The sequence below is a fragment of the Henckelia pumila genome, chromosome 3 (assembly GCF_033568475.1).
Source record: "Henckelia pumila isolate YLH828 chromosome 3, ASM3356847v2, whole genome shotgun sequence".
In the NCBI taxonomy this organism is placed as follows: Eukaryota; Viridiplantae; Streptophyta; class Magnoliopsida; order Lamiales; family Gesneriaceae; genus Henckelia; species Henckelia pumila.
Genome location: NC_133122.1, coordinates 14,287,578 through 14,359,666, shown reverse-complemented (window position 1 = coordinate 14,359,666; position 72,089 = coordinate 14,287,578).

Below are 72,089 nucleotides of genomic sequence, written 5' to 3'. Positions count from 1 at the left end.
CACGATAAAGACTTAAAAATAAACTAACACCCGCAGGTGAACTGAGCTGAGCTCCCTGAAGGGAAGCACGATAAAGACTTAAAAATAAACTAACACCCGAAGGTAAACTGAGCTGATCTCCCTGAAGGGAAGCACAATAAAGACTTAAAAATAAACTAACACCCGAAGGTGAACTGAGCTAAGTTCCTTGAAGGGAAGCACGATAAAGACTTAAAAATAAACTAACACCTGCAGGTAAACTGAGCTGAGCTCCCTGAAGGGAAGCACGATAAAGACTTAAAAATAAACTAACACCCGCAGGTGAACTGAGCCGAGCTCTAGGTAGCTGAGCTGAGCTCCAAGTAGCCTAGCTGAGCTCCATGTAGCCGAGCTGAGCTCCCAAATTCTCAAACTGAGCTCCCAATCCGAGATGTCAATTATACCAGGGAGCCTTAGCTAAGCTCCTTAGTTCCCGACCTGAACTGATTTAAGTTCCTCGAGAGCTTGAATGAGCTCCCGAACTCCCGACCTGATCTTTCCCTGCTCCAAGTTTACCTTGCTGAGCCTGATGTGAAGTAGCCTTTCTTCTTTGTTAAGCGTACTCAACGTGATCACTATGAAGTTTACCCCTCTTGTTTAAGTATGTACTGAATGGAGCTGCAAGTACTAGATGTGCTCAAGTTAAAATGAGTGTGTTTGGTTGAGTTGTCTAGGATAATGAACTTGAACCAAAGTCAAGGACCTAAGGGGCTTGACTAAGGTGATGAGCTGAACCAAAGCCAGGGGCCTGAGAGGCGTGACTAGGGTGATGAGCTGAACCAAAGCCAGGGGCCTCAGAGGCTTGACTAAGGTGATGAGCTGAACCAAAGTCAGGGGCCTAAGAGGCGTGACTAAGGTGATGAGCTGAACCAAAGTCAGGGGCCTAAGAGGCGTGACTAGGGTGATGAGCTGAACCAAAGCCGCGGGCCTGAGAGGCGTGACTAAGGTGATGAGCTGAACCAAATCCAGGGGCCTAAGAGGCGTGACTAAGGTGATGAGCTGAACCAAAGCCAGGGGAATAAGAGGCGTGACTAAGGTGATGAGCTAAACCAAAGCAGGGGCCTAAGAGGCATGACTAACGTGATGAGATGAACCAAAGGCAGGGGCCTAAGAGGCGTGACTAAGGTGATGATCTGAATCAAAGGCAGGGGCCTAAGAGGCGTGACTAGGGTGATGAGCTGAACCAAAGGCAGGGGCCTAGGAGGCATGACTAAGGTGATGAGCTGAACCAAAGCCAGGGTCCTAAGAGGCGTGACTAAGGTGATGAGCTGAACCAAAGCCAGAGGCCTAAGAGGCGTGACTAAGGTGATGAGCTGAATCTTGTTTACATCAATATTTCTGAAAAAGTAGCTGCTTATAAATAAAAGTAGAATGTAGCTTGCACGAATTACAACTTTAAGGAAAATTGTACTTGCAACATTTAAGAATAATATTTGCGTAAATTTTAAGCACTCCAAGGTCTCTTCAACATCTTTCCCTTTGAATCCTCCAAGTAGTAAGCATCCGAACTGAGCCTCATCACCACCTTGTACGGTCCTTCCCATTTAGGATCGAGCTTCCCTACAGATGCATCCTGAACAATTCTGAGCACCAAATCTCCTACCTGGAATCCCTTCTTGCGCACCCGACGATTATAGGACCGAGCTATCCTGCTCTTGTATGCCTCCATTCTGATGGCAGCAGCTTCTCTCTTTTCATCCACAAAGTCTAAGTCCTCCATTGTCCTTTATCCATTTTTCTTATCATAGAAAATGATCCGAGCTGACTCCTCTCCAATCTCTTCTAGTAATACTGCCTCATTTCCATATACCAGACTAAATGGAGTCTCTCCAGTCCAAATTCTCGGTGTGGTACGATATGACCATAACACACTAGTGTAAGAGTGGGTGCCCAGTGAGCCAACTTGTGGCTATGGGCTTTGATGACTCTTTGTATAAACAATCTTTTGTTTAATATTATTTACACTTTTATGGCAATGACTTTATATTACTTCATATTATTATATTGTGATATACTATTGTTGTTTTGATAAAGACCTTGAATATACTATAGTGTATGTAAGATGTGGTAGAACATGGAGATGTCTATCATGAAATACATCTTATAGTCACTGTATATTCTAAACTGTTCCTAGTCGATTGAGCCGTCCGATAATAAGGATAAGGATCGCTCGAGTTTGAGACTAGCATTTGCGATGCGGAGTACCACGTTTCATTGTTAGGGAACATGGAGATGTTCGAAGCATGCAAATGGATATTCATAGGATGAATAATCGAACTACCCTATCCGGACTTTCCAAGTGGTTATCACTTATCGAGTGGATAAAGTCCGTGGTTTTGGTTGTACACCATTAGTCCTTACGACTTGAAACATCATGGAGACTCTATATGCTAGTGCTGTGCTTTGACTCGTTTACCGACTCTATGGGGGTCATCAGGTGTCGGGATTGGGTACAGTTACGACACATATAGGAGTCGATGCATTGTTGTCAAGGATTCACCACATACTTGCGAGTGTGGATATCCTATGCGATCTGAGGAGATATTAGTGTAACAAATCTCTGGCCAGAGTACTTGATGTGATTTAAGAAATGGTTTCTTAGTAGCACATGCGATGTCACTAATTTGATCTTCAAGATGTATTGCATAGTTATCGAATCTTGAGCGACTCTCGATATACCAATGGTTGTTGATTCGATCGGGATATATGGATGAAGGGACCGTACTGTACGCTAACCAAAATCTACTGGTTCTTGTAGGCACTATCAGTGATACCTAGGGAATCATGGGGCGATGTTGCTAGGCGCTTTACCATGATTCGTTGGGCAAGTCGGAAATCGTTGTTCCGAGTCACAAGGAGTTGTGAGCCCACGGCTAGCTGTATCCCTGAACCATTGAGGGTCACACAGTGTAATGGAGTTTTAATCCCCGTTGAGATAGTTAAATTTAAAGAGTTAAATTTAATGAACTAAGGAGTTGGACTTCTTAAATAAGAGTAAGGGAGTAGGATTTCCTAAAATGACATAGGGATGGACATTTTAGGAAACCACTGAATTCGGATACAGGAAAATTTATTTTGACTTTAAAATGTGCAGAAATGGTTTCTGTGCACATTGGTGAAATCGGTTCATCAATCGGAGTCACGATGAATTTTATATTAATTTCTGAACGTGCGGGCTTTGCTTGTCGGGCCCTAGCTTATGACTAATGGGCCCTAAGTGTTAGTGGCCTGCATTATAAATAAGTTATTGCAGTACAGAAATTACACACAACAGCTCATTATTTTGAGAAGCAAAAATCGAAAACCCTAGCCTCTCAAAGTAATAATCGGCCGACCCCTCCCATACTCTGCCCGAGAAATTCCGGTCTGTGATTTTGAATTGCAGTCAGGAATAACGAATCAGATTCGTTTAATCTCTTCGCAGAAAAACTTCTGATAGATTTTCTAGTGCAATCTATCAGAGGGATTTAAACCCCATTCGTGGACCTGATTGAAGGAGTTCATCAGTTCCTGGGAGATACAAGAAGCGCAGAGAAATCTGTGTGGTGTCCATTAATCTCGCTTCGAGATTGAAGGTAAAATTTAATTAATTGTTATTTGAATTTTACACACACAATAATTTAATCGTTGAACGGTTGATACCCACACCATGGAATTGTTCCATGATAAAATTTTTAAACTTCCGCTGCACCGGGTATCAATCGTGATTGATCAGAGAGCCGCGTTTTCCAACAGTGGTATCAGAGCCAGGTTGCTCAGATCAAACGATTGAATTAATCAATTGTACAAAATTTTTGAGTCTCGGTTTTTTGAAACAAAATAAATATTTTTAAATAAAATTTTTTTTTTTCCGGGGCAAAACCCGGGCAGCGATTGGATCGCTGCCCGGAGGGGGCGGCGATGGTCGCTGCCCCCGGGGGAGGCGCACGGCGCCGCCCAAAGGGGGCGCACGTCGCCGCCCAGGGCGGCGCACGGCGCCGCCCAGCGGCGGCACCAGGCGCCGCCAGGGCAGCAATTGTTGCTGCCCTAAGGGGGCAGCCGGGCTGCCCCCGGCCCGCGCCCCGGGTGCGGACCGGCCCGGGAGTGTCCCGGGCGGCCCGCGGGAAAAATTAAATTTTTATTTAAAATTAATTTTAATGTGTTAAAATTTTATTTTGGTCCGGTCAAAAATTGTTTTTGATTGGTTCACGAGATTTCGGATCGAATTGTTCGAGTCCGTAAATTTTAAAATTGATTTTGGATAAATTTGAATTTTTGGAAAATTTTAATATTTTATCCGTAAATTGAATTTTGAAATCAATTATTTTGGTACAATTGATGATAAGATATGATCTTATGATATATTGGGTAAAATATGATTTTATTTGTAAAATTGGATTTTATAGATAAAATATGATTTTATTTAATATAGAGATAAAATATGATTTTATATGTGAAATGAGATTTTATATATAAAATATGATTTTATCTTGTTTAAATTTGAATTGCCACTGCATGTTATCCAATAAATTAATTTTGAATTAAATGTTATTGGATAAGGATGATCGATTGCCATGACCAATTTTGTAGGTGTATGTTAGGAATTTACATTTTGTTTTTATTGTTGTTGGTTTTATTAATGGGCCTGGTTTATGGCCCGATATGAATGTCATATGTAATAAAAGTGGGCTTGGTTTATAGCCCGTTCCCACCCCTAAAAATGTATCCCCTACTTGTCATTGTTATTTATTGTAAATGCATTAGATTTAGTGGGAGATCAAGATTTGAAGATGGTGGGCCCAGCAGACAATAAAGACTGAAGAAATGTAAATTGGAAGCACATGTAATAGGATTGCATTGCATACTGCATATTACCTAGGATTGGACTAAGACCCGTGATTGGCAACCACGGGTCAATTAGAAATGGAATCGATCATCCTATATAATATTTGATATTATGATTGTATGCATGTTTAGACATAAATTGCGTGAATCCGGCAAGCATGCAATAAAATGAATATGATGAGACAAATATTTTTATAATTAAAAATCCCTCATTTTAAATATGATTTAAAATTTATATCAAGATAAATAAAGGAAATTTAAATTTGTTTAAATGTTCCCACCTTCCATCAACGGTCAATGTATGTGATGCTACCCGCGGATACGGTCCGGCTCATATTATTGGGGGGGCCCGTCCGTCGGAAAGCTGTACATTGGATCGACAAATGTTGTAAGTTGGGTGGAACTCCCATGGGATCGGCTCATATTATTGGGGGATCCACATGGCGACCGTCCATCACAACTTAATATTGATGGGTCATCTTGACATGTCACTTTAAACGGCGTCATATTATTGGGCCCTTATTGGACATGAGGTAAACACATGGGGGTTGCTTTGGAAGCAATTGGGCTCTACCTTTTGAGAATTATGGTTGGCTGATATTATTCGGGACCATAAGTTTGTCAATTGGACTCCATGTTCTCACTAAGGAAAAAGTTTCCCGTTTTCACTAGAGGGTGGTGAAATCGTTAAAATAGTGGGAGTGAGATTCATAAAATTAAATTCGCCTATTTTTTGTCTTAGTAAATTGTTAAACAATCATTGATATATGTCTGTTTTTCTTTTCAGTATTTCATACAATGAATTCGCGAAATCCATTATTCTCGATCCTCGAACAAAACAAGTTAACTGGCGCAAACTATACGGAATGGTTCCGGAAGTTGAAGATTGTCTTGACTTCGGAGAAGATGCTCTACGTGTTAGAGAAATCACCTCCGAAGGAAGCACCAGCTGACGTAAGTCCGGAGGAATTGGCCAAACTTGATGCATGGTGGGACCATGACATCAAGACCAAATGCTTTATGCAAGCCTCGATGTCTGATGAACTCCAGAGGCGATTTGAGGACACCGTGAATGCTGCTGACATTCACGCTCAACTCAAGGAACTTTTTGGGGCTCAATCGAGGGCTGAAAGGTTCTCTACTGTTAAGGAGCTAATGACGTGTCGCATGCGTGAAGGTACTTCGGTCCGTGATCATGGGGTACGAGTGATTTGGCTCATACAAAAGTTAGCGACCCTTGATTTGGTGTTGGAGCATGAACTCAACGTGGATTTACTGCTTCTGTCTCTTCCTTCTTCGTTTGATGGATTTGTGGTAAATTTTAATATGAACAAGATAGAGGCCACCCTTGAAGAGATGGTCAATATGCTTGTGACATATGAATCCACACTTAAGAAGGATAAGCCAGCTTTCTTGGTGGGCTCCTCATCTTCTGCAAAGAAGGGGCCAAGTATGAAGGGCAAGAAACGTTCTGCCCCACCCAAGAAAGTCGAGCCCGAGAAGAAGCACAAGACAAAGGCTTCAAACAACGCAAAATCCAAGGATGTTTGCCATTACTGCAAGAAGCCCGGTCATTGGAAGCGCAACTGCAAGGAATATCTAGAGCAGTTGGGAACTGCAAAGGGTATGTTCTATATTGAAATAAACATTTCACTTAATACTACTTCTTGGGTATTGGATACCGGATGTGGATCTCACATTTGCAATGATTTGCAGGTGATGACAAGAAGTCGCAGGCTTAGAATGGGTGAGACCCAGCTGAGGCTCGGGAATGGTTCCAGAGTTGAAGCTACAGCCATTGGAGATGTTTGTTTAATTTTGCAGAACGGTTTTAAGTTATTTTTAAAAGATGTTTTATTTGTTCCGGATTTAATTAAAAACATTATTTCTGTTTCTATGCTAGATAGAGATGGTTATTCTTGCAATTTTGTGAATGGGATTTGCAATATTTACAAGAATGAATGTTTGATTGGAAATGGACAACTTGAAAACGATCTATACAACTTAAAACTAAAAGACGTTCCAATAAATTATGTTGATAAACCGGCGACAACAAACAAAAGGAAAATCGATAGTCAAAACCCGGCAAACCTTTGGCACGCTAGACTAGGTCATATTTCCTCAAGGAGGATGAACAAGCTAGTGGGAGAGGGCATGTTTGATATGTCTGATATTAACTCTCTACCTACTTGTGAATCCTGCCTAAAAGGGAAAATGACTAAATCTCCTTTTAAGGGAAAACCTGAGCGTAGTCAAAATCTGTTGGATTTGATCCATACAGATGTTTGTGAACCATTTAGAGTTGGGACTCAATATGGCCACACCTACTTCATTACCTTTACTGACGATTATTCAAGGTATGGGTATTTATATTTAATGAAATATAAGTCTGAAGCATTTGAAAAGTTCAAAGAATTCAAGGCTGAAGTAGAAAACAAGCTAGGTAAAAGTATTAAAGCACTTCGATCGGATCGAGGTGGAGAATACTTAAGTACCGAGTTTTTGGACTATCTAAAAGAGAATGGGATTCTCTCTCAGTGGACTCCTCCTATGACACCACAGCTTAATGGTGTATCGGAGCGTCGTAATCGAACTTTGTTGGACATGGTTCGATCCATGATGAGCTTCACTGAACTTCCACCTTCGTTTTGGGGCTATGCGCTTGAAACGGCGGTATTGTTGTTAAACAACGTCCACACTAAAGCAGTGGATAAAACACCATACGAGTTATGGAATGGCAAAGCTCCTAAGTATTCGTACTTGAGGATTTGGGGATGTCCTGCTTACGTGAAGCGGACAGTGGGAGATAAGTTGGATAGTCGATCCAGCTTATGTTATTTTGTAGGGTATCCGAAGAATTCAATCGGATATTATTTCTATTATCCTGCTGAAACAAAGGTGTTTGTTTCTAGGAATGCCACCTTCTTGGAGAAGGAGTTCTTATTGGATAAGAAAGGCGAGATGATGGAACTCGAAGAAGTTCGAGAAGAACCCGAAATACAAAATAACGATCCTATGCCTCAGGAACCATTACCGGACACGCCTGAACCTAGAAGATCCGAGAGGACTTCTAGACCTCCTGTTCGATATGGTCTTCTTCTTGAAGGGGATCAAGATGAACCCGACATTGGATGTGATCCAAGAAACTTCAAGGAAGCAATTTCTGATGCGGATTCAAATTTATGGCTTGAAGCTATGCAGTCTGAATTGGATTCGATGCATACAAACCAAGTTTGGTCTTTAGTAGATCCTCCTGATGGAATTGTTCCAATAGGGTGTAAATGGATCTACAAGAGAAAGCTTGGGCCTGATGGTAAAGTATTGACCTACAAGGCACGATTGGTGGCAAAAGGTTATACTCAAAGACAAGGAGTTGACTATGATGAAACCTTTTCACCAGTTGCAATGTTCAAGTCCATAAGAATCCTTATTGCCATAGCTGCATGGTATGACTATGAGATATGGCAAATGGATGTGAAGACTGCCTTTCTTAATGGAGACATTAAGGAAGAAATCTATATGAAGCAGCCTGAGGGGTTCACATCCATGGGAAGCGAGCATAAGGTATGCAAGCTTCAGAGATCAATTTATGGTCTAAAACAAGCATCAAGAAGTTGGAACCAGAAATTTGATGAAACAATAAAAGATTTTGGTTTCATCAAGAACCCGGAGGAACCGTGCGTGTACAAGAAAGTAGTTAAGGATGCTGTGACATTCTTAGTACTTTATGTTGATGACATCCTACTCATTGGGAATGATGTAGGGATGTTGCAGTCAACAAAGATATGGTTATCAGGTAGATTCTCGATGAAGGATTTGGGTGAGGCATCCTACATTCTTGGGATACAGATCTATAGAGATAGATCTAAGAGAATGATAGGACTCACTCAATCAACCTACATCGACACCATATTGAAACGGTTTTCAATGGATGGGTCCAAGAGAGGACATCTACCCATGTGTCATGGAGTTTCTCTATCCAAGTCTATGTGTCCCAAGACTGATGCAAAGATAGAGAATATGACACATGTACCATATGCGTCAGCTATAGGTAGTATCATGTATGGGATGATATCTACCAGACCGGATGTAGCATTTGCTCTGAGTGTCACGAGCAGATATCAGTCTAATCCTGGTCAAATGCATTGGAAAGCCGTGAAGGACATTCTTAAGTACTTACGAAGGACTAAGAATATGTTCATGGTATATGGAGGACGAGATCTGAAATTGGAAGGCTATACCGACTCTAGCTTCCAAAGTGACGTGGATGACTCGAAGTCAACCTCTGGATTTGTGTTCATGCTCAATGGCGGTGCTGTCTCTTGGAAGAGTTCCAAGCAGGACACCACAGCGGATTCCACCACTGAGGCTAAATACATTGCAGCATCAGCTGCTGCTAAAGAGGCCGTTTGGATAAGGAAGTTCGTCCAAGAGTTGGGCGTCATTCCTGAATTTGTTGGTCCAGTCCCGGTGTACTGTGACAACACGGGTGCCGTTGCTCAAGCAAAGGAACCAAGGTCTCATCAAAGATCCAAACACGTACTGAGGAAATACCACATCATCCGGGAGATTGTGGAAAGAGGAGACATCACTGTCGAACGAGTGGCCTCTGCAGACAATATCGCTGATCCGCTTACTAAGCCCTTGCCAGGACCATTGTTTGACAAACATCGCGAAGCAATGGGTCTACGTAGTATGACTAGTTGGCTATAGGGCAAGTGGGAGATTGTAAGAGTGGGTGCCCAGTGAGCCAACTTGTGGCTATGGGCTTTGATGACTCTTTGTATAAACAATCTTTTGTTTAATATTATTTACACTTTTATGGCAATGACTTTATATTACTTCATATTATTATATTGTGATATACTATTGTTGTTTTGATAAAGACCTTGAATATACTATAGTGTATGTAAGATGTGGTAGAACATGGAGATGTCTATCATGAAATACATCTTATAGTCACTGTATATTCTAAACTGTTCCTAGTCGATTGAGCCGTCCGATAATAAGGATAAGGATCGCTCGAGTTTGAGACTAGCATTTGCGATGCGGAGTACCACGTTTCATTGGTAGGGAACATGGAGATGTTCGAAGCATGCAAATGGATATTCATAGGATGAATAATCGAACTACCCTATCCGGACTTTCCAAGTGGTTATCACTTATCGAGTGGATAAAGTCCGTGGTTTTGGTTGTACACCATTAGTCCTTACGACTTGAAACATCATGGAGACTCTATATGCTAGTGCTGTGCTTTGACTCGTTTACCGACTCTATGGGGGTCATCAGGTGTCGGGATTGGGTACAGTTACGACACATATAGGAGTCGATGCATTGTTGTCAAGGATTCACCACATACTTGCGAGTGTGGATATCCTATGCGATCTGAGGAGATATTAGTGTGACAAATCTCTGGCCAGAGTACTTGATGTGATTTAAGAAATGGTTTCTTAGTAGCACATGCGATGTCACTAATTTGATCTTCAAGATGTATTGCATAGTTATCGAATCTTGAGCGACTCTCGATATACCAATGGTTGTTGATTCGATCGGGATATATGGATGAAGGGACCGTACTGTACGCTAACCAAAATCTACTGGTTCTTGTAGGCACTATCAGTGATACCTAGGGAATCATGGGGCGATGTTGCTAGGCGCTTTACCATGATTCGTTGGGCAAGTCGGAAATCGTTGTTCCGAGTCACAAGGAGTTGTGAGCCCACGGCTAGCTGTATCCCTGAACCATTGAGGGTCACACAGTGTAATGGAGTTTTAATCCCCGTTGAGATAGTTAAATTTAAAGAGTTAAATTTAATGAACTAAGGAGTTGGACTTCTTAAATAAGAGTAAGGGAGTAGGATTTCCTAAAATGACATAGGGATGGACATTTTAGGAAACCACTGAATTTGGATTCAGGAAAATTTATTTTGACTTTAAAATGTGCAGAAATGGTTTCTGTGCACATTGGTGAAATCGGTTCATCAATCGGAGTCACGATGAATTTTATATTAATTTCTGAACGTGCGGGCTTTGCTTGTCGGGCCCTAGCTTATGACTAATGGGCCCTAAGTGTTAGTGGCCTGCATTATAAATAAGTTATTGCAGTACAGAAATTACACACAACAGCTCATTATTTTGAGAAGCAAAAATCGAAAACCCTAGCCTCTCAAAGTAATAATCGGCCGACCCCTCCCATACTCTGCCCGAGAAATTCCGGTCTGTGATTTTGAATTGCAGTCAGGAATAACGAATCAGATTCGTTTAATCTCTTCGCAGAAAAACTTCTGATAGATTTTCTAGTGCAATCTATCAGAGGGATTTAAACCCCATTCGTGGACCTGATTGAAGGAGTTCATCAGTTCCTGGGAGATACAAGAAGCGCAGAGAAATCTGTGTGGTGTCCATTAATCTCGCTTCGAGATTGAAGGTAAAATTTAATTAATTGTTATTTGAATTTTACACACACAATAATTTAATCGTTGAACGGTTGATACCCACACCATGGAATTGTTCCATGATAAAATTTTTAAACTTCCGCTGCACCGGGTATCAATCGTGATTGATCAGAGAGCCGCGTTTTCCAACAACTAGGGAGCTCTTCCACCCAATTTCCTTGGGCTTTCCCCAAGAGGGTCTTCAAATTTTGCACCAAAGACCTATTAGTAACCTCCACTTGACCATTGCTTTGGGGATAATGGACAGATGTGAAGTGTTGTTGAATTTTCATCTCTTTACACCAGTCTTGTGCCCGAGCTTCCTGAAACTGCCTTCCATTGTCCGAGATGAGCTTTCGTGGTACTCCAAATCTGCACACGATATTCTTCCATAGAAATTTCAAAACTTCCCCCTTAGTGATTCGAGCTAAGGCCTCTGCCTCTACCCATTTAGAAAAATAATCAACAACAACCAATAAGAACTTATTTTGAGCTGGGGCAGGAGGAAAAGGACTCACAATGTCAATCCCACACTGATCAAAGGGGCATGCTGCTACTATCCCTTTCATTAATGCCGCTGGTTGGTGCTGAAGTCTGCTATGTCACTAACAACTGTCACAAGAAGTTACCAAGGATAGTGCATCTTTTAGAATAGTAGGCAAACAATATCCTGCTAAGAGCACCTTACGGGTTAAGGAATAAGTACCTAAGTGATTGCCGCAACACCCCTCATGTATCTCCTTCAGGACATAATGAGCTTCCTTAGGGCCCAAACATTTGAGAAGAGGTCCCAAAAATGACCTCTTATAAAGAACCCCTTCCACCATCACAAAACGGAGACTATTCTGCCTCAATCAATATGCCTTCTTGGGGTCCCTTGGAAACTCACCCTTTTCCATGTACCCTAAGAGCTCTCTCCTCCAATCAATCTCTTACTGAGCCCCTGGTATGAGCTCAGTAGAGGGTGTCAATTCTACTTGCACAACCACCTCCCTGGTCTTCCAGCTGTGAAGCGAGCTAGTCATCTTGGCAAGATAATCCGCCTTCCCATTGCTTTCCCTAGGGATTTGCTCAAATACTACTTCATCAAAAAGGCCCCGAGCTTCCTCTATCATATAACTGGGACTCGGAATAAAGGTGAACTCGAGCTGCCCCAACTTTCCTAGCTACCCATAGGACGATTAACACTGCCTCATACTCTGCCTCGTTGTTGGAAGCTCGAACATCCAACCTGACTGTCAATCTGATTTCATCTCCCCGGGGGAAATCAAAATCACCCCCACTCCACATCCTTCATTGTTAGAAGAGCCATCAACATATATCTTCCACAAGTCCTCCCCTTCCATATGTTTTGTTTTGGCTAAGAAATCAGCCAATGCCTGAGCTTTAATGGCTGAAGTTGGCTCATACTGAATGTCATACTCACCGAGCTCCGTAGTTAGGGGTGTCAGAAACCAACCCAACCCGCTAACCCGACACGATTTAACCCGAAAAATATCAGGTTCGGATTGGGGGTTTTTGGGTTTGGGTTGAATCGGGTTGACCCAAAAGCTAACCCTAAAAAATTAATCGGGTTCGGGTTGGGTTCGGGTCAACCCGAGTTGACCCGAGATGACCCAAAGTTTTTTTTTTATTTTTTTATATATATAAAATAAAAAAGATTTGCTACATTTTCATACGTTGTATATTTGAAAAACATTTATTGTATATTGATATAATATATTTTCATGATTTAATGTTTATTTTGTACAATTTTGATTTTTAAAATTTTATTTTATTTTTTTGTAGTAAGTATACTTTAAATTTTTTACAACTATACTTTTAAATTTAAATTATATATAAACTTAGATTTTGTTATCATGTGATTAAAGTAAATATTACTATTATTATTGTGTGTTTTGAATTTTTATTTAATTATTTTTTACAAAAACTAACAAAAAAAATAATAAATTCGGGTTGGTTCGGGTTGATCGGGTTGGTCGGGTTAGCCGGGTTCGGGTTGACCATTTTCGGGTTGGTTCGGGTTCGGGTTGGGAAATGTTTAAATAATTTTTTCGTCAACCCGACCCGATCCGAACCTACCCGACCCACCTAAATTGACACCCCTATCCGTAGTCCACTTCACCAATCTCCCAGAAATATCAACCCGAGTCAATATCCTCCCAATGGGGCTATTAGTTAACACCACAATGGGGTGTGATAAGAAATAAGGCCTGAGCTTTCTAGCTGTCATAACCAAGGCCAATGATAACTTTTCCACCTCCGAATACCGGAGCTCAGCACCCTTAAGGGCATGTGAGAAGAAATAGATAGGGTTTTGGGTTGTTCCCTCCTGCCAAATAAGCACTGAAATGACTGCCCCCTCTAAAGCTGATAAGTAAGTGTACAACGGTTCACCCGGAACTGCCTTAGCCAACACAGGGAGTTCAGCTAAGTAATTTTTTAGGTCATCAAATGCCTTCCCACATTCATCATCCCACTCGAATTTCTTGGCTTTTCGCAGTACCTTGAAGAAAGGTAAACTTCTATGAGCCGATCTTGATATAAATTGAGATAAGGCTGTTATCTTTCCTGCTAACCTCTGGACTTCTTGCAGATTACGAGGAGCAGACATGGATCGGATAGCATGCACCTTCTCAGGATTGGCCTCTATGCCCCTCTCAGTAACCATATACCCCAAAAAATTACCTCCCCTGACTCCAAATACACACTTCTCCGGATTGAGTTTCACACGGTAAGTCCTAAAAGTTGAGAAGGTTTCCTCAAGGTCGGCCACCAGTCCCACATCATCCTGTGACTTTACTAGGATATTATCCACATAAACTTCTACATTTCTGCAAATTTGGGAGGCAAACACTCTGTCCATGAGCCTCTGATAAGTGGCCCCTGCATTCTTCAATCCGAAAGGCATCACTCTGTAACAAAAAGTTCCATGAGAGGTAGTGAAACTTACTTTTTTCCTGATCTTCCTCCGCTAAAGGAATTTGGTGGTACCCTTAATATGAATCCATGAAGCATAAATAACGATGACCTGCTGTAGAGCCAACCAACTGATCAATTCGAGGCAGTGGATAGCAATCTTTCGGGCACGCCTTATTCAAGTCCCTGAAATCAACACACATCCTCCACTTGCCTGAACTCTTAGGGACAAGGACCACATTCGATAACCAAGTAGGGAACTATACTTCCCTAATATGACCTGCCCTAAGGAGCTCGTCCACCTCTTTCTTAATAACTTTATCCTTTTCAGGTCCAAAGTGTCTCTTCTTCTATTATATCGGCCTCACTCCCTCTAGAATGTTGAGTCGATGAACCATAATTTCTGCACTGACCCCTGTGAGCTCTGATACAGACCAAGCAAAAAAATATTTGTTCTTCTTCAAGCAATCAACCAAGATTTGCTTCACTGACGAGTTGAGATCATAAGCTAATTTAACAATCTGAGCTCCCGGGCTTAACTCCACCTCCTCATGACCTTCTTCAGACATCAGAAGCACCTTCTGTCCAAACACCCTCGGTGCTCGGCATACTGAAACCATTCCTACCTCCCTCATACTCCTCTTTTCATCCACCTTTACTTCATTCACATAGCACAGCCGAGCCGCCTTTTGATCACCCCGAACAACCCCCACTTCTTTTCCACTTGGGAACTTCAACTTCTGATGATAGATGGAAGCCACAGCTCGAAAATCGCTCAGGGATGGACGTCCCATGATTTCATTGAAAGAGGATGGTGCATCCATGTTAGAACCTAATGGGGGGGGGGGGGGGATTTAGGTTCTATTGGCAACTTTAGCAATTTAAAGCGATTATGCAAATACGCAAGCGGAAGACTTAAAACAATCAAAAATAAATGCGGTAAATAAATGCGTAAAAGAAATAAAGCGATAAATGAGATAGGATATGTTTATGGAAGTTCGACGATAAATTGTCTATGTCTCCCCTTCTTGGTTAAGATCTATTAACCAAAGATTCACTAGCACTTCAACTTCTTGGCCTTGATGGCTCCAAGGATAGCCGTAAAACTTGACACGATCACCGCGCCGATACAACTCGATACTCTTGGCCTTAAGGGCTCCAAGGATAGCCTCAACACAAACACTTGGCTTCACACTCAAGTGCTTACAACGATAGCACAACACACTTGGCTTCACACTAAAGTGTTTACAACGATAGCACAACCAAATCACAAACTATTTTTACAAACACTCTCAAATATATCACACAAACACTTTTATAGTGAGAAATTGCTTGCAAAGGAGATAAGAGATGAGTTGGGATGTCTCCAAATGAACTTGGATGGCCTCTATTTATAGTTGGCAAAGATTTGAATCTGATTTGAGTGCTTGGAGCATGTGTTAAGAAGTCAAGGAGTGACAAAAAGTGTTCGGCGCCGCTGCCTACTTTTTCCCAGCACTGAGCGGATTTTGTGGAAAAATCATATCTTCCAATCTAACCGTTGGATTGATCTGAAATTTGAACTAAAGATTTAAAACATCTGGATCTTCATTCTGAACGGTAAAGATTTGATTTTAATCGTCAAACATTTCCAGTAATTTTTGGAAGTCACTTCATCAAGTTTTCAAACTTGTTCTGTGCAACAAATTTGAAAAATTCATATCTCCATATCCATCCTTTGGATTGATCTGAAATTTGGACAGAGGTTGTAAAACATCCTAAAGTTGAATCTGATTGGTGGAGTTTTGATTTGGATGTATTAAACAATCCCAGTTAATTTCTGAAGTTGAATCTTCATCATTTGCTTCATGTTCTGCAGAAATAGGTACTGTGCAACCTTTGTGAAAAAATCATAACTTCATATCTAGCCGTTGTATATATTGATATGAAATTTTGATATAAGTTTTAAAACATCCTGATATGGATTTTGATCAGTGGAGATTTGATTTGGATGTCTCAAGTGTTGGAGAACGTCGATCAGATCAATCAGAATTGATACCCGGTGCAGCGGAAGTTTAAAAATTTTATATGGAACGATTCCATAATGGGTATCAAAACTTTACGATTAAATTGTGTGTGTAAAAATTAAATAACAATTATAAATTTTTACCTCCAATCTCGAACCGAGATTATGGACACCAACAGATTACTCTGCTCTTGTTGTATCTCCCAGGAACTGATGGAAGAACTGTTCTTCAATCAGGTCCACGAACAGAGATTTAATCCCTCTGATAGATTGCACTAGAAAATCTATCAGAAGTTTCTACGAAGAGAATTAACGAATTTGATCCGTTAAACCAGACTGCAAATTCAAAATTCACAGGCTGGATTTTTCCCGAGCAGAGGGGAGGGGGGCGGCCACTTCAGAGAAAACAACGCTAGGGTTTTCAAAATATTTTGTGACCTCTGTTGTGTAATTTCTGTACTGCAATAACTTATTTATAATGTAGGCCGCTAACAGCTTAGGGCCCATTAGTCATAAGTTCAAGCCCGACAAGCAAAGCCCGCATGTTCAGAAATTAATATAAAATTCATCATGACTCCGATTGATAAACCGATTTCACCAATGTGTACAGAAACCATTTCTGCATCTTTTAGAGTCAAGATAAATTTTCTGAATTCGAATTCAATGATTTCCAAAAATGCCCATCCCTATGTCATTTTAGGAAATCTTACTCCTCTACTCTTAAATAAGAAGTCCCACTTCTTTGTTCATTAAATTTAACTCTTTAAATTTAACTATCTCAACGGGGATTAACAATCCATTACTCTGTGTGACCCTCAATGGTTCAGGGATACAGCTAGCCGTGGGCTCACAACTCCTTGTGACTCAGAACAACAATTTCTGACTTGCCCATCGAATCATAGTAAGAGCGCCTAGCAACATCGCCCCATGATTCCCTAGGTATCACTGATAGTGCCTGCAAGAACCAATAGATTTTGGTTAGCGTACAGTACGGTCCCTTCATCCATATATCCCGATCGAATCAACAACCATTGGTATATCGAGAGTCGTTCGAGATTCGATAACTATGCAACGCATCTTGAAGATCAAATAGTGACATCGCATGAGCTACTAAGAAACCATTTCTTAAAACACATCATGTACTCTGGCTAGAGATTCGTCACACTAATATATCTTCAGATTGCATAGGATATCCACACTCGCAAGTATGTGGTGAATCCTTGACAACAAAGCATCGACTCCTATATGTGTCATAACTGTACCCAATCCCGACACCTGATGACCCCAATAGAGTCGGTAAATGAGTCAAAGCACAGTACTAGCATATAGAGTCTCAATGATGTTTCAAGTAGTAAGGACTAATGGTGTACAACCAAAACCGCGGACTTTATCCACTCGATAAGTGATAACCACTTGGAAAGTCCAGATAGGGTAGTTCGATCATTCATCGTATGAATATCCATTTGCATGCTTTGAACATCTCTATGTTCCTTACCAATGAAACGTGGTACTCTGCATCGCAAATGCTAGTCTCAATCTCGAGCGATCCTTATCCTTATTAACAGACGGCTCAATCGACTAGGAACGATTTAGAATATACAGTGACTATAAGATGTGTTTCATGATAGACATCCCCATGTCCTACCACATCTTACATACACTATAGTATATTCAAGGTCTTTATCAAAACAACAATAGTATATCACAATATAAAAATATGAAGAAAGATAAAGTCATTGCCATTAATAAATGTGTAAATTATATTAAACAAAAGATTGTTTATACAAAGAGTCATCAAAGCCCTTAGCCACAAGTTGGCTCACCGGGCACCCACTCTTTCAATCTCCCACTTGCCCTAAAGCCAACTAGTCATACTACATAGACCCATTGCTTCGCGATGTTTGTCAAATAATGGTCCTGGCAAGGGCTTAGTAAGTGGATCAGCGATATTGTCTGCAGAGGCCACTCTCTCGACAGTGATGTCTCCTCTTTCCACGATCTCCCGGATGATGTGGTATTTCCTCAGTACATGTTTGGATCTTTGATGAGACCTTGGTTCCTTTGCCTGAGCAACGGCACCCGTGTTGTCACAGTACACCGGGACTGGACCAACAACTTCAGGAATGACTCCCAACTCTTGGACGAAATTCCTCATCCAAATGGCCTCTTTAGCAGCAGCTGATGCTGCAATGTATTCTACCTCAGTGGTGGAATCCGTTGTGGTGTCCTGCTTGGAACTCTTCCAAGATACAGCACCGCCATTGAGCATGAACACAAATCCAGAGGTTGACTTCGAGTCATCCACGTCACTTTGGAAGCTAGAGTCGGTATAGCCTTCCAATTTCAGTTCTCTTCCTCCATATACCATGAACATATTCTTAGTCCTTCGTAAGTACTTAAGAATGTCCTTCACGGCTTTCCAATGCATTTGACCGGGATTAGCTTGATATCTGCTCGTGACACTCAGAGCAAATGCTACATCCGGTCTGGTAGATATCATCCCATACATGATACTACCTATGGCTGACGCATATGGTACATGTGTCATTTTCTCTATCTCTTCATCAGTCTTGGGACACATAGACTTGGATAGAGAAACTTCATGACACATAGGTAGATGTCCTCTCTTGGACCCATCCATTGAAAACCGTTTCAATATGGTGTCGATGTAGGTTGCTTGAGTGAGTCCTATCATTCTCTTAGATCTATCTCTATAGATCTGTATCCCTAGAATATAGGATGCCTCACTCAAATCCTTCATCGAGAATCTACCTGATAACCATATCTTTGTTCACTGCAACATCCCTATGTCATTCCCAATGAGTAGGATGTCATCAACATAAAGTACTAAGAATGTCACAGCATCCTTAACTACTTTCTTGTACACGCATGGTTCCTCTGGGTTCTTGACGAAACCAAAATCCTTTATTGTTTCATCAAATTTCTGGTTCCAACTTCTTGATGCTTGTTTGAGACCATAGATCGATCTCTGAAGCTTGCATACCTTATGCTCGCTTCCCATGGATGTGTATCCCTCAGGCTGCGTCATATAGATCTCTTTCTTAATGTTTCCATTAAGAAATGCAGTCTTCACATCCATTTGCCATATCTCATAGTCATACCAAGCAGCTATGGCAATAAGGATTCTTATGGACTTGAACATTGCAACTGGTGAAAAGGTTTCATCATAGTCAACTCCTTGTCTTTGAGTATAACCTTTGGCCACCAATCGTGCCTTGTAGGTCAATATCTTACCATCAGGCCCAAGCTTTCTCTTGTAGATCCATTTACACCCTATTGGAACAATTCCATCGGGAGGATGTACTAAAGACCAAACTTGGTTTGTATGCATCGAATCTATTTCTGACTGCATAGCTTCAAGCCATAAATTTGAATCCGCATCAGAAATTGCTTCCTTGAAGTTTCTTGGATCACATCCAACATCGGGTTCATCTTGATCCCCTTCAAGAAGAAGACCATATCGAATAGGAGGTCTAGAAGTCCTCTCGGATATTCTAGGTATAGGCGTGTCTATCAATGGTTCCTGAGGTGTAGGATCGTTATTTTGTATTTCGGGTTCTTCTCGAATTTCTTCGAGTTCCATCATCTCGCCTTTCTTATCCAATAAGAACTCCTTCTCCAAGAAGGTGGCATTCCTTGAAACAAACACCTTTGTTTCAGCAGGATGATAGAAATAATATCCGATTGAATTCTTCGGATACCCTACAAAATAACATAAGGTGGATCAACTATCCAACTTATCTCCCACTGTCTGCTTCACGTAAGCAGGACATCCCCAAATCCTCAAGTACGAATACTTAGGAGCTTTGCCATTCCATAACTCGTATGGTGTTTTATCCACTGCTTTAGTGTGGACGTTGTTCAACAACAATACCGCCGTTTCAAGCGCATAGCCCCAAAACGAAGGTGGAAGCTCAGTGAAGCTCATCATGGATCGAACCATGTCCAACAAAGTTCGATTACGACGCTCCGATACACCATTCAGCTGAGGTGTCATAGGAGGAGTCCACTGAGAGAGAATCTCATTCTCTTTTAGATAGTCCAAAAACTCGGTACTTAAGTATTCTCCACCTCGATCCGATCGAAGTGCTTTAATACTTTTACCTAGCTTGTTTTCTACTTCAGCCTTGAATTCTTTGAACTTTTCAAATGCTTCAGACTTATATTTCATTAAATATAAATACCCATACCTAGAATAATCATCAGTAAAGGTAATGAAGTAGGTGTGGCCGAATTGAGTACCAATTCTAAATGGACCACAAACATCTGTATGGATCAAATCCAATAGATTTTGACTACGCTCAGGTTTCCCCTTAAAAGGAGATTTAGTCATTTTTCCTTTCAGGCAGAACTCACAAGTAGGTAGAGAGTTAATATCAGACATATCAAACATGCCCTCTCCCACTAACTTGTTCATTCTCCTTGAGGAAATATGACCTAGCCTAGCATGCCAAAGGTTTGCCGGGTTTTGACTATCGATTTTCCTTTTGTTTGTTGTTACCGGTTTATCAACATAATTTATTGGAACGTCTTTTAATTTTAAGTTATATAGATCGTTTTCAAGTTGTCCATTTCCAATCAAACATTCATTCTTGTAAATATTGCAAATCCCATTCACAAAATTGCAAGAATAACCATCTCTATCAAGCATAGAAACAGAAATAATGTTTTTAATCAAATCTGGAACAAATAAAACATCTCTCAAAAGTAACTTAAAATCGTTCTGCAAAATTAAATAAACATCTCCCACAGCTTTAGCTTCAACTATGGAACCATTTCTGAGCCTCAGCTGGGTCTCACCCATTCTAAGCTTGCGACTTCTTGTCATCACCTGCAAATCATTGCAAATGTGAGATCCACATCCGGTATCCAATACCCAAGAAGTAGTATTAAGTAAAACATTTATTTCAATATATAACATACCCTTCGCAGTTCGCAACTGCTCTAGATATTCCTTGCAGTTACGTTTCCAATGACCGGGCTTCTTGCAGTAATGGCAAACATCCTTGGACTTTTCCATGTTTGAAGCCTTTGTCTTGTACTTCTTCTCGGGTTCGGTTTTCTTGGGTGGGGCAAAACTTTTCTTACCCTTTGTACTTGGCCCCTTCTTAGCAGAAGAAGAGGAGCCCATCAAGAAAGCCGGTTTATCCTTTTTAAAGTGGATTCATATGTTACAAGCATATTGACCATCTCTTCAAGGGAGACCTCTATCTTGTTCATATTGAAATTCACCACAAATCCGTCAAACGAAGAAGGAAGAGATAGAAGTAGTAAGTCCACGTTGAGTTCATGCTCCAACACCAAATCAAGCGTTACCAACTTCTGTATGAGCCAAATCACTCGTACCCCATAATCACGGACCGAAGTCCCTTCACGCATGCGACACGTCATTAGCTCTTTTACAGTAGCGAACCTTTCAGCTCTCGATTGAGCCCCAAAACGTTCCTTGAGTTGTACGTGAATGTCAGCAGCATTCACGGTATCCTCAAATCGCCTCTGGAGTTCATCAGACATCGAGGCTTGCATATAGCATTTGGCCTTGATATCATGGTCCCATCATGTATCAATTTTGGCCAACTCTTCCGGACTTACATCAGCTGGTGCTTCCTTCGGAGGAGATTTTTCTAACACGTAGAGCATCTTCTTCGAAGTCAAGACAATCTTCAACTTACGGAACCATTCCGTATAGTTTGCGCCAGACAGTTTATTTTGTTCGAGGATAGAGAATAGTGGATTACGCGAATTCATCTTTATGAAATACTGAAAAGAAACAGACAATTATCAGTGATTGTTTAATTAATTTACTAAGACATAAAATAGGCGAAATTTATTTTATGAATCTCACTCCCACTATTTTAACGATTTCACTACCCTCTAGTGAAAACGGAAAACTATTTTCCTTAGTGGGAACATGGAGTCCAATTGACAAACTATGGTCCCGAATAATATCAGCCAACCATAATTTTCAAAAGGTAGAGCCCAATTGCTTCCAAAGCAACCTCCACGTTTTTACCTCATGTCCAATAAGGGCCCAATAATATGACGCCGTTTATTTTGACATGTCAAGATGACCCATCAATATTAAGTTGTGATGGACGGTCGCCATGTGGATCTCCCAATAATATGAGCCGATCCCATGGGAGTTCCACCCAACTTACAACATGTGTCAATCCAATGTACAGCTTTCCTACGAACGGGCCCCCCCAATAATATGAGCCGGACCGTATCCGCGGGTAGCATCTCATACATTGATCGTTGATGGAAGGTAGGAACATTTAAACAATTTTAAATTTCCTTTATTTATCTTGATATCAATTTTAAATCATATTTAAAATGAGGGATTTTAATTTTGAAAATTTGTCTCATCATTTTAAAATTTGTATGCTTGCCGGATTCACATAATTTAGTCTAAAATATGCATACAACAATAATATCATATATTATATAGGATGATCGATTCCATTTCTAATCGACCCGTGGTTGCCAATCACGAGTCTTAGTCCAATCCTAGGTAATATGCAGGTATGCAATGCAATCCTATTACATTGTGCTTCCAATTTACATTTCTTCTGTCTTTATTGTCTGCTGGGCCCACCTCCGTCTTCAAATCTTCATCTCCCACTAAGTCTAATGTATTTACAATAAATAACCATGACAAGTAGGGGATACATTTTAAGGAGTGGGAACGGGCCATAAACCAGGCCCACTTTTATTACATATGACAATTCATATTGGGCCATAAACCAGGCCCATTAATAAATCCAACAACAATAAAAACAAATGTAAATTCCTAACATACACCTACAAAATTGGTCATGGCAATCGATCATCCTTATCCAATAATATTTAATTCAAAATTAATTTATTGGATAACATGCAATGACAATTTAAATTAAAAGGATAAAATCATATTCTATATATAAAATCTTATTTTACATACAAAATCATATTTTATCTTTTTATCAAATTAAATCATATTTTACATATAAAATCCAATTTTATACATAAAATCATATTTTACTCAATATTTCCATAAGATCATATCTTATCATCAATTGTACCAAAAATAATTAATTTCATAAAATCTGATTTAACGGATAAAATCTATAAATTTTCCAAAAATTCAAATTTATCCAAAAATCAATTTTAAAATTTTCGGACTCGAACAATTCGATCCGATGCCTCGTGGACCAATCAAAAACAATTTTCGATCAGACCAAAAATAGAATTTTAACATATTAAAATTTTAATTTTAAAATTAAAAATTAATTTTTCGCGGGCCGCCCGGGACGCTCCCGGGCTGCCCGCGCCCCAAAAGGGCTCGGGCCGGGCAGCGCCGTGCGCCGCCCTAGGCGCTGCGCTGGGCAGCGCACGGGGCAGCGACTCTCGCTGCCCCCCCAGGCAGCGATCCAATTGCTGCCCGTGTTTTTGCCTGAAATTTTTTTTTTTTTAATTTAAAAAATTTATTTTGTTTCAAAAACCGAGGCTAAAATTTTTTTTTTGTACAATCGATTAATTTAATCGCTTGATCTGAGCAACCTGGCTCTGATACCACTGTTGGAGAACGTCGATCAGATCAATCAGAATTGATACCCGGTGCAGCGGAAGTTTAAAAATTTTATATGGAACGATTCCATAATGGGTATCAAAACTTTACGATTAAATTGTGTGTGTAAAAATTAAATAACAATTATAAATTTTTACCTCCAATCTCGAATCGAGATTATGGACACCAACAGATTACTCTGCTCTTGTTGTATCTCCCAAGAACTGATGGACGAACTGTTCTTCAATCAGGTCCGCGAACAGAGATTTAATCCCTCTGATAGATTGCACTAGAAAATCTATCAGAAGTTTCTATGAAGAGAATTAACGAATTTGATCCGTTAAACCAGACTGCAAATTCAAAATTCACAGGCTGGATTTTTCCCGAGCAGAGGGGAGGGGGCGGCCACTTCAGAGAAAACAAAGCTAGGGTTTTCAAAATATTTTGTGACCTCTGTTGTGTAATTTCTGTACTGCAATAACTTATTTATAATGTAGGCCGCTAACAGCTTAGGGCCCATTAGTCATAAGTTCAAGCCCGACAAGCAAAGCCCGCATGTTCAGAAATTAATATAAAATTCATCGTGACTCAGATTGATAAACCAATTTCACCAATGTTCACAGAAACCATTTCTGCATCTTTTAGATTCAAGATAAATTTTCTGAATCCGAATTCAGTGATTTCCAAAAATGCTCATCCCTATGTCATTTTCGGAAATCTTACTCCTCTACTCTTAAATAAGAAGTCCCACTTCTTTGTTCATTAAATTTAACTCTTTAAATTTAACTATCTCAACGGGGATTAAAAATCCATTACTCTGTGTGATCCTCAATGGTTCAGGGATACAGCTAGCCGTGGGCTCACAACTCCTTGTGACTCGGAACAACAATTTCCGACTTGCCCATCGAAGCATGGTAAGAGCGCCTAGCAACATTGCCCCATGATTTCCTAGGTATCACTGATAGTGCCTGCAAGAACCAATAGATTTTGGTTAGCGTACAGTACGGTCCCTTCATCCATATATCCCGATCGAATCAACAACCATTGGTATATCGAGAGTCGTTCGAGATTCGATAACTATGCAACGCATCTTGAAGATCAAATAATGACATCGCATGTGCTACTAAGAAACCATTTCTTAAAACACATCATGTACTCTGGCCAGAGATTCGTCACACTAATATCTCCTCAGATTGCATAGGATATCCACACTCGCAAGTATGTGGTGAATCCTTGACAACAAAGCATCGACTCCTATATGTGTCGTAACTGTACCCAATCCCGACACCTGATGACCCCAATAGAGTCGGTAAACGAGTCAAAGCACAGTACTAGAATATAGAGTCTCAATGATGTTTCAAGTAGTAAGGACTAATGGTATACAACCAAAACCGCGGACTTTATCCACTCGATAAGTGATAACCACTTGGAAAGTGCGGATAGGGTAGTTCGATCATTCATCGTATGAATATCCATTTGCATGCTTCGAACATCTCTATGTTCCTTACCAATGAAACGTGGTACTCTGCATCACAAATGCTAGTCTCAATCTCGAGCGATCCTTATCCTTATTAACGAACGGCTCAATCGACTAGGAACGATTTAGAATATACAGTGACTATAAGATGTGTTTCATGATAGACATCCCCATGTCCTACCACATCTTACATACACTATAGTATATTCAAGGTCTTTATCAAAACAACAATAGTATATCACAATATAACAATATGAAGAAAGATAAAGTCATTGGCATTAATAAATGTGTAAATTATATTAAACAAAAGATTTTTTATACAAAGAGTCATCAAAGCCCTTAGCCACAAGTTGGCTCACCGGGCAGCCACTCTTTCATCAAGCACGTCAAGTAATTTTCAGAATTTGATTCTTCATCCTTCACTTCAAGTTCTGCAGAAATAGGTACTGCACAACTTTTGTGGAAAAATCATAACTTCATATCTAGCCGTTGAATTGCTCTCAAATTTGGATAGCACATGTAAAACTGCCTCATCACGATTATGACTGGTGAAGATCGTATTTCAATGCATAGAAAATTCCCAGTAATTTTCGGAAGTTGCTGCTCCATACTTTGGCTTCTTCTTGTCTTTTTCTTCATATCTCTTAACAATGTTTCATCCATTCAATGAGCAATACAAGACTTTATAAATACATGTATATTTTCAAAATATCTTCCAAGAATTTAATCATCAGTAAATCTAATCTGTAAAATCTCACTTTAAATGGTTAGTAACAATTAACCGAGTTTTGTAACCATAAAAACATAATATTATGAGACTTTTTAATGCATTAAAAACATTAATCTCATAACACGATATTTGTATGCGTTTAAGGCGTAACAATCTTCCCCTTTTTGATGATCACAAAACTTGGTTAAATAGAAGAAATAAATGTACAATATTAAATAAATAATTTAAATTTGCACAATATAATTGCATGAATAAAACTCCCCCTAAATTAAACAATTAGCTAAGAAGAGAATTAAAAATTTGTTTATCAAATAACCAATTTTATTCTCCATGCATTTAACCGAACTAACTCTCCCCCTTAGTTAAAGTATTTAACCAAACTAATTCTCCCCCTTTTTGTGATAATCAAAAAGACTGGAAAAGTAAATGAAAACATGATAATTGAATATAATTTCTAAAATGCAACACATAAATTTCACATTAAATGTGAGCTTTATAACTTTGAATAAATACAATTAATTTGTATTATCCAAAATTAAGTTGCTCGAATTTTATATTAAGCTCCCCCTTAATATGAAATTAAATTTATTTATGTCCACAAGTGATTACAACTCAATCATGCCAAGTTCACCACGCAAACGAATAAAAGTATTTTCATCTAGTGGTTTTGTAAAAATATCAGCAATTTGATTTGACGTGTCAACATATTTAAGTTCAACTTCATTTCGTTCGATGTGGTCACGAATAAAATGATGACGAATGTCAATATGTTTGATGCGCTAATGTTGAATCAGATTCTTTGTAAGACATATGGCGCTAGTGTTATCACAAAAAATAGGGATTTTTGAAAAAGAGACGCCATAGTCGAGCAATTGATGCTTCATCCAAAGAATTTGCGCACAAAAACTACCAGCAGCCATATATTCGGCTTCGGTTGTTGATAACGCAACACAATTTTGCTTTTTCGAAAACCAAGAAACTAAACAGTTTCCTAAAAAGAAACAAGTTCCACTAGTGCTTTTTCTGTCCACCTTATATCCACCAAAGTCGGCATCACAGTAAGCTTTTAAATCAAAGAAAGAATTTTTTGAATACCACAAGCCGAGATTTGGAGTATTTGAAAGATATTTGAAAATGCGTTTTAAGGCGAACAAATGTGATTCCTTTGGACATGATTGAAATCGTGCATACAAGCAAACACTAAACATAATGTCCGGTCTACTAGCAGTAGCATAAAGTAAGGAGCCAATCATACTACAAAAGGAAGATTGATCTACAGTTTTACCATTTTCATCATTGTCGAGTCTGATTGCTGTGCTCATCGGTGTGGATGATGATTTTTTGTTCTCCATCCCAAACTTCTTTAGAATCTCCTTGATGTATTTGCTTTGGTTCACAAAGAACCCATCTTTGCACTGTTTGATTTGCAATCCGAGGAAATAGTTAAGTTCTCCCATCATGCTCATCTCAAAGTGTTCCTACATAAGCTTGGAGAAATCTTGACAAAGAGATTCGTTAGTAGAACCAAATATTATATCATCAACATAAATTTGCACAATCAAAAGATCATTTTTGACATTCTTGGTGAATAAAGTAATGTCGATCTTTCCTCTTGAAAAACCATTTGAAAGCAAGAAAGTAGACAGTTTATCATATCAAGCTCTAGGAGCTTGTTTCAATCCATACAAAGCTTTGTTTAATCTATACACATGATCAGGCAGTAAAGCATCAACAAAGCCATCAGGTTGTTCAATATAAACTTCTTCTTTCAATTCACCATTCAGGAAAGCACTCTTAACATCCATTTGAAATAAATTAAAATTTCTAGAGCAAGCAAAAGCAAGTAGCATGCGAATGGATTCTAGTCTAGCAACAGGCGCATAAGTTTCATCATAATCTATGCCTTATTCTTGACTATATCCTTTTGCTACAAGTCTAGCTTTATTTCTAGTGATAGTACCATGCTCATCAAGTTTATTCCTATAAACCCATTTAGTGCCAATAATAGATATATCATGCGGCCTAGGAACAAGATTCCAAACATCATTACGTTTAAACTCATTCAATTCATCTTGCATAGCAATAATCCAAGAATCATCTAATAAATCATCATCAATGCACTTAGGTTCAACATGTGAAACAAAAGCAAGATGATTGCAAATATTATTAAGAGAAGAACGAGTGGTTACTCCTTTCGAAGGACTTCCAATGATAAGATCTATATGATGATCTTTGTGAAGCGTCCAATCCTTTGAAAGTGGTGTTTCCTCAACAGAAACATCTAAATCATTTAGACTTGATGAAGCCATCTCTTCTTCGAGTAATTCTACATCATCATTGTTAGTGCGAGAGACTATTGACATAGATTCATCAAATACAACATGCATAGATTCTTCAACAAATAAAGTACGTTTATTAAAAACTCTAAAAGCCTTACTTGTTGTGGAATACCCAAGAAAAATACCTTTGTCGGATTTGGCATCAAATTTGCCAAGGTTGTCCTTACCGTTATTATGAATATAGCATTTGGAACCGAAAGCTCAAAAGTATGAAATGTTAGGCTTTCTCCCTCTCCATAATTCATATGGAATTTTCTTGAGAATTGGTCTTATTGATACACGATTGATAATGTAGCAGGCAGTGTTCATTGCTTCAGCCCAAAAATATTTTGGTAGAGAATGCTCACATATCATGGTCCTCGCAATCTCCACAAGTGTCCTATTTTTCCTATCAACGACCCCGTTTTGTTGAGGAGTCCTAGGACAAGAAAAATTGTGACCGATGCCTTTCTCTTCACAAAAGTTTGAAAAACTCTCATTTTGAAATTCAGTTCCGTGGTCACTACGGATCTGTTTTATAGAAAGATTTTTCTCATTCTCAACTCGTTTGACAAAAGTTTTAAAATAATCAAATACATCATTTTTGTGGGCTAAAAACAATGTCGTGTAACGTGAGAAATCATCCACAATGACAAATGCATAGAGATTCCCTCCTAGGCTAGCGTTCCTCGAGGAACCACATAGATCTAGGTGAAGAAGTTCAAGGGGCATAGAAATAGATACAAAATTTTTGCTTTTAAAAGATTCTCTTGTATGTTTGCCAAGTTGACATGCATCACAAACAGAATCTAATTTTAAATTGAGTTTTGGCATACCAACAACTAAATCAAGTTTAAAAAGTTTTTCTATGGTACTATGACCAACATGACCTAGTCGTCTATGCCAAAGAATATTGTCATCAACATTCAAGGATACAAGTCTTTTAATATTTGATAAAGATAAATTGTTTAAAGAAACCTTGTATACATTTTCACTTCTATATCCTTTGAAATTTATGGATTTGTCAGTTGTGAGTGATAGTGCAGTGTTGGGGAGTGAATTTGACTTCATAACCTCTATCGCACAATTGACTTATGCTTAGTAAGTTATGCTTAAGCCCTTTCACTAGGAGTACATCATCAATCAAGCAGGATTCAGATATACCTATTGAGCCGATTCCTTCAATTACTCCTTTGCTGTTGTCTCCAAAGGTAACAGTTCTCTTCTCCTTTGGTTTGACGGATTGGAGAAGATCTTTGTTCCCAGTCATATGTCTAGAACATCCACTGTCTAGATACCATATGCTAGGAAGAACAGCTTTCCTATTTCCCTGCAAGAATTGATTTTGGTACCCTTTAGTTCTTTTGGGTCCACAGTGTTAGAAAAGAGAGATACAAAATAGACTTCTAAGAGTTCAGTTTCTCATAACAACATCATCGCCACTTTCTAAGAGTGCTCCTAGTAGTAGGTAGGGCTATGGCCTCTTTAAAAACCTATTTCCTTGGACAGAGCAGCGTTCATCAGGAAGACCAGTCGCATGTCAAGGCAGTTTAAACCGGTCTATGATGAACTCCCTTAGATCATGATCTCATAATGCCAACTAATGAGTTGTTAAGTACTCTTAGGCCTCCATTTCATATAGCTCTTTTGATCATATTTAAATTTTAAATATCTACATTTATGTCTAACATGACCAATTTTACAACAATAAGAGCATGTTGGGGGTGATCTCATTTTTGCCTTACCAATTAGGCTAGTAAAGTCAATTGATTTCTTACCATATCCTAGTCCACCCTTATCAAAACTAAATTTCTGCATGCTAAGTAAATTATTCAAATTATTATTACTAACATTGAACTTATCAAAAGATTTTTCTAAGTGAGCTATGTCATCCTTTAATCTTAGGTTTTCATGCTCCTTAGTCTCTAATTCATGTTTGAGCTTTCTATTTTCTTTTCTAAGAGATTTAGCCATATCAAACATGTTTTTATATGCATGTAGTAGTTCGTCATAGGAAGGTACCTCGTCATCGTCGTCGGAGACGATGTCATCACTTTTAGCCATGAGGCAGATGTTTTCTTCCTCCTCGTCATCGTCATTATCACTCCAAGTGGCTATGAGTGCTTTCTTCTTTCCCTTGTCAACTTTCTTCTTGAGAGGACACTCATTTGCATAGTGGCCTTGTTGTTGACAGTTGTAGCAGGTAACTTCTTTGTCCGTCTTCTTTTTGAAGTTGTTTCCTCGCATAAATCTTTTGAATTTTCTTGCAAAGAGTGCCATATCATCATCTTCATCTTCTTTGGATTGGCTAGATAGAGAAATCTCCTTTGCCTTGATATCTTCTTTCTTTATTTCGTTCCTTGTTGAAAGTTCCAACTCATGGGTTTTTAGAGTCCCATGAAGTTGATCAAGGTCATAGGAAGCGGTGTCACCTATAGCCGTCCTCTTGGCATCCCACTCCTTGGGTAAGACACGTAGAGCTCTCCTCCACACTTGTTTGGTTGGATATTGTTCCCCGAGTTGGGCTAGCTCATTGATAATTTGAGTAAGCCTTCGGAACATAGTATCTACATCTTCATTTGATTCCATCTCGAATGTTTCATATTTGAGTTGGAGTAGATCGATCTTCGTTTCTTTGACTTGATTAGTGCCTTCATGGCATATCTCCAACTTGTCCCATATTTCTTTAGCGGATGAGCACATTGAGATCCGGTTTTACTCATTCATATCTAAGGAACAATGAAGAATATTCATGGCTTTAGCATTTTGAGATATATGTTTCATATCCTCCTTAGAAAAGTCGTCCATTCCCTTAGGAATTTTGACACCCTCAACCTCTTTAGTAGGTATGTAGGGACCTTTCACAGTAACCTTCCAAAGGTCATAGTCTATGGATTGGATATATAGGGACATACGATTTTTCCAATATCCATAGTTTATGCCATTGAAAAGAGGAGGACGATTTGTTGATTGCCCTTGAGCATAGTCGCTCGCTAGATTTGCCATAAGAACCTTTTTGAAAATATTTTGAAAAAGGTGGCTCTGATACCACTTGTTAGAACCTAATGGGGGGGGGGGGGATTTAGGTTCTATTGGCAACATTAGCAATTTAAAGCAATTATGCAAATACGCAAGCAGAAGACTTAAAGCAATCAAAAATAAATGCGTAAAAGAAATAAAGAGATAAATGAGATAAGATATGTTTATGGAAGTTCGACGATAAATCGTCTACGTCTCCCCTTCTTGGTTAAGATCGATTAACCAAGGATTCACTAGCACTTAAACTTCTTGGCCTTGATGGCTCCAAGGATAGCCTCAACACAAACACTTGGCTTCACACTCAAGTGCTTACAACGATAGCACAACACACTTGGCTTCACACTCAAGTGTTTACAACAATAGCACAACCAACTCACAAACTATTTTTACAAACACTCTCAAATATATCACGCAAACACTTTGATAGTGAGAAATTGCTTGCAAAGGAGAGAAGAGATGAGTTGGGATGTCTCCAAATGAACTTGGATGGCCTCTATTTATAGTTGGCAAAGATTTGAATCTGATTTGAGTTCTTGGAGCATGTGTTAAGAAGTCAAGGAGTGACAAAAAGTGTTCGGCGCTGCTGCCTATTTTTTCCCAACACTGAGCGGATTTTGTGGAAAAATCATATATTCCAATCTAACCGTTGGATTGATCTGAAATTTGAACTGAAGCTTTAAAACATCTAAATCTTCATTCTGAATGGTGAAGATTTGATTTTAACAGATAAACATTTCCAGTAATTTTCGGAAGTCACTTCATCAAGTTTTCAAACTTGTTCTATGCAACAAATTTGAAAAATTCATATCTCCATATCCATCCGTTGGATTGATCTGAATTTTGGAAAGAGGTTGTAAAACATCCTAAATTTGAATCTGATTGATGGAGATTTGATTTGGATGTTTCAGACAATCCCAGTTAATTTCTGAAGTTGAATCTTCATCATTTGCTTCATGTTCTGCAGAAAAAGGTACTGTGCAAACTTTGTGGAAAAATCATAACTTCATATATAGCCGTTGGATTGATATGAAATTTTGATATAAGTTTTAAAACATCCTGATATGGATTTTTATTGGTGGAGATTTGATTTGGATGTCTCAAGCACGTTCAGTAATTTGCAGAAGTTGATTCTTCATCCTTCACTTCAAGTTCTGCAGAAATAGGTATTGCACAACTTTTGTGGAAAAATCATAACTTCATATCTAGCCGTTGGATTGCTCTCATATTTGGACAACACATGTAAAACTTCCTCATCACGATTATGACTAGTGAAGATCGGATTTCAATGCCTAGAAAATTCCCAGTAATTTCGGAAGTTGCTGCTCCATACTTTGGCTTCTTCTTGTCTTTTTCTTCATATCTCTTAACAATGTTTCATCCATTCAATGAGCAATACAAGACTTTATAAATACATGTATAGCTTCAAAATAGCTTCCAAGAATTTAATAATCAATAAATCTAATCTGTAAAATCTCACTTTAAATGGTTAGTAACAATTAACCAAGTTTTGTAACCATCAAAACATAATATTATGAGACTTGTTAATGCATTAAAAACATTAATCTCATAACACGAGATTTGTATGCGTTTAAGGCGTAAAAATCCACCACCATAAAGCAAGCCATCTTTGTTACTCTCTGCTCTCCACTTCCCAGAGATAATGGGAGCACTATTTGTCCCAAGGGTTGTAAAGAATGAACCGTGAACCCATAAAATGCCGTGGTGATCGTGTCCAACTCAAATCCTTCTAATTTCATTTGGTCAAGGGTTTCTTTGAAAATAATGTTCACTGAGCTCCCAGTGTCCACAAAAGGCGAGCCACATCATAATTAGCTATGATCAAGGTAACCAATAAAGGATCATTATGAGGTACCACCACATCTTTTAGATCTTCCCCTCCAAAACTGATGTTCAGATCAGCAGGACAACTGAGCTGAGAATTCACCTCAAAATTTTCCAACCTGCGCCTGTGAGCTTTGCGAGCCCTTCCTGAATCTCCATCCGTAGTTTCTCCTGAGATCATATGGATCATACCCTTATGAGGGTGATTTTCAATTTGTTCCACCCTCTCTCCCTGACCATTTGGAGGGGCTCTTCCTTGGTGATCAGCTTGATTTCCCCGGACCTCATTCCTCTGATTCCTCCACTGCGGAGCTCGGCCTTGGCGAGGAGGATTTGCTCTTCGAGTCAGCTCAACTCTGACTCGAGGATATTCATACATAATCCTCTGAACCTCCTCACCTAGCTTCTCGCAATCATTGGTGATATGCCCAATGTCATCCTATTATAAATAAAAGTAATTAAATTATGGGTTAATTATCAATCACTCCCTAAACCAATTTACAACTTATTTATAAATCCCTACACAAATAAAACTTACTTTCCACTCCCTGGAGAGAGAAATTTTTGTTTAAAAATACCCATTATACTCTTAACTATTAAAATTCTAATAAAAAAAAGTGTGAAAGAATGGAAAGTAAGAACAAGACTAATCCAAATAGCATTTATATAAAAATTCAAATTAAAATAAAAGAACATAAACCATATCATATACATGCTTATGTTGATACAAGAGCAAGTGTGTGTTTAGCGAGTAAACATATACTTCCAAATCATTATTGGAAGAAATATGATAAAAGTTTAAAAGTTCGAATAGGAGATGGATCAGTTATTATGCTAGACACAATAGCAGAAAAATTAAAAATTGAAATTAAAGAAAAAAAATTTATAATACTATTTATATATCAAGTAAAATCTGGAATGGATATCATAATAGGAAATAACTTTATAAGACAATATCTTCCTTTTACACAATTTGAAGATCACATAACTTTAAACAAAGGATCATCAATGATTCACATTCCCAAAATACGAACAGCATTTCGTGTAGAAAATGAATGATTTACAAAGAATTTCCATAAGCGAAATACAAACCCAATAGAATTTAAAATAGAGAATATTTTAATACTTAATCCTGAAAAAGAAATCATGAACAAATTTCATGATATTTGTTCTGAAAACCCTAAGGATAAAATTAAGAAAAGAAAACAGTTTACTGCTTCAATAAAACTTAAGGACCCTAACCTCACAATCCGTGAAGCACAAAGAAGATGCAACATGGATGATGTGAAAATATTTGAAAAAGAAATTCAAGAACTACTTAAATTCAAAATAATTATTCCAAGCAAGAGTCAACACTCTTCACCGGCCTTTTATGTCAGTAAAAAGGATACTGATAAAAAAAGAATGGTAATTGATTATAGAAAAATGAATAATGCAACAATTATGGATGGATATTATATCCCGAATAAAAATGATTTATTATCTTACATAGGGGGAATGAAATATTTCTCCAGCCTAGATTGTAAATCAGGGTTCTGGCAAATTCAGCTAGATTCTCAAACACAATTACTTACAGCATTTAATTGTCCAAAAGGGCAATACCAATGGAAAGTATTACCTTTCGGACTCAAACAAGCACCTGGTATCTTCCAAAGATACATGGATGAATCATTCAAACCATATGTAGATTTTTGTTGTGTCTACATAGATGATATATTAATTTATTCAAAAACATTAGATCAACATTATAAAGACCTTATGATAGTATTAGATATTTGTCATAAAGATGGAATTATACTTTCAGAAAAGAAAGCACAATTGTTTAAAACAAAAACAAATTATCTAGAATTACAAATTGAAGATGGTAAACATTGTTTACAACAACATATACTTAAGAAAATTCATGATTTTCCTAGTGAAATCAAAGATAAAGATCAACTAAGAAGATTTCTAGGATTATTAACATATTCTAGAAATTACATTAAGAAGCTCGCAGAGATTAGAAAACCTTTACAGGTAAAACATAAACAAGACTATAAATGGAATTGGTCAAAAGAAGACACTAATTATATAGATACAATTAAAAAGAAAGTAATTAGTAATCTCCCTGAATTATATTTTCCATCAAATAAAGACATAATAATAATTGAAACAGATGCGTCAAATGAATAATGGGGAGCATGTTTAAAAGCTTATACAGGAGAAAGGAATTTAGAAGAACTTACTAAAACGGCCACTAGAAATAATGAAGAATTATGTAATTATACATCAGGAACCTTTCAAGGAGCACAATTAAATTATCATTCGAATGAAAAAGAATTATTAGCTTTGATTTTTACAATTAGAACTTATGAAATTTATCTTATTTCTAAACCATTATTAGTAAGAACAAATAATATGAATTTAACATATTTCAAAACAAGAAAAGTATCAAGAAATGCAGGAAAAAACGCAGCACGGTTAATCAGATGGCAATTGAAATTAAACCATTATCAGTTCAAAATACAGCATATTAAAGGAACATATAATTCATTACCAGATGCATTAACTTGAGAGCTTCACCCAAATTATAATATCCGTAGTAGCGAAATAACAAAAGAGATCCTAAGCGATCCAAAAAATGACTTTGAGTCATCCGAACATGCCTCAGAAAGCATGAGGAATATAAATTGATGAAATGAGATTTATATTCAAAAACATGAATTATTTTATGACTTTAAGTCTTCCGAACATGCCTCAGAAAGCATGGGGAATATAAGTTGATGAAATGAGATTTATATTCAGAAACATGAATTACTTTATGAGTAAAATAATCAATCTCATAAAGATTGGTTCAATTCTTGCAAAAGAATTCATAAATGCAATGATACACATAATAAAACTATCTGAATTACTCAAGAGAAGAGTTATATTACTAACCATTATATGTATATATACGTTTTCTTATTCAGGACATATTCAAGATGGATTTAAGTCAATTGGAAGAACAACTAATTGATTTAGAGGAAGAAATTCAAATTCTTCAATAGAAGAAAAAGAATTTAAGCGGAAAAATTCAAAGGGTAAAAGAGAAAATGACAACCTCGTCATCATCATCATCCTCACCAAGAACACCAATCAAGATAGCAACTCCATTTGACAAAATAATGGAGATAAATGAAAAACATTCAGTGGTCACAGCCAACACTGACAACAAAGAAAAAGAAAAGAAAAAAGAATCGGTGGACACAGCCAGCACCGAGAAAAATAAAAAAGAAGAAAGGACGTTTAAAAGCGCCCCTGAGAAAGAGATAAAAAGATGGTCAATCTGCGACCACAAAAACAAATTTTTGAAAAAACAAATTTCGCAGAATAATTCAAAAATGAGTTTTTCGAAACATTAAATTATTTAAGGACAATCAAAACAGATGCAGGTCATTGGTTACAAACTTGTGATACACAGAATATATCTAGAGCAAGAAAACTACAAGGTGCTCCAGCACATGAAGTTGCAAGATTCTTCTCCAATGGATTATTAAGTGGATTGGAAGTCAGTCCAAACAACCAAGAAATAGAACTATTTCCCTACCAATTGAGAAATAGTATTATTCAATTCAAAAAAGCAGTCTTCAAAGACGATCCAGTATTAGCATTGAGTATTCATTCAACCCTTCCAGATTGGGATAATGACAAATTCTACCAACCAATGGTATACATCCAATGTCGAAGAAATAAAGAAAAATTCTTATTCGAAGGATCAAACGAAGAGAAATCAATCATGGATATCTCAACACTTCCAGAGATAAGAATAAAGACACTAATTGACATGATCTCAAAAACTGGAAAGATTGATGAAAACTCAAAAGTTAAAATAAATTTTGCATCTAGTAAAATTTTATTAACCACTGTGTTGGAACATGCGTTCTCTGATCACACGGATGTGACATCCGGAGCAGCGGAAGTTTAAAAAATTTTATTTTTCGATATGAAACGATTCCATATCGTGGGTATCAAATCCTAACGATTAAAATCTTGCAAGTAAAAATATAAATTCACAATTAAATATTTTTACCTCTTTAAGCTAAGGATTGATTATGGACTCCAACAAAATTTAATCTGCTCTTGTTGTAAATCCCGGGAACCGATTACTTGCTCGATCAATATCCGAAATTAGGTCCACGAATAGAAAACAGAAACCCTCTGATTGATTGCACTAGAAATCAACCAGATGTTTATCGTAGAGAATAAATAGATTTGATCTGTCAATTCAGAAAGTGACTTTTCAGAAATATCACAGACCGAATTTTCTCAAAAGGAAGTAGAGGATTTTCGAAAAAAAACCCCTTGAAAATATTTGTGTGTAATTCGAAAATTGCAAGAATGGAATGCCCCTAATTTTCGAACACTACACCTATATTTATAGATAATTTCTAGACTAGATTAAGTTATAATTATATTAGGACTCTAACTCCTTAGGGCTCATAATCCATAACTTAAGCCCAACAAGCCAAGCCTGTCATTATAGAAAATAATATAAAATTCATCATGACTCCGATTCATAAACTGATTTCACCAATGTGCACAGAAACCATTTCTGCATCTTTTAAAGTCAAGATAATTTTTCTGAATCCGAATTCAGTGATTTCCAAAAATGCCCATCCATATGTCATTTTAGGAAATTCCACCCCCTTGAGTTAAGAAGTCCAACTTCTCTTTCATTAAATTTAACTCTTTAAATTTAACTATTTCAACGGGGTTTAGTAATCCATTACTTGTGTGACCCTCAATGGTTCAGGGATACAGCTAGCCGTGGGCTCACAACTCATTGTGACTCGGAACAACGATTTTCGACTTGCCCAACGAATCATGGTAAGAGCATCTAGCAACATCGCCCCATGATTCCCTAGGTATCACTGATAGTGCCTGAAAGAATCAGTAGGTTTTGGTTAGCGTACAGTATGGTCCCTTCATCCATATATCCCGATCGAATCAACAACCATTGGTACATCGAGAGTCGTTCGATATTCGATAACTATGCAATGCATCTTGAAGATCAAATAGTGACATCGCATGTGCTACTAGGAAACCATTTCTTAAAGCACATCATGTACTCTGGCCAGAGATTTGTCACACTAATATCTCCTCAGATCGCATAGGATATCCACACTCGCAAGTATGTGGTGAATCCTTGACAACAAAGCATCGAATCCTATATGTGTCGTAACTGTACCCAATCCCGACACCTGATGACCCCAATAGAGTCGGTAAATGAATCAAAGTACAGTACTAGCATATAGAGTCTCAATGATGTTTCAAATAGTAAGGACTAATGGTGTACAACCAAAACCGCGGACTTATCCACTCAAATAATAATAACCACTTGGAAAGTCCTAATAGGGAAGTTCGATCATTCATCATATGAATATCCATTTGCATGCTTTGAACATCTCCATGTCCATTACCAATGAAACATGGTACTTGGCATTACAAATGCTAGTCTCAATCTCGAGCGATCCTTATCCTTATTAGCGGACGGCTCAATTGACTAAGAACTGTTTAGAATATACAGTGACTATAAGATGTGTTTCATAATAGTGATCTCTCTTTATTAACTATCTCATCTTACTTACACTATAGTATATTCAAGGTCTTTATCAAAACAACAATAGTATATCACAATATAAAAATATGAAGAAAGACAAAGAAAATGCCATTAATGAATGTAAATTATATTAAACAAAGATTGTTTATACATAGAGTTATAAATACCCTTAGCCATAAGTTGGCTAACCGGGCACCCACTCTTTCAATCTCCCACTTGCCCTAAAGCCAACTAGTCATAGTACGTAATCCCATTGCTTCGCGATGTTTGTCAAACAATGGTCCTGGCAAGAGCTTAATAAGTGGATCAACGATATTGTCTATAGAGGCCACTCTCTCGACAGTGATATCTCCTCTTTCCACAATCTCCCGGATGATGTGGTATTTCCTCAGTAAGTGTTTGGATCTTTGATGAGACCTTGGTTCCTTTGCCTGAGAAATGGCACCAGTGTTGTCGCAGTACACCGGAACTGGACCAACAGCTTCAGAAATTACGCCCAACTCTTGGACGAAATTCATTATCCAAACGGCCTCTTTAGCAGCAGCTGATGCTGCAATGTATTCTGCCTCAGTGGTGGAATCCGCTGTGGTGTCCTGCTTGGAACTCTTCCAAGAGACAGCACCGCCATTGAGCATGAATACAAATCCAGAGGTTGACTTCGAGTCATACACGTCGCTTTGGAAGCTAGAGTCGGTATAGCCTTCCAATTTCAATTCTCTTCCTCCATAAACCATGAATATATTCTTAGTCATTCTCAAGTACTTAAGAATATCCTTCACGGCTTTCCAATGCATTTGACCGGGGTTGGCCTGATATCTGCTCATGACACTCAGAGCAAAGGCTACATCCGGTCTGGTAGATATCATCCCATACATAATACTACCTATGGCTGACGCATATGGTATGTGTGTCATTTTCTCTATCTCTTCGTCAGTCTTGGGACACATAGACTTGGATAGAGAAACTTCATGACACATAGGTAGATGTCCTCTCTTGGACTCATCCATAGAAAACATTTTCAATATGGTGTTGATGTAGGTTGCTTGAGTGAGTCCTATCATTCTCTTAGATCTATCTCTATAGATCTGTATCCCTAGAATATAGGAGGCCTCACCCAAATCCTTCATCGAGAATCTACCTGATAACCATATCTTTGTTGACTGCAACATCCCTATGTCATTCCCAATGAGTAGGATGTCATCAACATAAAGCACTAAGAATGTCACCGCATCCTTAACTACTTTATTGTACACGCACGGTTCCTCCGGGTTTTTGATGAAACCAAAGTCTTTTATTGTTTCATCAAATTTCTGGTTCCAACTTCTTGATGCTTGTTTGAGACCATAAATTGATCTCTGAGGCTTGCATACCTTATGCTCTCTTCCCATGGATGTGAATCCCTCGGGCTGCATCATATAGATTTCTTCCTTAATGTTTCCATTAAAAAATGCAGTCTTCACATCCATTTGCCATATCTCATAGTCATACCATGCTGCTATGGCAATAAGGATTCTTATGAACTTGAACATTGCGACTGGTGAAAAGGTTTCATCATAGTCAACTCCTTGTCTTTGAGTATAACCTTTTGCTACCAATCATGCCTTGTAGGTTAGTACCTTGCCATCAGGCCCAAGTTTTCTCTTGTAGATCCATTTACACCCTATTGGAACAATTCCATCGGGAGGATCTAATAAAGACCAAACTTGGTTTGTATGCATCGAGTCTATTTCCGACTGCATAGCATCAAGCCATAAATTCGAATCCGCATCAGAAATTGCTTCCTTGAAGTTTCTTGGATCACATCCAATGTCGGGTTCACTTTGATCCCCTTCAAGAAGAAGACCATATCGAATAGGAAATCTAGAAGTCCTCTCGGATCTCCTAGATGTAGGCGTGTCCACTGAAGGTTCTTGAGGTGTGGGATCTTTATTTTGTATCTCAGGTTCTTCTCGAATTTATTCGAGTTCCATCTAATAAAAACTCCTTCTACATGAAGGTGGCATTCCTCGAAACAAACACTTTTGTTTCAGTAGGATGATAGAAATAATATCCGATTGAATTATTTGGATATCCTACAAAATAACATAAGGTGGATCAACTATCCAACTTATCTCCCACTGTCTGCTTCACGTAAGCAGGACTTCCCTAAATCCTCAAGTACGAATACTTAGGATCTTTGCCATTCCATAACTCGTATGGAGTTTTATTCACTGCTTTGGTGTGAACATTGTTCAACAACAATACCGCCGTTTCAAGTGCATAGCCCCAAAACGAAGGAGGGAGCTCAGTGAAGCTCATCATAGATCGAACCATGTCCAACAAAGTTCGATTGCGACGCTCCGAGACACCATTTAGCTGAGGTGTCATAGGAGGAGTCCACTGAGAGAGAATCCCATTATCTTTTAGATAGCTCAAAAACTCGGTACTTAAGTATTCTCCACCTCGATCCGATCGAAGTGCTTTAATACTTCTACCTTGTTTGTTTTCTACTTCAGCCTTGAATTCTTTGAACTTTTCAAATGATTCAGACTTATATTTCATTAAATATAAATACCCATACCTAGAATAATCATCAGTAAAGGTAATGAAGTAGGTGTGACCAAATTTAGTATCGATACTAAATGGTCCGCAAACATCTGTATGGATCAAATCCAACAGATTTTGACAACGCTCAGGCTTTCCTTTGAAAGGAGATTTAGTCATTTTTCCATTTAGGCAGGACTCACAAGTAGGTAGAGAGTTAATATCAGACATATCAAACATTCCCTCTCCCACTAGCTTGTTCATCCTCCTTGAGGAAATATGACCTAGCCTAGCATGCCAAAGGTTTGCCGGGTTTTGACTATCATTTTTTCTTTTATTTGTTGTTACCGGTTTATCAACATAATTAATTGGAACGTCTTTTAATTTTAAGTTATATAGATCATTTTCAAGTCGTCCATTTCCAATCAAACATTCATTCTTGTAAATATTGCAAATCCCATTTACAAAATTACAAGAAAAACCATCTCTATCAAGCAGAGAAACAAAAATAATGTTTTTAACTAAATCTGGCACAAATAAAACATCTCTAAAAAATAACTTAAAATTGTTCTGCAAAACTAAATAAACTTCTCCCACTGCTTTGGCTTCAACTCTGGAACCATTTCCGAGCCTCAGCTGGGTCTCACCCATCCTAAGCTTACGACTTCTTGTCATCACCTGCAAATCATTGCAAATGTGAGATACACATCCGGTATCCAATACCCAAGAAGTAGTATTAAGTGAAACATTTATTTCAATGTAAAACATACCCTTTGCAGTTCACAACTGCTCGAGGTATTCCTTGCAGTTACATTTCCAATGACCGGGTTCCTTGCAGTGATGACAAACATCTCCAGATATGTTCACGTTTGAAGCTTTTGTCTTGCCCTTCTTCTGTGGTAAAATTTTCTTGGGTGGGGCAGAACGTTTCTTACCCTTTCCACTTGGCCCCTTCTTAGAGTAAGAAGAGGAGCCAACCAAGAGTACCTGTTTTTCCTTCTTTAATGTTGCCTCATAAGACACAAGTATATTGACCATCTCTTCAAGGATGGCCTCTATCTTGTTCATATTTAAGTTCACCACAAATCTGTCAAACGACGAAGGAAGTGAAAGAAGCAATAAGTCCGTATTCAATTCATGCTCCAATGTCAAATCGAGTGTTACCAACTTCTCAATTAGCCCAATCATGTGTACCCCATGCTCACGAACAGAAGTCTCATCTCGCATGCGGCATGTCATGAGCTCTTTGACGGTGACATACCTCTCCGACCTTGACTGAGCTCCAAAAAGTTCCTTGAGGTGCATGTGTATGTCAGCAGCATTCACGACATCCTCAAATCGCCTCTGGAGTTCATCAGACATTGAAGCTTGCATATAGAATTTAGCCTTGATATCATGGTCCCACCATTGATCAAGTTTTTCCAATTCTTCCGGACTTATATTAGCCAGTGCTTCCTTTGGAGGATTCTTTTCTAACACGTAGAAAATTTTCTCCGAGTTTAGAACAATTTTTAATTTACGGAACCATTCCGTATAGTTTGCGCCAGTCAATTTGTTTTGTTCGAGAATTGAGTATAGTGGATTGCGCGAATTCATTGTAATGAAATACTGAAAAGAAACAGACAATACTCAGTGATTGTTTAATTAATTTACTAAGACATAAAATATGGCGAGATTTAATTTTATGAATTTTACTCTCACTATTTTAACGATTTCACTACCCTCTAGTGAAAACGGGAAACTTGTTTCCTTAGTGGGAACATGGAGTCCAATTGACAAACTATAGTCCCGAATAATATCAGCCAATCATAATTTTCAAAAAGGTAGAGCCCAATTGCTTCCAAAGCAACACCATGTTTTTACCTCATGTCCAATAAGGGCCCAATATATGACGCCGTTTAATGTGACATGTCAAGATGACCCATCAATATTAAGTTGTGATGGACGGTCGCCATGTGGATCCCCAATAATATGAGCCAATCTCATGGGAGTTCCACCCAACTTAAAACATGTGTCGATCCAATGTACAACTTTCCAACAAACGGCCCCCCCCAATAATATGAGTCGGACCGTGCCCGCGGGTAGCATCTCATACATTGATCGTTGATGGAAGGTAGGAACATTTAAACAATATTTAAATTCCCTTTTGTTTATCTTGATATCAATTTTAAATCATATTTAAATGAGGGATTTTTAATTTTGAAAATTGTCTCATCATGCAATATTTGTATGCTTGCGGATTCATACAATTTAGTCTAAACATGCATACAACAATAATATCATATATTATTTAAAGGATGATCGATCCCCGTCACTAATCGACCCGTGGTTGCCAATCATGAGTCTAAGTCCAATCCTAGGTGATATGCAAGTATGCAATGCAATCCTATTACATTGAGCTTCCAATTTACATTTCTTCGGTCTTTATTGTCTGCTGGGCCCACCTTTGTCTTCAAATCTTTATCTCCCACTACGTCTAATAAATTTACAATAAATTTCGATGACAAGTAGGGGATACATATTTAAGGTGGGAACGGGCCATAAACCAGACCAACTTTTTATTACAAATGACAATTCAAATTGGGCCATAAACCAAGCCCATTAATAAAACCCAACAACACTAAAACCAAATGTAAACAACCTAACATACACCTATAATATTGGTCATGACAATCGATCATCCTTTTATTCAATAATTAATTAAATAATTAAATAATTGGATAACATGCAATGACATCATAATTAAAAAAGATAAAATCAAATTTTATCTTATCCTTTCATAAGATCATATCTTATCATCAATTGTACCAAAATAATTAATTTTATAAAATCTAATTTAACAGATAAAATTTATAAATTTTCCAAAAATTCAAATTTATCCAAAAATCAATTTTAAAAATTTAGGACTCAAACAATTTGATCCGATGCTTCGTGGACCAATCAAAAACAATTTTCGATCGGACCAAAAACTAAAATTTCAAAAATTTCAGAAAATCCAAAAAATCAAATTTTAAAATTTTCGGACTGCCCGGGACATTCCCGGGCAGCCCCGCCTCCACGTGGGACAGGGCTGCCCAGATGGAGGTGGGCAGCTCATCACTGCCCGTGCGCTGCCCTGTTGCATCATAATAGAAAATAACTTTATAAGACAATATCTTCTTTTTACACAATTTGAAGATCACATAACATTAAACAAAGGATCATCAATGATTCACATTCCCAAAATACGAACAACATTTCGTGTAGAAAATGAAGGATTTACAAAGAATTTTCATAAGAGAAATACAAACCCAATAGAATTTAAAATAGTAGAATTTAAAATAGAGAATATTTTAATAATTAATCCTGAAAAAGAAATAATGAAGAAATTTCGTGATATTTGTTCTGAAAACCCTCAGGATAAAATTAACAAAAGAAAACAGTTTACTGCTTCAATAAAACTTAAGGACCCTAACCTCACAATCCGTGAAGCACAAAGAAGATGCAACATGGATGATGTGAAAATATTTGAAAAAGAAATTCAAGAACTACTTAAATTAAAAATAATTATTCCAAGCAAGAGTCAACACTCTTCACCGGCCTTTTATGTCTGTAAAAAGGATACTGATAAAAAAATAATGGTAATTGATTATAGAAAAATGAATAATGCAACAATTATGGATGTATATTATATCCCGAATAAAAATGATTTATTATCTTACATAGGGGGAATGAAATATTTTTCCAGCCTAGATTGTAAATCAGGGTTCTGGCAAATTCAGCTAGATTCTCAAACACAATTACTTACAGCATTTAGTTGTCCAAAAGGGCAATACCAATGGACAGTATTACCTTTCGGACTCAAACAAGCACCTGGTATCTTCCAAAGATACATGGATGAATCATTCAAACCATATGTAGATTTTTGTTGTGTCTACATAGATGATATATTAATTTATTCAAAAACATTAGATCAACATTATAAAGACCTTATGATAGTATTAGATATTTGTCATAAAGATGGAATTATACTTTCAGAAAAGAAAGCACAATTGTTTAAAACAAAAATAAATTATCTAGGATTACAAATTGAAGATGGTAAACATTGTTTACAACAACATATACTTAATAAAATTCATGATTTTTCTAGTGAAATCAAAGATAAAGATCAACTAAGAAGATTTATAGGATTATTAACATATTCTGGAAATTACATTAAGAAGCTCGCAGAGATTAGAAAACCTTTACAGGTAAAACTTAAACAAGACTATAAATGGAATTGGTCAAAATAAGACACTAATTATATAGATACAATTAAAAAGAAAGTAATTAGTAATCTCCCTGAATTATATTTTCCATCAAATAAAGACATAATAATAATTGAAACAGATGCGTCAGATGAATACTGGGGAGCATGTTTAAAAGCTTATACAGGAGAAAGGAATTTAGAAGAACTTACTAAAACGACCACTAGAAATAATGAAGAATTATGTAATTATACATCAGGATACTTTCAAGGAGCACAATTAAATTATCATTCGAATGAAAAAGAATTATTAACTTTGATTTTTACAATTAGAACTTATGAAATTTATCTTATTTCTAAACCATTTTTAGTAAGAACAGATAATATGAATTTAACATATTTTAAAACAAGAAAAATATCAAGAAATGCAAGAAGAAACGCAGCACGGTTAATCAGATGGCAATTGGAATTAAACCATTATCAGTTCAAAATACAGCATGTCAAAGGAACAAATAATTCATTACCAGATGCATTAACTAGAGAGCTTCACCCAAATTATACTATCCGTAGTAACAGAATAACAAAAGAGATCCTAAGCGATCCAAAAAATGACTTCGAGTCATCCGAACATGCTTCAGAAAGCATGAGGAATATAAATTGATGAAATGAGATTTATATTCAAAAACATGAATTATTTTATGACTTTAAGTCATCCGAACATGCCTCAGAAAGCATGGGGAATATAAGTTGATGAAATGCGATTTATATTCAGAAACATGAATTACTTTATGAGTAAAATAATCAATCTCATAAAGATTGGTTCATTTCTTGCAAAAAAATTCATAAATGCAATGATACGCATAATAAAACTATCTTAATTACTCAAGAGAAGAGTTATATTACTAACCATTATATGTATATATACGTTTTCTTATGCAGGACATATTCAAGATGGATTTAAGTCAATTGGAAGAACAACTAATTGATTTAGAGGAAGAAATTCAAATTCTTCAACAGAAGAAAAATAATTTAAGCGGAAAAATTCAAAGGGTAAAAGAGAAAATGACAACCTCGTCATCATCATCATCCTCACCAAGAACACCAATCAAGATAGCAACTCCATTTGACAAAATAATGGAGATAAATGAAAAACAGTCAGTAGTCACAGCCAACACTGACAACAAAGAAAAAGAAAAGAAAAAAGAATCGGTGGCCACATCCAGCACCGAGAAAAATAAAAAAGAAGAAAGGACGTTTAAAAGCGCCCTTGAAAAAGAGATAGAAAGATGGTCAATCTGCGACCACAAAAACAAATTTTTGAAAAAACAAATTTCGCAGAAAAATTCAAAATGAGTTTTTCGAAACATTAAATTATTTAAGGACAATCAAAACAGATGCAGGTCATTGGTTACAAACTTGTGATACACAGAATATATCCAGAGCAAGAACACTACAAGGTGCTCCAGCACATGAAGTTGCAAGATTCTTCTCCAATGGATTATTAAGTGGATTGGAAGTCAGTCCAAACAACCAAGAAATAGAACTATTTCCCTACCAATTGAGAAATAGTATTATTCAATTCAAGAAAGCAGTCTTCAAAAACGATCCAGTATTAGCATTGAGTATTCATTCAACCCTTCCAGATTGGGATAATGACAAATTCTGCCAACCAATGGTATACATCCAATGTCGAAGAAATAAAGAAAAATTCTTATTCGAAGGATCAAACGAAGAGAAATCAATCACGGATATCTCAACACTTCCAGAGATAAGAATAAAGACACTAATTGATATGATCTCAAAAACTGAAAAGATTGATGAAAACTCAAAAGTTAAAATAAATTTTGCATCTAGTAAAATTTTATTAACCACTGTGTTGGAACATGCGTTCTCTGATCACACGGATGTGACACCTGGAGCAGCGGAAGTTTAAAAAATTTTATTTTTCGATATGGAACGATTCCATATCGTGGGTTCAAATCCTAACGATTAAAATCTTGCAAGTAAAAATATAAATTCACAATTAAATATTTTTACCTCTTCAAGCTAAGGCTTGATTATGGAGTCCAACAGAATTTAATCTGCTCTTGTTGTAAATCCCGGGAACCGATGACTTGCTCGACCAATCTCCAGAATTAGGTCCACGAATAGAAAACAGAAACCCTCTGATTGATTGCACTAGAAATTAACCAGATGTTTATCGTAGAGAATAAACAGATTTGATCTGTCAATTCAGAAAGTGACTTTTCAAAAAAATCACAGACCGAATTTTCTCAAAAGGGAGTAGAGGATTTTCAAAAAAAAAAAAAACCCTTGAAAATATTTGTGTGTAATTCGAAAATTGCAAGAATGGAATGCCCTTAATTTTCGAACACTAAACCTATATTTATATATAATTTCTAGACTAGATTAAGTTATAATTATATTAGGACTCTAACTTCTTAGGGCCCATAATCCATAACTTAAGCCCAACAAGCCAAGCCTGTCATTATAGAAATTAATATAAAATTCATCATGACTCCAATTGATAAACTGATTTCACCAATGTGCACAGACACCATTTTTGCATCTTTTAAAGTCAAGATAATTTTTCTGAATCCGAATTCAGTGATTTCCAAAAATGCCCATCCATATGTCATTTTAGGAAATTCCACTCCCTTTATTTAAGAAGTCCAACTTATCTTTCATTAAATTTAACTCTTTAAATTTAACTATCTCAACGGGGTAATCCATTACTTGTGTGACCCTCAATGGTTCAGGGATACAACTAATGTAGCGACCGGACCCGGATCCACTACCTAATCAGAGTTTAAGAGCATAATTAAGCATGCATTAAATCAAATTGTTGCGGAAGACTAAATACAAGTAGACCGGCAGAATACAACCGGCTAATCAAACTCGATTTATACAACCCAATCGAATTACTTTAAATAAAACCTACAGCTAATCCTGCTGTCTTCAAGGTCACTGGTTACTCCAGGCTCCTGGTGCTCATTCCTGTACCTATACCTGCCCCATCGAATAGGGTATCCAGATACACAGAAAATACTGGACGTGAGCTCTAAGCTCAATATGAAAGCACGAATAAACATACAAATATGATGCATGCAAATGACCGGGTATCCATATCTGGGATAACTATATACAAACTGCTCAAACTGGCGCCTGGGATATAAGCTCGTCACATCGGGGTAGCTAACCACTATGTGCGACCACTCATTCCCGAATCCCGGACGCGGACCGCGGAGTCCTCGAGGTATCAATACCTAAGGGTACTCGATATCAAACGTCCTAACAGGGCTGAGCAACCCTAACTGGCTCATCTCGAAAGATATACAGATGTACAGGCACAAGATGATATGCACATGCCGCATAACAATAATAGCATGCAAACACATAAATGCAACATATAAGCATGCATATCCGCTGGAAATCTCAGTCAGTACTTATGTACCTTTCTAAGGCAGTCCTAGTAGTCCCACTCTAGGTTCCAAGCCTATTATCAAGTCTACAATGCAAATGCCCATGCATCATTCAATAAGATCTAAAAGCCTTAACTAAGCTATTGCATACTCCTAAATAATTTAAGGAGACCATATCTGTACATGCGTCCGTCGTTAGCCCACTGATGGCGACTATCCCGCAACTAGGGGCACACCCCTGCTGCAGCTCCATAGCCTCGATCACTACTCCGCTATACGAGCGCTGCTCTGCTACTCGAGCACTGCTCCGCTACTATGTCAGACACTGTCTGACTATACTAAAATATATTCCCTACTCCAACTCTAAAATAAGAGTACCCAAAGTCCTAAAATAAAGCTATTAGGCGAAGGAGAGGAACTCGGAATTGGCAAGAAATGAGGAGCTCGGACCTCATATTTATAGGCATCGATCGGAAGCTCCGTTCGCTACGTGTCAATTCAGTCCACATGCAACCACACACCTGTCACCGACAGCCATCGGAAGCTCCGATCCTGATCGGACGTTCCGATCTCTTTGCTTCCAATGTGGTTCCGAACTCACTAAGATCGGAAGTTTCGATCCTGGATCGGTGGTTCCGATCCCACTCGAATCTTGGGACCCTCCAAACCATTTTCGAGTGTTTTGGATCCATTTTTGGACTCCGTTAACCCTTCTGGAATTTCATTAATCATGTTTTACTTAATCCAAACATAATTACATGATTAAATACTTATTAATCATTAATTCTGAATACGGGCTACTACATTCTCCCCCACTTAAGATATTTCGTCCTCGCAATCAGATCTTAAGTACCGAATGAAAACAACTCAGGATGTTCTGAACACATCCTGCTCTCAATTTCCCAAATAGCTTCCTCAGTACTTCAATGTCGTCATTGAACTATCAATCAGAGGAATAACTTTATTACGCAAGACCTTATCCTTATGATCCAGGATACGAGTAGGTCTTTCCACGTAAATCAAATCAGTATCCTCTTGAATCTCAGACCGCTGCAAAATATGAGACTGACCCACCACATATCTTCGCAACAGAGATACGTGAAATATGTCGTGAATACTGGGAAAAATAAGGTAGCAAAGCTAGCCGATAATACAAATTGCCAAAGCTCTCGAACGAACCATAAACCTAGGAGATAACTTGCCCTTAAGGCCAAACCTGAGAATCCTGTAGAAAGGTGACATTCTCAGAGTTACTTTCTCCCCCAGCATCAAGCTGCAAAGGCTCACGCTTAGTATCAGGCATAGCTGTCCCGACGATCTTGTGCACTCTTAATCCGTTTCTTGGTCTGAACAACTATGTCTGCTAACTGCTGGGCTAACTCCAGTCCTTCAGTTTGTCTCTCCCCCACTTCTCCTCTAGAAGGGTGGAGTATGACAATGTCGTCCGTACAACGCCTCAAATGGTGTCATCCCAAAGCTACTATGATAGCTGTTGTTGTACGCGAACTCAATCAATGGCAACTGATCCTGCCAGACTGAACCAAAATCTATAACACATGCTTGCAGCATATCCTTCAAAGTAAGGATTGTGCGCTCTGACTGACCATCTGTCTCCGGATGATATGTATTACTCAAACTGAGAGTAATGCCCATTACACTGTTGGAAAACTGGCGAGTTCCCAGATCAATTACGATTGATACCCGGTGCAGCGGAAGTTTAAAATTTTTCATGGAACGTTTCCATGGTGTGGGTATCAACCATACATCGATTGAATTACGTGTGTGTAAAATTTAAATAACAATTAAATAAATTTTACCTCAAATCTCGCAACGAGATTAATGGACACCAACAGAACAATTCTGCTCTTGTTGTCTCTCCCTGGAACCGATGAACGCCTTCAATCAGGTCCACGAACAGAGGTTTAATCCCTCTGATAGATTGCACTAGAAAATCTATCAGAAGTTTTCTGCGAAGAGAATACACGAATTTGATTCGTTATTCCTTACTGCGATTCAAAATCACAGACCGGAATTTCTCGGGCAGAGCAAAGGGAGGGGACGGCCGATCGGTTTTGAGAGAGAGGAGGGTTCGAAATTTCTGTCTCAAAATAATGACCTGTTGTGTGTAATTTCTGTACTGAAATAACTTATTTATAATGCAGGCCACTAACACCTTAGGGCCCATTAGTCATAAGCTGGGGCCCGACAAGCAAAGCCCGCTCGTTCAGAAATTAATATAAAATTCATCGTGACTCCGATTGATGAAACGATTTCACCAATGTGCACAGAAACCATTTCTGCACGTTTTAAAGTCAAAATAAATTTTCCTGAATCCGAATTCAGTGGTTTCCAAAAATGTCCATCCCTATGTCATTTTAGGAAATCCTACTCCCTTACTCTTATTTAAGAAGTCCAACTCCTTAGTTCATTAAATTTAACTCTTTAAATTTAACTATCTCAACGGGGATTAAAACTCCATTACACTGTGTGACCCTCAATGGTTCAGGGATACAGCTAGCCGTGGGCTCACAACTCCTTGTGACTCGGAACAACACTTTCCGACTTGCCCAACGAATCATGGTAAAGCGCCTAGCAACATCGCCCCATGATTCCCTAGGTATCACTGATAGTGCCTACAAGAACCAGTAGATTTTGGTTAACGTACAGTACGGTCCCTTCATCCATATATCCCGATCGAATCAACAACCATTGGTATATCGAGAGTCGCTCAAGATTCGATAACTATGCAATGCATCTTGAAGATCAAATTAGTGACATCGCATGTGCTACTAAGAAACCATTTCTTAAATCACATCAATTACTCTGGCCAGAGATTTATCACACTAATATCTCCTCAGATCGCATAGGATATCCACACTCGCAAGTATGTGGTGAATCCTTGACAACAATGCATTGACTCCTATATGTGTCGTAACTGTACCCAATCTCGACACCTGATGACCCCCTCAGAGTCGGTAAACGAGTCAAAGCACAGTACTAGCATATAGAGTCTCCATGATGTTTCAAGTCGTAAGGACTAATGGTGTACAACCAAAACCGCGGACTTTATCCACTCGATAAGTGATAACCACTTGGAAAGTCCGGATAGGGTAGTTCGACTATTCATCCTATGAATATCCATTTGCATGCTTCGAACATCTCCATGTTCCCTACCAATGAAACGTGGTACTCCGCATCGCAAATGCTAGTCTCAAACTCGAGCGATCCTTATCCTTATTATCGGACGGCTCAATCGACTAGGAACGGTTTTAGAATATACAGTGACTATAAGATGTATTTCATGATAGACATCTCCATGTTCTACCACATCTTACATACACTATAGTATATTCAAGGTCTTTATCAAAACAACAATAGTATATCACAATATAACAATATGAAGTAATATAAAGTCATTGCCATAAAAGTGTAAATAATATTAAACAAAAGATTGTTTATACAAAGAGTCAACAAAGCCCATAGCCACACAGTTGGCTCACTGGGCACCCTACTCTTACAATCTCCCACTTGCCCTATAGCCAACTAGTCATACTACGTAGACCCATTGCTTCGCGATGTTTGTCAAACAATGGTCCTGGCAAAGGCTTAGTAAGTGGATCAGCGATATTGTCTGCAGAGGCCACTCGTTCGACACTGATGTCTCCTCTTTCCACAATCTCCCGGATAATGTGGTATTTCCTCAGTACGTGTTTGGATCTTTGATGAGACCTTGGTTCCTTTGCTTGAGCAACGGCACCCGTGTTGTCGCAGTACACCGGGACTGGACCAACAAATTCAGGAATGACGCCCAACTCTTGGACGAAATTCCTCATCCAAACGGCCTCTTTAGCAGCAGCTGATGCTGCAATGTATTCAGCCTCAATGGTGGAATCCGCTGTGGTGTCCTGCTTGGAACTCTTCCAAGAGACAGCACCACCATTGAGCATGAACACAAATCCAGAGGTTGACTTCGAGTCATCCACATCACTTTGGAAGCTAGAGTCGGTATAGCCTTCCAGTTTGAGTTCTCGTCCTCCATAAACCATGAACATATTCTTAGTCCTTCGCAAGTACTTAAGAATGTCCTTCACGGCTTTCCAATGCATCTGACCAGGATTAGACTGATATCTGCTCGTGACACTCAGAGCAAATGCTACATCCGGTCTGGTAGATATCATCCCATACATGATACTACCTATAGCTGACGCATATGGTACATGTGTCATATTCTCTATCTCTGCATCAGTCTTGGGACACATAGACTTGGATAGAGAAACTCCATGACACATGGGTAGATGTCCTCTTGGACCCATCCATTGAAAACCGTTTCAATATGGTATCGATGTAGGTTGATTGAGTGAGTCCTATCATTCTCTTAGATCTATCCCTATAGATCTGTATCCCAAGAATGTAGGATGCCTCACCCAAATCCTTCATCGAAAATCTACCTGATAACCATATCTTTGTTGACTGCAACATCCCTACATCATTCCCAATGAGTAGGATGTCATCAACATAAAGTACTAAGAATGTCACCGCATCCTTAACTACTTTCTTGTACACGCAAGGTTCCTCCGGGTTCTTGATGAAACCAAAGTCTTTAATTGTTTCATCAAATTTCTGGTTCCAACTTCTTGATGCTTGTTTTAGACCATAAATTGATCTCTGAAGCTTGCATACCTTATGCTCGCTTCCCATGGATGTGTACCCCTCAGGCTGCTTCATATAGATTTCTTCCTTAATGTCTCCATTAAGAAAAGCAGTCTTCACATCCATCTGCCATATCTCATAGTCATACCATGCAGCTATGGCAATTAGGATTCTTATGGACTTGAACATTGCGACTGGTGAAAAGGTTTCATCATAGTCAACTCCTTGCCTTTGAGTATAACCTTTCGCCACCAATCGCGCCTTGTAGGTCAATACCTTACCATCAGGCCCAAGCTTTCTTTTGTAGATCCATTTACACCCTATTGGAACAATTCCATCGGGAGGATCCACTAAAGTCCAGACTTGGTTAGTATGCATCGAATCCAATTCTGATTGCATAGCTTCAAGCCATAAATTCGAATCCGCATCAGAAATTGCTTCCTTGAAGCTTCTTGGATCACATCCAATGTCGGGTTCATCTTGACCCTCTTCAAGAAGAAGACCATATCGAACTGGAGGTCTAGAAGTCCTCTCGGATCTTCTAGGTGCAGGTGTGTCCAGCAATGGTTCCTGAGGTGTGGGATCGTTATTTTGTATTTCGGGTTCTTCTCGAACTTCTTCGAGTTCCATCATCTCGCCTTTCTTATCCAATAAGAACTCCTTCTCCAAGAAGGTGGCATTCCGTGAAACAAACACCTTTGTTTCAGCAGGATAATAGAAATAATATCCGATTGAATTCTTCGGATACCCCACAAAATAACACAAGCTGGATCGACTATCCAACTTATCTCCCACTGTCCGCTTCACGTAAGCAGGACATCCCCAAATCCTCAAGTATGAATACTTAGGAGCTTTGCCATTCCATAACTCGTATGGTGTTTTGTCCACTGCTTTAGTGTGGACGTTATTCAACAACAATACCGCCGTTTCAAGCGCATAGCCCCAAAACGAAGGTGGAAGCTCAGTGAAGCTCATCATGGATCGAACCATGTCCAACAAAGTTCGATTACGACGCTCCGATACACCATTAAGCTGTGGTGTCATAGGAGGAGTCCACTGAGAGAGAATCCCATTCTCTTTCAGATAGTCCAAAAACTCGGTACTCAAGTATTCTCCACCTCGATCCGATCGAAGTGCTTTAATACTTTTACCTAGCTTGTTTTCTACTTCAGCCTTGAATTCTTTGAACTTTTCAAATGCTTCAGACTTATATTTCATTAAATATAAATACCCATACCTTGAATAATCATCAGTAAAGGTAATGAAGTAGGTGTGGCCATGTTGAGTCCCTACTCTAAATGGACCACAAACATCTGTATGGATCAAATCCAACAGATTTTGACTACGTTCAGGCTTCCCCTTAAAAGGAGATTTAGTCATTTTCCCTTTTAGGCAGGATTCACAAGTAGGTAGAGAGTTAATATCAGACATATCAAACATGCCCTCTCCCACTAGCTTGTTCATCCTCCTTGAGGAAATATGACCTAGTCTAGCGTGCCAAAGGTTTGCCGGGTTTTGACTATCGATTTTCCTTTTGTTTGTTGTCGCCGGTTTGTCAATACAATTTACTGGAACGTCTTTTAGTTTTAAATTGTATAGATCGTTTTCAAGTTGTCCATTTCCAATTAAACATTCATTCTTGTAAATACTGCAAATCCCATTCACAAAATTACAAGAATAACCATCTCTATCAAGCATAGAAATAGAAATAATGTTTTTAATTAAATCTGGCACAAATAAAACATCTCTCAACAATAATTTAAAACCGTTCTGCAAAATCAAACAAACATCTCCAATGGCCGTAGCTTCAACTCTGGAACCATTCCCGAGCCTCAGCTGGGTCTCACCCATTCTAAGCCTGCGACTTCTTGTCATCACCTGCAAATCATTGCAAATGTGAGATCCACATCCGGTATCCAATACCCAAGAAGTTGTATTAAGTGACATGTTTATTTCGATATAGAACATACCCTTTGCAGTTCCCAACTGCTCAAGATACTCCTTGCAGTTGCGCTTCCAATGACCCGGCTTCTTGCAGTAATGGCAAACATCCTTGGATTTTCCATCGTTTGAAGCCTTTGTCTTTTGCTTCTTCTCGGGTTCCACTTTCTTGGGTGGGGCAGAACGTTTCTTGCCCTTCATACTTGGCCCCTTCTTAGCAGAAGATGAGGAGCCCACCAAGAAAGCTGGCTTATCCTTCTTAAGTGTGGATTCATATGTAACGAGCATATTGACCATCTCTTCAAGGGTGGCCTCTATCTTGTTCATATTAAAATTTATCACGAATCCATCAAATGAAGAAGGAAGAGATAGAAGCAGCAAGTCCACATTGAGTTCATGCTCCAACACCAAATCAAGGGTCGCTAACTTCTGTATGAGCCAAATCACTCGTACCCCATGATCACGGACCGAAGTCCCTTCACGCATGCGGCACGTCATCAACTCCTTAACAGTAGAGAACCTTTCAGCCCTCGACTGAGCCCCAAAAAGTTCCTTGAGTTGCGTGTGAATGTCAGCAGCATTCACCGTGTCCTCAAATCGCCTCTGGAGTTCATCAGACATCGAGGCTTGCATATAGCATTTGGTCTTGATGTCATGGTCACACCATGCATCAAGTTTGGCCAATTCCTCCGGACTTATGTCAGCTGGTGCTTCCTTCGGAGGTGCTTTCTCTAACACGTAGAGCATTTTCTCCGAAGTTAAGACAATCTTCAACTTCCGGAACCATTCCGTATAGTTGGCGCCAGTCAGCTTGTTTTGTTCGAGGATCGAGAATAAAGGATTTCGCGAATTCATTGTATGAAATACTGAAAAGGAAAAACAGACATATATCAATGATTGTTTAACAATTTACTAAGACATAAAATAGGCGAATTTAATTTTATGAATCTCACTCCCACTATTTTAACGATTTCACCACCCTCTAGTGAAAACGGGAAACTTTTTCCTTAGTGAGAACATGGAGTCCAATTGACAAACTTATGGTCCCGAATAATATCAGCCAACCATAATTCTCAAAAGGTAGAGCCCAATTGCTTCCAAAGCAACCCCCATGTATTTACCTCATGTCCAATAAGGGCCCAATAATATGACGCCGTTTAAAGTGACATGTCAAGATGACCCATCAATATTAAGTTGTGATGGACGGTCGCCATGTGGATCCCCCAATAATATGAGCCGATCCCATGGGAGTTCCACCCAACTTACAACATTTGTCGATCCAATGTACAGCTTTCCGACGGACGGGCCCCCCCAATAATATGAGCCGGACCGTATCCGCGGGTAGCATCACATACATTGACCGTTGATGGAAGGTAGGAACATTTAAACAATATTTAAATTTCCTTTATTTATCTTGATATAAATTTTAAATCATATTTAAAATGAGGAATTTTATTTATAAAAATATTTGTCTCATCATATTTAATTTATTGCATGCATTGCCGGATTCACGCAATTTATGTCTAAACATGCATACAATCATAATATCACATATTATATAGGATGATCGATTCCATTTCTAATTGACCCGTGGTTGCCAATCACGGGTCTTAGTCCAATCCTAGGTAATATGCAGTATGCAAATGCAATCCTATTACATATGCTTCCAATTTACATTTCTTCAGTCTTCATTGTCTGCTGGGCCCACCATCTTCAAATCTTGATCTCCCACTAAATCTAATGTATTTACAATTAAATAACAATGACAAGTAGGGGATACATTTTTAGGGGGTGGGAACGGGCTATAAACCAAGCCCACTTTTATTACATATGACATTCATATCGGGCCATAAACCAGGCCCATTAATAAAACCAACAACAATAAAGACAAAATGTAAATTCCTAACATACACCTACAAAATTGGTCATGGCAATCGATCATCCTTATCCAATAACATTTAATTCAAAATTAATTTATTGGATAACATGCTGTGGCAATTCAAATTTAAACAAGATAAAATCACATTTTATATATAAAATCACATTTCACATATAAAATCATATTTTATCTCCATATCAAATAAAATCATATTTTATCTATAAAATCCAATTTTACAAATAAAATCATATTTTATCTAATATATCATAAGATCATATCTTATCATCAATTGTACCAAAATAATTGATTTCAAAATTCAATTTACGGATAAAATATTAAAATTTTCCAAAAATTCAAATTTATCCAAAATCAATTTTAAAATTTACGGACTCGAACAATTCGATCCGAAATCTCGTGAACCAATCAAAAACAATTTTTGACCGGACCAAAAATAAAATTTTAAATATTAAAATTAAAATATAATTTTTCCCGCGGGCCGCCCGGGACACTCCCGGGCCGGCCCGCACCCGGGGCGCGGGCCGGGGCAGCCCGGCTGCCCCCTTAGGGCAGCAACGTTTGCTGCCCTGGCGGCGCCGTGCGTCGCCCTGGGCGGCGCCGAGCGCCGCCCCTGGGCGGCGCTGTGCGCCGCCCTGGGCAGCGCCGAGCGCTGCCCTGCGCAGCGCCCAGCGCTGCGCTGGGCAGCGCACAGCGCTGCCCTGGGCAGCGCCGTGCGCCGCCCTGGGCGGCGACGGTCGCCGCCCTGGGCGGCGCCGTGCGCCCCCTTTGGGCGGCGCCGTGCGCCGCCCCTGGGGGCAGCGACCATCGCTGCCCCCTCCGGGCAGCGATCCAATCGCTGCCCGGGTTTCGCCCCCCGGAAAAAAAAAATTTTTTTTTATTAAAAATATTTATTTTGTTTCAAAAACCGAGACTCAAAAATTTTGTACAATTGATTATTCAATCGATTGATCTGAGCAACCTGGCTCTGATACCACTGTTGGAAAACTGGCGAGTTCCCAGATCAATTACGATTGATACCCGGTGCAGCGGAAGTTTAAAATTTTTCATGGAACGTTTCCATGGTGTGGGTATCAACCATACATCGATTGAATTACGTGTGTGTAAAATTTAAATAACAATTAAATAAATTTTACCTCAAATCTCGCAACGAGATTAATGGACACCAACAGAACAATTCTGCTCTTGTTGTCTCTCCCTGGAACCGATGAACGCCTTCAATCAGGTCCACGAACAGAGGTTTAATCCCTCTGATAGATTGCACTAGAAAATCTATCAGAAGTTTTCTGCGAAGAGAATACACGAATTTGATTCGTTATTCCTTACTGCGATTCAAAATCACAGACCGGAATTTCTCGGGCAGAGCAAAGGGAGGGGACGGCCGATCGGTTTTGAGAGAGAGGAGGGTTCGAAATTTCTGTCTCAAAATAATGACCTGTTGTGTGTAATTTCTGTACTGAAATAACTTATTTATAATGCAGGCCACTAACACCTTAGGGCCCATTAGTCATAAGCTGGGGCCCGACAAGCAAAGCCCGCTCGTTCAGAAATTAATATAAAATTCATCGTGACTCCGATTGATGAAACGATTTCACCAATGTGCACAGAAACCATTTCTGCACGTTTTAAAGTCAAAATAAATTTTCCTGAATCCGAATTCAGTGGTTTCCAAAAATGTCCATCCCTATGTCATTTTAGGAAATCCTACTCCCTTACTCTTATTTAAGAAGTCCAACTCCTTAGTTCATTAAATTTAACTCTTTAAATTTAACTATCTCAACGGGGATTAAAACTCCATTACACTGTGTGACCCTCAATGGTTCAGGGATACAGCTAGCCGTGGGCTCACAACTCCTTGTGACTCGGAACAACACTTTCCGACTTGCCCAACGAATCATGGTAAAGCGCCTAGCAACATCGCCCCATGATTCCCTAGGTATCACTGATAGTGCCTACAAGAACCAGTAGATTTTGGTTAACGTACAGTACGGTCCCTTCATCCATATATCCCGATCGAATCAACAACCATTGGTATATCGAGAGTCGCTCAAGATTCGATAACTATGCAATGCATCTTGAAGATCAAATTAGTGACATCGCATGTGCTACTAAGAAACCATTTCTTAAATCACATCAATTACTCTGGCCAGAGATTTATCACACTAATATCTCCTCAGATCGCATAGGATATCCACACTCGCAAGTATGTGGTGAATCCTTGACAACAATGCATTGACTCCTATATGTGTCGTAACTGTACCCAATCTCGACACCTGATGACCCCCTCAGAGTCGGTAAACGAGTCAAAGCACAGTACTAGCATATAGAGTCTCCATGATGTTTCAAGTCGTAAGGACTAATGGTGTACAACCAAAACCGCGGACTTTATCCACTCGATAAGTGATAACCACTTGGAAAGTCCGGATAGGGTAGTTCGACTATTCATCCTATGAATATCCATTTGCATGCTTCGAACATCTCCATGTTCCCTACCAATGAAACGTGGTACTCCGCATCGCAAATGCTAGTCTCAAACTCGAGCGATCCTTATCCTTATTATCGGACGGCTCAATCGACTAGGAACGGTTTTAGAATATACAGTGACTATAAGATGTATTTCATGATAGACATCTCCATGTTCTACCACATCTTACATACACTATAGTATATTCAAGGTCTTTATCAAAACAACAATAGTATATCACAATATAACAATATGAAGTAATATAAAGTCATTGCCATAAAAGTGTAAATAATATTAAACAAAAGATTGTTTATACAAAGAGTCAACAAAGCCCATAGCCACACAGTTGGCTCACTGGGCACCCTACTCTTACATACACGTCGAACCCTCCCCCAAAATCTGGAAGTAAAACTGGGGCCTCGATCACTGATAATGCTCATAGGTACTCCATGAAGTCGATCGATCTCCTGAATACATAACCGAGTCAAAACGATCCACATTGTACTCTCGGCTACAGAAAATGAAATGCGCTGACTTGGTGAGTCGGTCCACCACAACCCAGATAGCATCACAATTTCTCGAGGATACCGGAAAATGGGTCACAAAAAGTCCATCGTGATAACTCCCATTTCCCACTCAGGAATAGGTAGACTGTGAAACAAACCTCCAGGTCGTCGGTGCTCTGCCTTGACCTGTTGACACACCAAATATCTCGAGACAAGTTGATAAACATAGCGTTTCATTCCCTTTCATCCGAACCGAGTACGTAGATCTTTGCACAACCTGTTGCTTCCCCGGATGAATACTTAACTTAGCGTGATGCGCCTCCAAAGAACAAATCTCAAGAAATCCACTGGAAGCACCCAAACTAATCATTCCGATTAACAGTCTTTAAAATTTGTCCACTGACAATCCTTGGACAATCACTGAATCCTATTTCCCATGCTGAATCAATCATTGCTAAAACCAAGGAATGCTCAAATCAAATCCTTCAATGGTAATCTCAGTAATGCTGTCAACGAACTACGATCATAAGAGCCACCCTATGACCACTTTCGTGATCCATAGAATCCAAAAGTCCAGATCTCCGCATTCCGGAAGATCCTTAGCGATGAAGAATCCCCTAAATACACTTGAATCGCTATATCAAGCATACAATACTTAAAGTACTATTTCCAGCACTTGTTGATTCATTACATCCCAATCAACACCGATTGGAATAATATGATCGATCAAGTCAATCTACTGTAGCTCTCGATCTTCCTGACGATATCGACCTTAGTCAGACGATCACAGATCAATGAACTCTCATGGATGATCAATATCGATGATCTCCCTGCCACACGTCCGCAGATCCCAAATACTTGGAATCAAAAGAATCACTGCTGATTCAACCACTCATCTTTGTCAGAGTCAGACAATAACCACGAGTAATCACCAGTGCCGATCCGGCATCCGTCTAGACATACTAACCACTGTATATACTCGTTCAAGATTATCACAAGGATTTGTTCGACTCAAATCACAATACAAGTCCGAAAGATTCCAGATAACGCTGAACCTGCTCCTAATAATTATATCTCTCACTAAGATTGCAACAAATCGAGACTGAGGTAACCTGTCAAAATTTACCACCTGGAATCACCACCAAGTGTACACTGGTATAAGTCATGCTTTACTCACGCCTCAAATAGCCATGTACAATCCTTATCATCAGATATAATCTATCACTGAAGAAAATTATCCTTGCCGAAAAATACTCATCCCCGAGTTAAATGCTCTAGGAAATTCACTAACACAACTCCTGAATAGCCCTTATCACCAGAGCATCCAAACACCGACTAGATCCACTAGTCCAGCAATATTCAGTAGGCTAAAACTATCTGCTTAGAGTACGCACTTGTCAAGGAAATCCCTCCAAGACTAGTTCTTATGACAAAAACTGCAAACCAATATCTCTGACAACAGTCAGACGATATCTATACCGCCGATACCTAACCAGGCATCCAATCCAATGTCATACCCCGTCGTGGCTGTTACCAAAACTCTAGACTGAGTAGCCTTCCCACCGCCAAATCCTGAAGCACGAAGGCTTCCAGGCATTCTCCGAAGTACGAAAGACTCCCAGAGTAACACTGGCATAGGGTCGCGCTCCATCATGTCTAGTCATGGTCATAGTCCACAACTCTCGGCATATACTCGACTTGGTATCCCGATGAAATCCCATCATCACGAAGTCTCAACCTATGAGGGTCAATCAGACTACTGTCCTAAGGAACATCTTAGAACAAAAACTCAAAATTCCAAACAAGATCAATATTTCCATGCCCCCAGATGAATCACCTCATCAATGGCACTAACCCAGTCAAACGACTAATTAGGTCAGCCCTAGGAAGACACCTAGACTAACCCCATGTCAATCCGTTACCGCTGGCTTACTCAAAATCCATGAGATATCCTAGTTGATTACCAATCAACTAATTCCAAGCCAAACTTTATAAAATTACATGCAATCAATCACGAATTGCTGAATAAATAATACATGTATCATTTCTTCAAATTATGTACACTTTCCTTTATTACAATCCCATGTAATACAATTACCGTATTCCGAAAATACAATAAAATGTACATCCAATAACTTGAACTGATACAACCAAATTCTGATGATTCATTACAACTGAAATACTGTTTACAAATACATCAATACATTATTTAAAATCGTCGAACTTGTCTTCACTCCTTGAGCATGAAGCTTCCAATCGACACACGCATCGATACAAGCATACTTCCGTCCAAGTCTCTCTACATGTCCTCCAGCGAAGAACTCCGGAGAAATGGAACGTGATAGCTAACCAGCTATGCTCTGCGTCAGTGCATGTCAGTCGACTGCTTCTGCTCACGATCTACCATCAGCGTTCTTCTTGTATCTAAATCATGCTTTTGAACATGAAGTTTTTCCGTATGCCTACCAAAAGCATCGATACAAGCATACCGGCAAAACCATGTTCTGCACGAGGTTAAAGACCTCACTCTCAAAACCTGTCATGCTTTAGGCACTCGAGGCATTCTCTGGTGAAGGTCTATCTGACAATCTCTCCAACTACGAGTGGAGAATCTTCAAGGAATGGAACCACATGGATTACTAAACACCATTCATTCCAAAAAGCCCTCAGAGGTATCTGACGCGATATAACCGATCTTATTTTCCAGTCTTCCCTGGCTGGAATCCATATGTTCTTCGATCAACATCCCAATGCATCGAATGATGAACCGTCCACAGCAGTCAGTCTATCTATCGATATGCTACTACTGGTGTTCACTGTTGCATTCCTTATAGTAAAAACTTCTGCCGCAAACCTTGGCAATGAAGAACCAAATCGTCTTTCGCTAGCCTCAATAAATCCTACAAGGATAATCAAGAAGTCATATTATCAATTTCCTAAGTCCCTTGCATGCAGTGCTCTGATACCATAAATGTAGCGACCCGACCCGGATCCACTACCTAATCAGAGTTTAAGAGCATAATTAAGCATGCATTAAATCAAATTGCTGCGGAAGACTAAATACAAGTAGACCGGCAGAATACAACCGGCTAATCAAACTCGATTTATACAACCCAATCGAATTTCTTTAAATAAAACCTACAGCTAATCCTGTTGTCTTCAAGGTCACTGGTTACTCCAGGCTCCTGGTGCTCAATCCTGCACCTATACCTGCCCCATCGAATAGAGTATCCAGATACACAGAAAATACTGGACGTGAGCTCTAAGCTCAATACAAAAGCACGGATAAACATACAAATATGATGCATGCAAATGACCGGGTATCCATATCTGGGATAACTGTATACAAACTGCTCAAACTGGCGCCTGGGATATAAGCTCGTCACATCGGGGTAGCTAACCACTATGTGCGACCACTCATTCCCGAATCCCAGACGCGGATCGTGGAGTCCTCGAGGTATCAGTACCTAAGGGTACTCGATATCAAACGTCCTAACAGGGCTGAGCAACCCTAACTCCCTACTCCAACTCTAAAATAAGAGTACCCAAAGCCCTAAAATAAAGCTACTAGGCGAAGGAGAGGAACTCGGAATTGGCAAGAAATGAGGAGCTCGGACCTCATATTTATAGGCATCGATCGGAAGCTCCGTTCCTCGATCGGAAGCTCCGAACGTGTAGATCGGAAGCTCCGTTCCCCCGATCGGAAGCTCCGTTCGCTACGTGTCAATTCGGTCCACATGCAACCACACACCTGTCACCGACAGCCATCGGAAGCTCCGATCCTGATCGGACGTTCCGATCTCTTTGCTTCCGATGTGGTTCCGAACTCACTAAGATCGGAAGTTTCGATCCTGGATCGGTTGTTCCGATCCCACTCGAATCTTGGGACCCTCCAAACCATTTTCGAGTGTTCTGAATCCATTTCTGGACTCCGTTAACCCTTCTGGAATTTCCTTAATCATGTTTTACTTAATCCAAACATAATTGCACGATTAAATACTTATTAATCGTTAATTCTGAATACGGGCTACTACATACAGCTAGCCGTGAGCTCACAACTCCTTGTGACTCGGAACAACGATTTCCGACTTTCCCAACGAATTATGGTAAGAGCGTCTAGCAACATCGCCCCATGATTCCCTAGGTATGACTAATAGTGCCTGCAAGAACCAGTAGGTTTTGGTTAGCGTACAGCACGGTCCCTTCATCCATATATCCCGATCGAATCAACAACCATTGGTACATCGAGAGTCGTTCGAGATTCGATAACTATGAAATGCATCTTGAAGATCAAATAGTGACATCGCATGTGCTACTAGGAAACCATTTCTTAAAGCACATCATGTACTCTGGCCAGAGATTTGTCACACTAATATCTCCTCAGATCGCATAGGATATCCACACTCGCAAGTATGTGGTGAATCCTTGACAACAAAGCATCGACTCTTATATGTGTCGTAACTGTACCCAATCCCGACACCTGATGACACCAATAGAGTCGGTAAATGAGTCAAAGTATAGTACTAGCATATAGAGTCTCAATGATGTTTCAAGTAGTAAGGACTAATGGTGTACAACCAAAACCGCGGACTTATCCACTCAAATAATAATAACCACTTGGAAAGTCCGAATAGGGTAGTTCGATCATTCATCATATGAATATCCATTTGCGTGCTTTGAACATCTCCATGTCCATTACCAATGAAACATGGTACTTGGCATCACAAATGCTAGTCTCAATCTCGAGCGATCCTTATCCTTATTAGCGGACGGCTCAATTGACTAAGAACTGTTTAGAATATACAGTGACTATAAGATGTGTTTCATAATAGTGATCTCTCTTTATTCACTATCTCATCTTACTTACACTATAGTATATTCAAGGTCTTTATCAAAACAACAATAGTATATCACAATATAACAATATGAAGAAAGACAAAGAAAATGTCATTAATGAATGTAAATTATATTAAACAAAGATTGTTTATACATAGAGTCATAAAAGCCCTTAGCCATAAGTTGGCTAACCGGACACCCACTCTTTCAATCTCCCACTTGCCTTAAAGCCAACTAGTCATACTACGTAATCTCATTGCTTCGAGATGTTTGTCAAACAATGGTCTTGGCAAGGGCTTAGTAAGTAGATCAGCGATATTGTTTGTAGAGGCCACTATCTCGACAGTGATGTCTCCTCTTTCCACAATCTCCCGGATGATGTGGTATTTCCTTAGTATGTGTTTGGATCTTTGATGAGACCTTGGTTCCTATGCTTGAGCAATGGCACCAGTGTTGTCGCAGTACACCGGAACTGGACCAACAGCTTCAAGAATTACGCCCAACTCTTGGACGAAATTCCTCATCCAAACGGCCTCTTTAGCAGCAGCTGATACTGCAATGTATTCTGCCTCAGTGGTGGAATCCGCTGTGGTGTCCTGCTTGGAACTCTTCCAAGAGACAGCACCACCATTGAGCAAGAATACAAATCCAGAGGTTGAATTCGAGTCATCCACGTTGCTTTGGAAGCTAGAGTCGGTATAGCCTTCCAATTTCAATTCTCTTCCTCTATAAACCATGAATATATTCTTAGTCCTTCTCAAGTACTTAAGAATATCCTTCACGGCTTTCCAATGCATTTGATCGGGGTTGGCTTGATATCTGCTCGTGACACTCAGAGCAAAGGCTACATCCGGTCTGGTAGATATCATCCCATACATAATACTACCTATGGCTGACGCATATGGTATGTGTGTCATTTTTTCTATCTCTTCTTCAGTCTTGGGACACATAGACTTGGATAGAGAAACTCATGATACATAGGTAGATGTCCTCTCTTGGACTCATCCATAGAAAACCTTTTCAATATGGTGTCGATGTAGGTTGCTTGAGTGAGTCCTATCATTCTCTTAGATCTATCTCTATAGATCTGTATCCCTAGAATATAGGAGGCCTCACCCAAATCCTTCATCGAGAATCTATCTGATAACCATATCTTTTTTGACTGCAACATTCCTACGTCATTCCCAATGAGTAGGATGTCATCAACATAAAGCACTAAGAATGTCACCGCATCCTTAACTACTTTCTTGTACACGCATGGTTCATCCGGGTTTTTGATGAAACCAAAGTCCTTTATTGTTTCATCAAATTTCTGGTTCCAACTTCTTGATGCTTGTTTGAGACCATAAATTGATCTCTGAAGCTTGCATACCTTATGCTCGCTTCCCATGGATGTAAATCCCTCGGGCTGCATCATATAGATTTCTTCCTTAATGTTTCCATTAAAAAATGCAGTCTTCACATCCATTTGCCATATCTCATAGTCATACCATGCTGCTATGGCAATAAGGATTCTTATGGAATTGAACATTGCGACGGGTGAAAAGGTTTCATCATAGTCAACTCCTTGTCTTTGAGTATAATCTTTTGCTACCAATCGTGCCTTGTAGGTTAGTACCTTGCCATCAGGCCCAAGTTTTCTCTTGTAGATCCATTTACACCCTATTGGAACAATTCCATCGGGAGGATCTACTAAAAACAAAATTTGGTTTGTATGCATCGAGTCTATTTCCGACTGTATAGCATCAAGCCATAAATTCGAATCCGCATCAGAAATTGCTTCCTTGAAGTTTCTTGGATCACATCCATTGTCGGGTTCACTTTGATCCCCTTCAAGAAGAAGACCATATCGAATAGGAGGTCTAGAAGTCCTCTCGGATCTCCTAGATGTAGGTGTGTCCACTGAAGGTTCTTGAGGTATGAGATCGTTATTTTGTATCTCAGGTTCTTCTTGAATTTCTTCGAGTTCCATCATCTTGCCTTTCTTATCTAATAAAAACTCCTCCATGAAGGTGGCTTCCTCGAAACAAACACTTTTGTTTCAGTAGGATGATAGAAATAATATCCGATTAAATTCTTCGGATATCCTACAAAATAACATAAGGTGGATCGACTATCCAACTTATCTCCCACTGTCTGCTTCACGTAAGCAGGACTTCCCCAAATCCTCAAGTACGAATACTTAGGAGCTTTGCCATTCCATAACTCGTATGGAGTTTTATTCACTGCTTTGGTGTGAACATTGTTCAACAACAACACCGTCGTTTCAAGTGCATAGCCCCAAAATGAAGGAGGTAGCTCAGTGAAGCTCATCATAGATCAAACCATGTCCAACAAAGTTCGATTGCGACGCTCCGAGACACCATTTAGCTGAGGTGTCATAGGAGGAATCCACTGAGAGAGAATCCCATTCTCTTTTATATAGCTCAAAAACTCGGTACTTAAGTATTCTCCACCTCGATCCGATCGAAGTGCTTTAATACTTCTACCTTGTTTGTTTTCTACTTCACCCTTGAATTCTTTGAACTTTTCAAATGATTCAGACTTATATTTCATTAAATATAAATACCCATACCTAGAATAATCATCAGTAAAGGTAATGAAGTAGGTGTGACCAAATTTAGTATCGATACTAAATGGTCCGCAAACATCTGTATGGATCAAATCCAACAGATTTTGACTACGCTCAGGCTTTCCTTTGAAAGGAGATTTAGTCATTTTTCCATTTAGGCAGGACTCACAAGTAGGTAGAGAGTTAATATCAGACATATCAAACATGCCCTCTCCCACTAGCTTGTTCATCCTCCTTGAGGAAATATGACCTAGCCTAGCATGCCAAAGGTTTGCCGGGTTTTGACTATCATTTTTCCTATTATTTGTTGTTACCGGTTTATCAATATAATTAATTGGAACGTCTTTTAATTTTAAGATATATAGATCGTTTTCAAGTTGTCCATTTCCAATCAAATATTCATTCTTGTAAATATTGCAAATCCCATTTACAAAATTACAAGAAAAATCATCTCTATCAAGCATTGAAACAGAAATAATGTTTTTAACTAAATCTGGCACAAATAAAACATCTCTCAAAAATAACTTAAAATTGTTCTGCAAAACTAAATAAACGTCACCCACTGCTTTGGCTTCAACTCTGGAACCATTTCCGAGCCTCAGCTGGGTCTCACCCATCCTAAGCTTACAAATTCTTGTCATCACCTGCAAATCATTGAAAATGTAAGATCCACATCCGATATCCAATACCCAAAAAGTAGCATTAAGTGAAACATTTATTTCAATGTAAAACATACCCTTTGCAGTTCGCAACTGCTCGAGGTATTCCTTGCAGTTACGTTTCCAATGATCGGGTTTCTTTCAGTGATGGCAAACATCTCCAGATATGTTCACGTTTGAAGCTTTTGTCTTGCCCTTCTTCTGTGGTACAATTTTCTTGGGTGGGGCAGAACGTTTCTTAACCTTTCCACTTGGCCCCTTCTTAGAGTAAGAAGAGGATCCAACCAAGAGTACCGGTTTTTCCTTCTTTAATGTGGCCTCATAAGACACAAGCATATTGACCATCTCTTCAAGGGTGGCCTCTATCTTGTTCATATTGAAGTTCACCACAAATCCATCAAACGACGAAGGAAGTGAAAGAAGCAATAAGTCCATATTCAATTCATGCTCCAATGTAAAATCGAGTGTTACCAACTTCTCAATTAGCCCAATCATGTGTACCCCATGCTCACGGACAGAAGTCCCATCTCGCATGCGGCATGTCATGAGCTCTTTGATGGTGGCATACCTCTCCGACCTTGACTGAGCTCCAAAAAGTTCCATGAGGTGCATGTGTATGTCAGCAGCATTCACGGCATCCTCAAATCGCCTCTGGAGTTCATCAGACATTGAAGCTTGCATATAGAATTTAGCCTTGATATCATGGTCCCACCATTGATCAAGTTTTGCCAATTCATCCGGACTTATATTAGCCGGTGCTTCCTTTGGAGGATTCTTTTCTAACACGTAGAAAATTTTCTCCGAGTTTAGAACAATCTTTAATTTACGGAACCATTCCGTATAGTTTGCGTCAGTAAATTTGTTTTGTTCGAGAATTGAGTATAGTGGATTGCGCGAATTTATTGTAATAAAATATTGAAAAGAAACAGACAATAATCAGTGATTTTTTAATTAATTTACTAAGACATAAAATATGGCGAGATTTAATTTTATGAATTTCACTCCCACTATTTTAACGATTTCACTACCCTCTAGTGAAAATGGGAAACTTGTTTCCTTAGTGGGAACATGGAGTCCAATTGACAAACTATAGTCCCAAATAATATCAGCCAACCATAATTTTCAGAAGATAGAGCCCAATTGCTTCCAAAGCAACACCATGTTTTTACCTCATGTCCAATAAAGGCCCAATAATATGACGCCATTTAATGTGACATGTCAAGATGACCCATCAATATTAAGTAGTGATGGACGGTCGCCATGTGGATCCCCAATAATATGAGCCAATCCCATGGGAGTTCCACCCAACTTACAACATGTGTCGATCCAATGTACAACTTTATGACGAACGGGCCCCCCCAATAATATGAGCCGGGCCGGACCGTGCCCGCAGGTAGCATCTCATACATTGATCGTTGATGGAAGGTAGGAACATTTAAACAATATTTAAATTCCCTTTTATTTATCTTGATATCAATTTTAAATCATATTTAAAATGAGGGATTTTTAATTTTGAAAATTGTCTCATCATGCAATATTTGTATGTTTGCAGGATTCATACAATTTAGTCTAAACATGCATACAACAATAATATCATATATTATTTAAAGGATGATCTATCCCAATCACTAATCGACCCGTGATTGCCAATCACGAGTTTAAGTCCAATCCTAGGTGATATGCAAGTATGCAATGCAATCCTATTACATTGAGCTTTCAATTTACATTTCATCGGTCTTTATTATCTGCTGGGCCCACCTTTATCTTCAAATCTTTATCTCCCACTGCGTATAATAAATTTACAATAAATTTTGATGACAAGTAGGGGATACATATTTTGTTGGAAAACTGGCGAGTTCCCAGACCAATTACGATTGATACCCGGTGCAGCGGAAGTTTAAAATTTTTCATGGAACGTTTCCATGGTGTGGGTATCAACCATACATCGATTGAATTACGTGTGTGTAAAATTTAAATAACAATTAAATAAATTTTACCTCAAATCTCGCAACGAGATTAATGGACACCAACAGAACAATTCTGCTCTTGTTGTCTCTCCCTGGAACCGATGAACGCCTTCAATCAGGTCCACGAACAGAGGTTTAATCCCTCTGATAGATTGCACTAGAAAATCTATCAGAAGTTTTCTGCGAAGAGATTACACGAATCTGATTCGTTATTCCTGACCGCGATTCAAAATCACAGACCGGAATTTTCTCGGGCAGAGTATGGGGAGGGTTCGGCCGAATTGTGAGAGAATAGGGGCTAGGGTTTTTCGAATTTTTGTCTCTCAAAATAATGACCTGTTGTGTGTAATTTCTGTACTGAAATAACTTATTTATAATGCAGGCCACTAACACCTTAGGGCCCATTAGTCATAAGCTGGGGCCCGACAAGCAAAGCCCGCTCGTTCAGAAATTAATATAAAATTCATCGTGACTCCGATTGATGAAACGATTTCACCAATGTGCACAGAAACCATTTCTGCACGTTTTAAAATCAAAATAAATTTTCCTGAATCCGAATTCAGTGGTTTCCAAAAATGTCCATCCCTATGTCATTTTAGGAAATCCTACTCCCTTACTCTTATTTAAGAAGTCCAACTCCTTAGTTCATTAAATTTAACTCTTTAAATTTAACTTTCTCAACGGGGATTAAAACTCCATTACACTGTGTGACCCTCAATGGTTCAGGGATACAGCTAGCCGTGGGCTCACAACTCCTTGTGACTCGGAACAACACTTTCCGACTTGCCCAACGAATCATGGTAAAGCGCCTAGCAACATCGCCCCATGATTCCCTAGGTATCACTGATAGTGCCTACAAGAACCAGTAGATTTTGGTTAGCGTACAGTACGGTCCCTTCATCCATATATCCCGATCGAATCAACAACCATTGGTATATCGAGAGTCGCTCAAGATTCGATAACTATGCAATACATCTTGAAGATCAAATTAGTGACATCGCATGTGCTACTAAGAAACCATTTCTTAAATCACATCAATTACTCTGGCCAGAGATTTATCACACTAATATCTCCTCAGATCGCATAGGATATCCACACTCGCAAGTATGTGGTGAATCCTTGACAACAATGCATTGACTCCTATATGTGTCGTAACTGTACCCAATCTCGACACCTGATGACCCCCTCAGAGTCGGTAAACGAGTCAAAGCACAGTACTAGCATATAGAGTCTCCATGATGTTTCAAGTCGTAAGGACTAATGGTGTACAACCAAAACCGCGGACTTTATCCACTCGATAAGTGATAACCACTTGGAAAGTCCGGATAGGGTAGTTCGACTATTCATCCTATGAATATCCATTTGCATGCTTCGAACATCTCCATGTTCCCTACCAATGAAACGTGGTACTCCGCATCGCAAATGCTAGTCTCAAACTCGAGCGATCCTTATCCTTATTATCGGACGGCTCAATCGACTAGGAACGGTTTTAGAATATACAGTGACTATAAGATGTATTTCATGATAGACATCTCCATGTTCTACCACATCTTACATACACTATAGTATATTCAAGGTCTTTATCAAAACAACAATAGTATATCACAATATAACAATATGAAGTAATATAAAGTCATTGCCATAAAAGTGTAAATAATATTAAACAAAAGATTGTT